At 57.0% G+C, this 67981-nt stretch overlaps 3 protein-coding genes and 3 long non-coding RNA genes across 14 annotated transcripts; 3 read left to right on the top strand and 3 right to left on the bottom strand.

Moving 5' to 3' along the window:
* Positions 1 to 14131: 14131 nt before the first annotated feature.
* Positions 14132 to 16073, bottom strand: LOC119868021. The gene is made up of 2 exons (XR_005385552.1): positions 15383 to 16073; positions 14132 to 14652 (listed from the first exon to the last, which is right to left on the bottom strand). It is a non-coding gene; the product is annotated as an uncharacterized LOC119868021 (long non-coding RNA).
* A 447-nt stretch (positions 16074 to 16520) lies between these two features.
* DUSP23 (dual specificity phosphatase 23) lies at positions 16521 to 22653 on the top strand. 6 transcript variants are annotated; one of them, XM_038585930.1, is made up of 4 exons: positions 16521 to 16815; positions 18720 to 18901; positions 21512 to 21757; positions 22177 to 22653. In XM_038585930.1, exons 1-4 carry the CDS (start codon positions 16549 to 16551, stop codon positions 22178 to 22180), a joined length of 699 nt encoding a protein of 232 aa, XP_038441858.1. In that variant the 5' UTR covers positions 16521 to 16548; the 3' UTR covers positions 22181 to 22653. The 6 variants fall into 6 exon arrangements, with proteins under 6 accessions (XP_038441858.1, XP_038441861.1, XP_038441860.1 ...); XM_038585935.1 differs by lacking the exon at positions 16521 to 16815 and adding an exon at positions 18087 to 18298; XM_038585933.1 differs by lacking the exon at positions 21512 to 21757.
* Positions 22654 to 43678: 21025 nt separating this feature from the next.
* Positions 43679 to 53025, top strand: FCRL6 (Fc receptor like 6). Of its 3 annotated transcripts, XM_038586384.1 has the most exons (6): positions 43679 to 44084; positions 44654 to 45249; positions 48442 to 48507; positions 49111 to 49182; positions 51357 to 51388; positions 51464 to 53025. In XM_038586384.1, the coding sequence occupies exons 2-6, from the start codon at positions 45102 to 45104 to the stop codon at positions 51680 to 51682; spliced, it is 537 nt and encodes a 178-aa protein (XP_038442312.1). In that variant the 5' UTR covers positions 43679 to 44084; positions 44654 to 45101; the 3' UTR covers positions 51683 to 53025. The 3 variants fall into 3 exon arrangements, with proteins under 3 accessions (XP_038442312.1, XP_038442311.1, XP_038442313.1); XM_038586383.1 differs by having other exon boundaries at positions 51357 to 53025; XM_038586385.1 differs by lacking the exons at positions 43679 to 44084; positions 44654 to 45249 and having other exon boundaries at positions 48359 to 48535; positions 51357 to 53025.
* Positions 49918 to 52348, bottom strand: LOC111094607. The gene is made up of 3 exons (XR_005385831.1): positions 52229 to 52348; positions 50350 to 50597; positions 49918 to 50106 (listed from the first exon to the last, which is right to left on the bottom strand). It is a non-coding gene; the product is annotated as an uncharacterized LOC111094607 (long non-coding RNA).
* Positions 53026 to 55621: 2596 nt separating the features above from the next.
* Positions 55622 to 63794, top strand: SLAMF8 (SLAM family member 8). The gene is made up of 5 exons (XM_038586382.1): positions 55622 to 55901; positions 57801 to 58169; positions 61717 to 62022; positions 62109 to 62204; positions 63044 to 63794. The coding sequence occupies exons 1-5, from the start codon at positions 55868 to 55870 to the stop codon at positions 63106 to 63108; spliced, it is 870 nt and encodes a 289-aa protein (XP_038442310.1). The 5' UTR covers positions 55622 to 55867; the 3' UTR covers positions 63109 to 63794.
* On the bottom strand, positions 58790 to 65314 carry LOC119868077. 2 transcript variants are annotated; one of them, XR_005385830.1, is made up of 5 exons: positions 65090 to 65314; positions 62935 to 64293; positions 62669 to 62824; positions 61200 to 61364; positions 58790 to 58847 (listed from the first exon to the last, which is right to left on the bottom strand). It is a non-coding gene; the product is annotated as an uncharacterized LOC119868077 (long non-coding RNA). The 2 variants fall into 2 exon arrangements; XR_005385829.1 differs by having other exon boundaries at positions 62669 to 64293.
* Positions 65315 to 67981: the final 2667 nt, after the last annotated feature.

Here is a 67981-nt window from a genome sequence, read left to right as displayed (position 1 = left end):
TTATCTATCTTGGCACCACTGTCCATCCCCAGAACGGACCTTTGGTGAGGAACCAGGGTCTGACCCCAGGGGCCCCTGGGGGTGTCAGCCAGCTTCACCCGGGCTAAGGTCTTGCTGTCCACCGGCTCCACGTACCCCTCAACTGTCACTCTTCTTCTGAGTTTTGTTTCCTCCCTATGAACCGAGGCCACCAGAAAGTTACAAAATGCCAGAGCTCTCCTAGCCACCGTCCCTAACCACTGGCGGTGCTTGCAGCCCATACTGGTTCAGCAAATGCTCAACAGCACTTGTGTCCATTGTCAGAAGTGGCTCGACACGGTACACACTGCAATGAAGTTTAAAAAAAAAAAAAAAAAGGTAAAGGGAATAGTAAGATGAGGCCAAATGAGAAGTAAACACACAGAAATTCTCTATAGTCCTACTGAGTTCTGAAGATGGAGCAAGAATTCTCCTTTGAGGGCAGCCCGGGTGGCTCAGTGGTTGATGCCGCCTTCAGCCCAGGCCTGTGATCCTGAAGACCCGGGATCGAGTCCCACGTCGGGCTCCTTGCATGGAGTCTGCTTCTCCCTCCACCTCTCTCTCTCTTTCTCTCTCACTGTGTCTCTCGTGAATAAATAGATAAAATCTTTAATAAATAAATAAATAAATAAATAAATAAATAAATAAATAAATAAATCTCCTCTGAGCTTCCCAGCAACCAAAGCAAAAAGGTGTGAAAGTTAAAGTGTGTTAGCTGTCCAAGAAAGGGCAGTTCTTCCTGATATCCAGCTCTAAGAGAATATGATTTGGTAGACGTTGTCCAGCCAGGAATACCCCGGAGAGATTGATAGAAGCTTCCCGCTTTATTCTTTCATATAAGAGTGTTCCGGTGATCTAGAGCTAGGCCACACCCCCAAAACAGTGGTTTCAAATGGCAGCAGTCACTTATTATTATCTCACTGGGTACTGACTAGACTCAGCCAAGCAGTGCTCACTTAAGCTCTCTTGCAGAGCTGCAGTCAGACCATAGCTGGGTCTGGAATCATCCGGAGCCTAAGACGTAGCGGGGGGCGGGGACAGCTAGGCCCCTTCAGATTCCTGTAGGTGCTCTCTCCACAAGACTCCCGCGTGGAAGTGTTAGAGTAGCCCCAGTTCTTACCTGGAAGCTCAGGCTGATGGGGAGAGGGCCAGGCAGCCTCGCCCATCTCTTGTGCGCAGTCTCGAAACTCACGTGGCATCACTTCTTCACATTCTGTTTGCCAGACACAAGTCACTAGGGCCAACCCACACTCAAGGGCAGGGTAATGAGCCTCCGTAGTTTGACGCAAGAATGTCCAAGAACGTGAGAACATGTTTTAAAGCCACCGTGAATTACACAGTAGAAACCTGCAGTCCAACACATGCTCTTCTTTTGAAAGCCGAAGAAGAGATAGTCTGACTTAATCGAGGGGTAAAATCTACAGTATCTAGAGTTGTGCTGCCCAGTGTGGCAGGTAGCCTCCAGAGTGCATGGCTATTTGAACTAATTAAGATAGAATGAAAAAAGTATAAACGCTATTATTCTTCAGGCTTAATAGCCACATTTTGAACGTTCACGTAACCACGGGTGGCTAGTGCTATCATACTTGATTAGCACGTTTATAGAGCGTTCCTATCACCGCAGAAAGTTATATTGGCCATTGCTGATCTGGATTAATGAAAGATCCATTAGCTGTCAATCAGACTTGCTCATGCTTCTTATTAAGCGCCGGTAGGCATCGGGCAGCAGAAATGTCCAAATTTTAATATTTGACAGGAATATGAACTGCATGAAATCTGTATTGCTAATGAAGGAGACTTCCATACAGCTTGGAAATCAATAGGATGAAAGATAGCTTCACTTCCTTTAAAGGAAATGAAGGCCCCTAACCAAGACCAGGATTGTTGGACACCCCACCTCCACGTGGGGGTTTTCAGTAGAGGAGCGGCCATTAAGACCAAAAATTTCCTCTAGACAGTTTCCAAAAACTGATTCCTAAAAACAATTAAGAACAAAAGATAAAAACCCAAGCTACAAAGCCCCTCACTCCTTCATTCAACCAGTATTTACTGAGCAGGTGTGGATGCTACCCTGTGTACCTGAGAACATGTCCAAAATAGATTTTACTAATCTCCTAGGCCCCACAAACAAACAAACAAATGTCAATAATACACCCAAGAAATATCTACATTTAATTTTTAATAATTTTCTAGTGGAAACCACCAGAGAAAAGTGGTTGCAAAATATACCCCTTAGGAAACGAACTAGGGGTGGTGGAAGGGGAGGAGGGCGGGTGGTGGGGGTGACTGGGTGACGGGCACTGAGGTGGGCACTTGACGGGATGAGCACTGGGTGTATTCTATATGTTGGCAAATTGAACACCAATAAAAAATAAATTTATAAAAAAAATACCCCTTAGTAGCCGTAAGAGTTGGCCAGCTATCCATAGCTATCCATAGTCATCAGCTATAAGCCAATTAAACTCAAAATACTATCTGCCAAAAATGATGATTTGGGATTTAGAAAAGTCAAAGTCAAGCCACTCTGTTTTCCAGTAAGACAGAGAGGCCATTTCTGGTTAGTGACAATAAAATTATTTCACCAGCATAGAGAATAGTTATTTTTATACTTTTCATAATAGGGGCATGTGCAGCTAGATCATGCACAAATTGTTGTGAATCATTAAGAAACACATTAAAAAGGAGCATTGGAGGAAGCAGAAGCAGAACGCTGTTCCATTTTTTAAAGACTGGAATTACTCCCTGATCTGTTAGGAGACCATTCTCATGAAGGACTTCCGTGGTCTAAAGCCCAGATTGGACATAAGCATTAGTTACTGGATCCCGCATTCCAGCGATGCTGAATGTCTCCTGTTTGGCCTCCCCCTCCCCTGCGCACACCCCCACCCCCTGCTCCGTGTCCCAGGAGGCTGGTCCTATGGGCTACATGAGCAGGCTCCCTTGCCTCATTGCTTCTGCAACCCAGCCGACGGATGGCACTAGCAGGAGATTAGAGATGGGAAGATGGAAAGGTTAGAATCTCTGTGCCCCCAGCTCCACCCCCCCACCCCTCCCCACCAGGCCACCGTGGGTTGACTGTTCTCCCCAAGCAAAGGCTGCCGCTTTTGTCTTCATAGAGTTGCACTCTGAATGGCAGGGTTGTTCCACCCTGAGAGTTTGCAATGGCTCCCCAGGTCCTATACCAACCCTTGTGGGCTTTCCTCCACCTTGATTGCACCTTTGCATATAATTCCTTTTATTAACCTCTCTTTAGTTTTTTGTTTTTTTTTTCAGTCTGTGTGGGCTGTTTCCTAACAATCCCTGATACACTAGTCTGTTACTAGCTTTATGCACAAAGACCAAAGCAAGATCGATTCATTTATAAGTAATCTTAAAGCTCTGGACAAATTTTTCCAACACTACGTGTTGGTTAATGATGAAATATCATACCTAAATCATACTCATAGAAAATATCAGTCAGAAAAAAATCCAGAACCATAATTTACAAAAGACTAAACCAACACAACATTTAAGTGAAGAATCCACAGAAATAATGGTTCTATGATTTAATAGAACAATACAATCCTTCAAGAAAGAAAAAAAAAAGGAGGGAAAGGCTTCAACCAGATAAAATTAATAAGAGTAAACAAATCAGCTCTCAATTAGAGCAGAACTTGAGCAGTTAGGGTGGCTAGAAGTCTTCAGAAGGCACTTTGTAATCAACAGGACTCACGTGAGGAAGCGAAACCAGAATCCAATCAGTGGAGAGACCCATTCTCCCAAAGATAAGTGCAGTTGTTCTTGAACTAAAGACATTGCATACGATACTGTATGTTAACTATACTGTAATTAAAATAAAATTTTTTTAATTGCAGGGGGACCCCTGGGTGGCTCAGCAGTGAAGCACCATCCTTCGGCCCAGAGCTTAATTCTGAAGACCCAGGATTGAGTCCCACATCAGACTCCCTGCGTGGAGCCTGCTTCTCCCTCTGCCTGTGTCTCTGCCTCTCTCTCTCTCTCTCTCTCATGAATAAATAAAATCTTTAAAATAAATAAATAATAAAAATAAATAAATAAAAATAAAAAGGCATTGCAGTTGCTCTACATTCCACCACTGTGGTGCAGGGGATGACCAAAATCCTCAAATTCAGGCAGATCTGCTTTCACATTTCTCCAAATCAAAATCATTTATGAAGTAGAGAAAGTCATATCTGCAATGTAGGGGAGGCATGAGGGTTAAACAGAAAAATACATGTGAAATATGAAGCACAACCTCTAATGCACTAAAGTCTGTTCAACAAATGGAAATTCAAAAACACAACCAACCAAAGGACACCAAAAAGATACCAGACTCAAAGTCAGCACGATCAGGGGTGGGGGGTGCGGGGGGAGGTGGGAAGGAATAGGTTGATAAAGTATTCCCTGATCTACTGTGGATTTTGAGGACCTTCATAATAGATAAATTTCCTTCTCAAAGGGACCATAAGGAAGAGTCGCCTAAAGGAATTTTCTTGTCACCTGCCCTGGAAGAGGTTCAACATTTTTCTTCTTCCGCCATCTTGCGTTCTGAGATTAATTAACGCTTTTCCCCCACTGCAACCATAGCAATCATTTCTTGCTATCACAAACTATCCTGGAGGCCAGCAGCGGTTAAAGAGGAATGAGACTGAACTATACAACCATTGGTAACCACGGTGCCCTTCCAGTTGGCCAGGAGTTCCCTGGCACCTTATCCCAGAAATTTCCTGAATGTGTGGCCAACCGAGTCCTCTGCTTGGTTTTTTGGGACCATCTCATCTGAGTGCTGAAACAGTGCCTTTGCCTGGGATGACCACACCCCAGACCCAAAGTAAAATCATCATTTTCTCACAGAAGGGATACCTTCCTTTATATGTCATGGGTTAGATCAGACATGTTACTGACTCTGTTTTCATATGGAATTCATATTTTGACACCAATTTATAAGACAAGGAGGTACCGCAGTGGGACCCTAAGGAAATGGGAGGAGGACAGGGTATTTTGACAAGTGAGAGAGGAAGAGTATTCCAGGGACTGAGCCAGTCCCTGGCTCAGTTGAGAAGGGACTTGTTGAGAAGTTGAGAAGACCAAGGAAATCACGCTTGAGAGAATCTTGAGGCCAATTCAGAAATTCTCCTCTAGCCCTGGAGTTGGTCCACAGATCCCCAATCTTGCAGTCATGACCCAGTTTCCCTAGTTTTCCTTCTCTTGGAGTTGCTGTTCCACAATCCTCAAGGACGAGGTCCCAGTGGACACCTCAGTGAAAAACTGTATGGTGAACAAAGCAAACTCAAGAAGAAAGAGATCAACACGCAGTGCACTCCTGTGTGAGGCGTTACGCAGCATATTCCCACACACGTTACCACAGTTAATCCTGATAGGATCTCACAAATAGACAACGTAATTCCTATTTCACAAGCGCAGAAACAAAGAGCACGTAATTTTGAGATGGAACACCCGATAGGTAGTCCCATCTTATTTATTTATTTTTAAAGACTTTATTTATTTATTCATGAGAGACATGGAGAGAGGGGCAGAGACACAGGCAGACGGAGAAGCAGGCTCCCTGCAGGGAGCCCGATGCAGGACTCGATCCCAGGACCCTGGGATCACGCCCTGAGCTGAAGGCAGGTGCCAAACTGCTGAGCCACCCAGGGATCCCCCTTGAGTCAACCACTGAGCCACCCAAGTGCCCCAGGACTCCCATTTTAAAGGGAGAGGGACAGGAAGCCACATAGCAGTCACTGGTCCATAGCAATTTTGAAACAAACCCAGCTGGGCAAATGTTGCAGGGCCTCTGACTCTGAGTGCATGAAATGATTCTATATAGAGCTGGGTCTACTTCCTAGAGGTGCCTGGCCCTGCCTCTCTGAAATATGTGCAAGTGTTTACTAAGCCTGGGTCTTTCTTTACATAAAGAAATAGCCTGTGTTTGCAGCTAAGTAATTTTCTCTGCTTGCTTCCAGCACCATTTAGTCTAAGCTGGTCCGATTCTCTTATAAACTGTGGGGTTTCCACATACCAGGCTATGGTCCCTTTCATTACACAAAGGCTATATCAACAATTATTTTTGAGACAAGCCTGTACTTTGGTTGAATGTAAAGGTGCTTATGAAAAAAATGGCCTTACAATTCCTAGAAGCCCTTCCGTCTGACTGAGAGAGTCCAGTAGACACCTCTGAACTCTTTCTGTGGTCCTCACAGTCTTACCGCCACTCTTCACTTGATCTGTACCCTGAGGTCATTTCTTATCTTATGAATCTTTTGCCAGTTGAGAGACTGAAAACATGAAGTGGTTTTCTCTCCCAGCGCAGCATATCTTGGACCCTGCATATCAACTTAAATCCTGCTTACAAACAGAGCAGTTCTATCTCGAGCGCATCTCTCTCCTCATACTCTATTAAATACAAATTTTTAAGTTAATTGATCCCTTCAGCATTCCAAATGGAAACCTTAAGCCAGATCCACAACTTCATTATGTACATCTTCCATCGTCCAGGTCCCGGGAGACGCCAGTGCTGCCCGTCACGGCAGTGCTATGTGACATGGGCTGCCCTGGATCAGCCCCCGGTAGCGGCCTCCTCTCAGGTCTCTGGACTCCGCCGGAAGTCTGCCCACTGCCCCTACAGCCTCTGCCAGCCACCCAGTCCCAGAGCCAGTGCCACAGAGCATAGGTTTTTATTACAGCAACATGTCACATTTGGGTATCAATTTTCAGATCAGTTTCCCGTCTCTGTGTAGTAAACCACCCCAAAGCTTAGTGACCTAACAATTTATGACTCGTCACGATTTTGTGAGTTAGCTGGGTCACTCTTCTGTGGGCCATATCCTGGATCACTTGTGCAGCTGCATTCGGCTGAGGGACCCTTGGGGACTGCACTCAACTGCCCTTTCCTGCCACATGGTATTGAATTCTGGGCTTCCTCATAGCACAGTGATCGCAGGGCTCCTGGAGGACAAGCCTCACTCAGTGTGCAAGTGTTTACTAAGCCTCGGCCTCCATCACGCTCGGCTGTGTCCCAGTGGTCAAACAAGTCGTGCCGCTGAGCCCAGCATCAACATGGAAGAGGAATCTGCAAGGGTGTGACTATCAGGAGGGGTGATTTACTGGGGTTGTGGCTTTAACAAACTCCCGCACACCAAAATATAAGTTTTGTGTTTTTCCCTGTATCTTCATTCAAATATATCGCTCAATAGCTTGTGCGCTTGGGCTTATCCGGTATACATCTGTGTAACTGAAGATGCAGCGCTTTGGAAATGCAAGGACCAGAAAGCCTAACGCTGCCATAGCCTTAGAGATCCAAACACCATAAAACAAAGGCAACCTTTACAAAAATTTTTTCCCACCATCTTTCCAACGTTCTTGTGAACTAGATATCTCTTCTGGCTGAAGGTCCTTAGGGTATGCTGAATTTCAAATAAACAGCTGTAATACGTCCACCTTGTTTCCGTTATGGTCAGAGGCAATTCTAGAAATAAATTCTATATGAACTTGAAAAACAAAAAACCCTGATCCTAAAAACTGTTTGAACTTCTGAACAATGACATAATGTCTATTACTCAGTGTTTGCACAGGAGGAAAGGAATTGAATAGAATTATTGGCATTTCAAAGCCAGTATTTGAATTTTGCTAAGATCAGACACGAGACTTGATTTGTCTTTCTCATCTGAGGAAAAGGTATATTTAGTTTCTCACTAAAATAAAGAGAATCATGAACGTGTTTTAATGGCCTCAAAGACTCTCTTCCTATCAATCACTTTCTCCAGGAGAGGTTGGGGTTTTTCATCCACAGTAGTGGGTAACGATGAACACATTTTGAAACTGTCTCTTGATTAACGACGTCCTGCCTTCCAGGACTGGTGGGCCATAACGCCCTGCGCTAACAGACACGCTCCTCTCCTGCCACCCATCGTGATTCTAAGGGTCCAGGGATGTTCGCTCTGTTCTTCCCCATGAAGCATGCATCCCTTCCGAGCGCAACAAGGGGATCCACTGAGAGCTGGGCATGCACGCGGCGGTTTTCTGTTGTTTATTTGCTTCCTTGTTATACGATTAACTCGGCCTAAATTCCCAGCCCTCGCACTGCGAGTGATGCTCCCGCCCCCTGCTTTGGGGCGACAGGAAGAGCTCCGGAGCCTAGTCTCTGGGACCCGACGGGGTCACTAACGCACTGCACGCGGAGGGCAGGGGGGAATGGACGTCCCTGCTGCTCTGTCCCTGAAATGCCTACCACCAATTAGTACTGATAAGCACCTGGAGCCTCCTGTGACGATGATGATAACAAGAGCCAGCATTTATTGATCTCTCGCTGTGCCGAGCATCGTTCAGAGCACTTGGCATGGATTAACTCATTTAATCCTGGCAGTCCTATGACGTGGCTGCTATGATCATCTCCACCTGATAGAGGAGGGCACTGACTGGTAAGGCAATTTGTTTACTCTCTCTAAGTGGCAGAGCTAGGACTCGAACCTGCCGCCAGCTCTGTTCCTTCAGGTACTAGGCTCCTGAAGAATTCAGACTCCCTTCCTGCCCCTGTGACCTCGGGACTGTGCCTTCGGTAGCCGGTCACTGACGTGTGCACACATGTTAGTGGACCTAGCTGCCCGATGATTCGCGGGTGAGGACCCTCGGGCTAGGTCCTGTTCCCTTGGACTGTCCGGGCACCTACAGGCCCCTGGGACTTGAATGAGCTGCTCCCAGAGCCGGGACTCTTGCGCCATCCACTCTCTTCAGCCACCACCTCTGCAGGCAACCCCACCAGTCAACGAAATGTGTCTCCCGAGGACCTCCTACTAGGTGCCAGGCCCCAGAGCTGCATACTGGCAGCTTCCAACCCCACAGCCCTGGCACCCGATTGGAGAAACGTGATCAATTTGGGGGAAATACCAACCTGGAAGTAATTAGAGGGAATGTTTTAAAAATATCCAAACCAAACCAGCTTTATGGTCCCGTCCACCCCCACCCCCCATCCTCCTGATTTCTCTCTAAGGCAAGCATTTATTAGTTTGATTTCAACACACACACTTGTACCTGTAATTACTATATAATGTCTGTTTACTTTTTTAAATGAAAATGAATTTAAATTAATCTTGTTTTGTGAATTTCAAGGCACCCCCTGAGATAAATGAAGACACTCCAGGGTGTCATCAAACCAGTGCGGGGAATCCTTGCTCTAAAAAGGAGGGAAGCAAGCTCATTAAGCCTTCAAGGAGCCAGAGGGGAGAAATGTATATAGACCTACGGAGAGAGCACAGCAAAGACAGGGTTTTGTATGTCTGCTACTGCCTCACACACACAAATACCTGGGAAAAGTGGTGCACCGGAACGTGGTTATCTTTAGGTAAACTGTCCGTTGTAAACTTAGCACCGATGCCCCTCACTATTAAGGGCTCCGCACCACAGAGGAGATGCTGAGAACAACATTTCCAAAAGCGGGAAGAGGCCACGATCTTCCAGAGTTGGGCAGAGATCTAGAGAGAATCTCCGGAGACGCCCCGCAGTAGAGCTGCACACTGAGATAATCGAGGGAGTTTCCTCAATGTTCTCGAGCTTTAGAGCACAGTGGCTTCCAGGCAAGGTCTTTGAGAACCTCTCCCTTTGATGTCACAGGCTAAGATGAATCATCCGGGACCTTTGCTACCATAGCCCATCCCACAGGTATGCAAACCCCCAGTGCCCTTATTTTGCTTCTCTTCATTCCTGGCAAACATAGAGTGGCTTCTCTTTGAACACCAACTAATATCATTAGATAATAGGTAATCATTTTTCCTTTTGCATGTGTGTGTGTGTATATATACATATCAATGTTTTATAATGTGTGTGTATATATGGAAATGCTTTTATGATAAAAATATGTTGTTTGTATAATAAAGCAATAAATACTTCCAAACATTTTAAATATATAGCGTAATAAAAGTTTTGATGGAGATACTGCAGAGAATATGAATTGTAAGGCACGGGGCGGGCATCCTAGAGGGGAGGGGGGTGTTCCAAGCAGAACCTTGAGGCAAGTGAGGAGTTGCTGCAGGACAGGTAATGGGAACAAAACAGCGTGTTGCAAGGACCCAGGAGAGTTGTGGACCCACGTTGTTGCAGAGCGTGAGGCAAGATGGGGCCGAAGAGAGAAGCAAGACGCCTCACCCCGGAGGGCTTTCTATCCCAGTCTACAAATGTTGGGATGCTTTGTCTTGAAGGCAGTAGGAGTTACTGGAGAACTGGAAGGAAGATCGGTGTCCTGTGAAAGTCACTGCAGCTGCGCAGAGGGGAAATGTTGGAGGCAGGAATGGTGGAGGCCAGTCCAAACAGCCACAGAGGGGACGGGTCCTAAGAAGATGCCACAGAGATGGGGTCTGGGCGGGAAGAAGGTCTGCCGGGGGGCTGGGGGAGGTGACAAGAGATGGCCCGTGGCTCCTTTGTTCCCCTTTGCCCCAAACTGCAGGGAGGCTGGGGGCACGTAAAGTAGAGGATGCTACATCGGGCCATCTCTGCCAGGCCTGGAATATGCTTCAAAGGTGGAGAGAGTGGAAAATGATGTTTCAAGAATTCCTCCAGAAAGGAAATCTGAGGACCAAGCCCTTCCTTGGAACAAAAACAGGAAAGTCACAATGTACATCTAAGCCTATTTTTCTTGGACATCTTCCTAACTTGCAGATAAAGTAATAAATTGTTTCAATCAGGGACTGTTAGGTGTTTCTAAATGACCTCGGGCTTCTACCCAGGCCAGTTAGGCCTCTTGGACACCTCGGCCTGGGCTGGGTGGTTCCTCTGGTTCCAAAGCTTCTCTGCTTTCAGAGAGGAGACACCCAGACATAGGCTCTTGTGATCAGGCCACGTTGTAGGTGTTGCCGACGGCCGTCAAGCAAAAGGAGAAACAGAGCTGCAGGAAGGGGGTCTTACACCAAGGCTTCTCAGGCATAGCTGTACCTATGAGCCACCTGGGGAGCCCACAGGTCTGGGGCCGGGCCTGAGATCCTGCATTTCTCAAAGCCCCCAGGAGAAGGACTGGTCTAAAAGGGGTCAGAAGACCAGCCGGGAGGTTGGTAAGGTGAACAGAGGGAATCAGATACTTCTTAACTGCATGATGCTCTTATGAGCATTCTTATGAGCTCCACTGAGTCACTGTATTTGCTGCCTCCTCCCTGGAAAACAGACGCGGAAAGACTTAAAACAAGGGAGAAAGACACAAGAAATAAGACAGCAATTCAGAAACCTCAAAGATCTAGTACTGCCACCAGCGTTAAGGATAAGAAAAGAAAGAAAAGAGGGCATCTGCAGTTCCTGGTCTGTTGTTACATAACAAATTGCCACAAACTTAGTAGCTAAAGAAATATCCCTGTACCATCTCACAGCTCTGTAGGCCAGAAGTCCCACCCGGGTTTAGTAGATCCTCCCCTCGGGGTCTCATCGGGCTGCAACTAAGACACCGAACAGGTTTCAACTATTATCGGAGGCTCGGGGTCCTTTTCCAAGCCTGTTCGGACACAGAATTCACTTCCTCACTGTTGTAGGGTTGGAGTCCCAGGTCCTGGGGGCCACCTTGCCCAAACGTGGCCCCCTTTGGCCGTGCTAACCAAACACACTCATGGGAGCCATATCCTCTCACCAAAGGGGGTCTGGGCCTAGAATTCGGCCAACCACAGCATCCTACGAGGGCCCACCTCACACTGGAGATATTCTAACACAAGTGTAATTCCTTCGTTTATTCTCACCAGGCTCTAAACCACCCTGTGATGATGGTGGTACAAGCCTCCCTGCCAGGAGCCTCCGTGTCGTGATGACGTGCTAGGTACCCTGACACACTCCTGGCGGAGTCAGCCCCTCGGTGACCCTTCACGATCTACGTTATTACAGATGTAGGTGAGGAAACGGAGACCTAGAACGTTGGAGTGACTTGGTCTGGCTACACACTTCAGTGACCCAGTGAGTTTTGATGGAACGGGTTGAGTCCTAGTGTGGACCCCCCGAGTGACCGTCAGCTTCCCCACCTAGAGGGAGAGGTGAAGCCGGGAGATCTCCGAGGTTCCTTCCAACTTTGATGATTCCTCCATGAAAACTGCAATGCTGAGATGTTCGGTAATTTCTTCCTTTTGGATCCAAGGCAAAGCCAGAGCTGCAGCAGCGTGAACAGCAGACGCGAGAGAGGTCACCGAAACGGGTTCCCCAGCGACCTGGGTGCTCCTTCTCTGACTCCGCTATCCCCTGCCCGGGTTGACAGCTTTGCAAAACCCAAAGCCCAGCCACACGTCCCTCCCCACCTCCAGCTCCCCGAGTCCCCGAGGCACAGCTTCTGCTCACACGGAGTCTCAGTGTGCTCCTGGAATGGTCTAACGGAAAAAAAAAAAAAAACTGAAGTGCCACGAACGTGATAGAACTGTCGGGAATGCAAGACGTCAGCTGGTAAATTGTGAGATTTCAGTCATGGAATGTTCTGTAACAGTGCGCAAATCACAGATTTTCCAACAAGATGACAAAGAAAAGCAAGGAAAAGCTATCAGTGCCATCTTGTGGAAAGACCTATATTAAAAAGTCCAAGGTAACGTGGCCACACCCAGAGCCTGTGGCCCGCCCGGCTCAACGCTGATGTGCGTGCAGGAGCCAGCAGGACGCCGGAGAAGGCGCCCTTCCCACTGCCTACCTCCCCGCCCTGGCAGTTGTCAAATGATTAAACGATTTGTGTATCATCCCTAACTATAGGAACACCGCAGAAACCCCCATTGCTCCCACACCACACACACCCCCACACACACCTACACACACACACCCACAGTCAAGCTGCCTGCCCTGGCCGTCTACGCAGCACGGCTCTCCGAATGCGGGGGATGTGCCTTGACCTAGCAGAGCCCCTCATCCCCAACCACGTTCGCCCCCGTGGACCACAGCTGTCTCCGGTACAACGTTCCCCCGCAGAAACAACGCTCCCGGAGCTGATTAGAAATTATTTCTCCTCCTTTCTTCCATCTGAATATTCCCCTTCGTCTTAGTTACCTGTCGCTGCATAAAAATCACCCCAAAATATGGGATCCCCGGGTGGCTCAGTGGTTTGGTGCCTGCCTTTGGCTCAGGGCGTGATCCTGGAGTCCTGGGATCAAGTCCCGCATCGAGCTCCCTGCATGGAGCCTGCTTCTCTCTCTGTGTGTGTCTCTTGTGAATAAATGAATAAAATCCTTAAAAAAAAAAAACTCACCCCAAAATTTGATGCTAAGAGTAATAAATAATTATTATGTCTAGTTTCTGTGGGTTAGGACCCCAACGCAGCCTAGCTGGGCGGTGCTGGCTCAGGGAACCCGTCGGGTGACCCAGATGCTGGCCATCTAAAGTCTTGATGGGCCTGGAGGACCCGCTTCCAAACCAGCTGGCTCCCTCAGTGACTCTGGTACGAAAGCTCGGTTCCTCACCACAGGGATCTCTCCGTGAGGCTCCTCGAGTGTCCGCACAACATGGCAACTGGCTTCTCCAGGGCGACAACCCAGCATCTTTACGACGTCCTCTGGAGAAGTCACCTGCCAGCACTTCCACCGCATCCGCCGGGTGCACTTCTGTCCGCGTGGGAAAGGACCAGACTAGCAGGAGGTGGTTCGCTGGGGCCACCTTGGAGGTGGGCCCCTCACCACCCCTTCTTAAACCCAATTCCCAAACCCACGCGTTCCAGGCATGAAATGTGTTTACACCGAGAAAGATGAGCCTGCTGAGGACACCGAGGACTCTGGCGCAGTCCAAGGGCCCCAGGCAGCCAACCCCGAGCAACCCTGTGCCTTGGTGGGACCCAGAGGCCGGCTTGGAGCAAGGAATTCTCCGACTCTGGCTTCACCTCCTCCACTGGCATCAAGCCAACCCAGGAAGTGGGACCTAGACGTGAAAGAGGCGTAGGTCAGGACATTTTTAGGGACTGCGGAAGGAGGAGCTAGGATGCCCCCAAAACTGCTCCGCTGAGCTTGTCAAGGAAAGTCACGTCTAGTATTTCAAGACGGAGAGAACAAAACAGAAGAGCAGAAGGCTCCTGTCTTCATAGGACTTTCCTGGTGGTTCTAGCCCAAGCTTATCTTTCCCCCACCAATTTGCGTAGCGCTTGTTATTTTTACCTCACGATGAACTTTTTAATACATATTATCTGATTGTCTTTGATGAGTAATTTAGCGCTTTATTATATGTTATGAGAACAATTACACTGGAGTCTAAATCCTCTCAAGTATGTTGTAAATTCCTTCAAGTCGGAGAAATTAAGCTTATTACTCAGCTCACCATCAGTGTCAACAGATCGTTATCCAGGAATATGTCCCCCTCAAAGCACTCACATACACCCGGAGTCACAGACACAAGAGGAGCTCCACGAAGATCAAGGCTTATTATCCTCTTTTACAAAAGCAGTAACTAGACTTAGCCAGGGTCATGCTCACACAGTCATTCTTTCCTTAAAAGCAGAGACATGTAAAAAAGCACAATTGGGAAGGTGCCACATGACTCCACCCGACCTGGTCCGCAAGCTGATGCACCCGAGAAGCGACACATCATGCATTGTCACATAGTCCTGGAGACTCGCAACCGCTCCCAGAAATGTGCGTCCACGACCTTGCCCCTGCGTTCTTTTGGTCTTTCTCCTTCATTGGCTCGTTTCACATTTTTGAGCTCCGTGTACTCGATCTGTGGAATTCAAAGATGGAACGATGAGGTCTGAGCTAACCTCAATCCAATAAAGTAACTGCTTCCTGGGAGTACATGTTTATACCAGGTGAGAGGTGAGCACAGAAAAAAGGCCTCTATCTTCCTGAGGGTCAGGTGAGGCTTTAGAGAGGACAAAGGAGAAGAAGATGGGTATTGAGTTGGCCTGTGGTCTGGGGGGGACGGGGGGCACTGCAGGTTAAGTCACAGAGGTCTGAGCCAGGAAACCATCACAGAGGGCTTTTGCGTTCAGTGTGAGACGTCCCAGGCCCAAGACCAAAAAATTAAAGAGCACCGTTGACCATGGGACACAGCCCAAGGCAAGGACACCGGGCGCCTCTCACCCAGGCTCTGTCGGACGGGAGGGGCAGGGCCGCGGAGAGGAGGCGAATTCCTAGTCACCCTTGGAGGCTGGGCAGGGGGAAGGCTGCACTCCTGCCCCTGCAGAGCCCCGTGCAAGGGGAGGCCTTCCTCAAGGCTCAGGCCACAGGGACGGGGAGCCGAGGGGAGATTACCGGCTCCTGGCACCTGGCGAGGGTGGGTTAGAGGCAACGTTCTTCCCATTTTACTGGAACCAGAGCTTTAAAGGATCCAACGTGTGTGCCGGGGGCTGGTGGGGCAGGGGAAGGGAGCACCGCTGTCCGGCTAGGTGCCCTGGGCCCGGCCTGCCCAGCCACATCCCAGCTGCATGTCCTCGGCCGCGTTAACCCACCTGGGTTAGCCTCCGATCACACGTGTACAAAGGGGACCCAAACACACCGTCCACGTGTTGCTCTTCCAGAAAGCACTAGGCGCAGGGCCCGGGACAGCAGCAGATTCAACGAGGGCTAACAGCTCCCATCATTATGATCGGCCTGCGTCACCAGAAGCGCATTGTTCAGATGAGGACACGGATGGGTCAGGCCACAGCCAGCTCGCCCCATGGGAGCTGGGTCTCCACCATCGGGAGCAACGCCGGTGACCTCTGGCCGCCCCACGGGAGGGTGACACAGCCAGCCTGGAAGTCCCGAAACACTAAGAGAAATTCAGAAACCCCGCAGTTGTGGAACCCCGATGCTATTTGGGAGCGTGAGGATGGTCACGGAGGAGGGAACCAATACTGGGCTGCAAAGAGGCCGGGGCCAGGCCGCCTGCTTCCAAACCCGCAGGCCCGGAGCCACCTCGGCCAGGTTCCTGCAGCTGCGGAGCCTCAGTTTCCCCATCTGGAGACCATGGTTCATGAGGGCACCCGCTTGGTGAGATTGCTGCGGCTGGGTCGGCGATGTTAAAGGAGTTAACGCGGGTAAAGTGCTGTGGCAAGTGCCCAGTAAACGTGGCTTCTTCCGTCCGCAGGCGGCAGCCCCGGGCTGGGGGGTCCCCGCAGCGCAAACGCGGGACAGGCCTCCGCACGGCGCCGCTCGCCCGCACCGCCCCGGGTCGCCAAGCCCCTGGGACGCAGCGGCCATCCCGGCGGAGGAGGCCCGCGCGGACCCGGGGCGCCCGGGGCCCAGTCGGAGCGCGGAGGTCACGCCCGGGGTCGGCACGCGCGGGGACCCCGCTGCGCTGACCGCCACCGGCCGCCAGGGAGCAGCAGAGCCCGCCCCCGGGCGGCCCCGCCCACCCCCGGCGCCGCCGCCTGAGCTGCACCAATCCCCGCGCGCACCGCCGCCGTAAGCCCGCCCAGCCCCGGCCGCCCGGCCAATCAGCGCGCGGGCTGCCCCGGCCCCCGGCCTGCCCGCGGCGCCCGGCCCGTCACTCAGGGCCCGCTCGGCGCTGCGGCCCCGCCCCCAGGCGGCTCGGCCAATCCCCGCGCGGGGCGGGGGCGGGGCGGGGCGGGGCGGGCCCACGTGGTCCGGGCGGGGGCGGGCGGGGCGGGGCGCGGGGGGCGCTTCCGCGGCGATGGGCGCGCAGCCCCCCAACTTCTCGTGGGTGCTCCCGGGCCGGCTGGCGGGGCTGGCGCTGCCGCGGCTCCCCGCGCACTACCGCTTCCTGCGGGAGCAGGGCGTGCGGCACCTGGTGTCCCTGACGGAGCGCGGGCCCCCGCACAGCGACAGCTGCCCCGGCCTCACGCTGCACCGGCTGCGCATCCCCGACTTCTGCCCGCCCGCCCCCGAGCAGATCGACCGCTTCGTGCGCATCGTGGACGAGGCCAGCGCGCGCGGGGAGGTCCGCGGAAAGGGCGGGGGGCGGGGCACAGGCGGGGGCAGCGGGGGCAGCGGGGGCAGGAGGGGGCAGCGGAGGGCAGGGCGGGGGCTGGAGGGCGGGGCCTGCAGGGGTCAGCCGGGAGGCAGGGCGGGGACAGGAGGGGCAGGAGGGCGGGGGGCGGGGCAGGAGGGGGCAGGAGGGCGGGGACAGCGGGGCACAGGGCGGGGACAGCGGGGGACAGGGAGGGAGCAGGAGGGCGGGGGGCGGGGGCAGGAGGGGGCAGCGGGGGACAGGGAGGGAGCAGGAGGGCGGGGGGCGGGGGCAGGAGGGGGCAGCGGGGGACAGGGAGGGAGCAGGAGGGCGGGGGGCGGGGGCAGGAGGGGGCAGCGGAGGGCTGGGCGGGGGCAGGAGGGCGGGGGGCGGGGGCAGGAGGGGGCAGCGGGGGACGGGGAGGGAGCAGGAGGGCGGGGGGCGGGGGCAGGAGGGGGCAGCGGGGGACAGGGAGGGAGCAGGAGGGCGGGGGGCGGGGGCAGGAGGGGGCAGCGGAGGGCTGGGCGGGGGCAGGAGGGCGGGGCCTGCAGGGGTCAGCCGGGAGGCAGGGCGGGGACAGGAGGGGCAGGAGGGCGGGGGGCGGGGCAGGAGGGGCAGGAGGGCGGGGACAGCGGGGCACAGGGCGGGGGCAGCGGGGGACAGGGAGGGAGCAGGAGGGCGGGGGGCGGGGGCAGGAGGGGGCAGCGGAGGGCAGGGCGGGGGCAGGAGGGCGGGGCCTGCAGGGGTCAGCCGGGAGGCAGGGCGGGGACAGGAGGGGCAGGAGGGCGGGGGGCGGGGCAGGAGGGGCAGGAGGGCGGGGACAGCGGGGCACAGGGCGGGGGCAGCGGGGGACAGGGAGGGAGCAGGAGGGCGGGGGGCGGGGGCAGGAGGGGGCAGCGGAGGGCAGGGCGGGGGCAGGAGGGCGGGGCGGGACAGGAGGGGCAGGAGGGCGGGGACAGCGGGGCACAGGGCGGGGGCAGCGGGGGACAGGGCGGGGGCAGGAGGGGGCAGGAGCGCGGGACCTCGCGGGGCTCCGGGAGAGGGGGGAGGGCCCCCGCAGGCGCAGGGCAGTGGGGAACAGGGGGTGACCGCAGGGGGGAGAGGGCGGGGGGCGGGGCAGGAGGGCGGGACCTCGCGGGGCTCCAGGAGCGGAGGCGGGGCCCCCCCTGCCGAGACTAGACCGTGAAGCCCGGGGCCGGGGTCAGCGGGGGCAGGAGGGCGGGACCTCGCTGCGGGGCGGGGCGGGGCGGGGCGGGGCGGGGTTACGGGAGGTGGAGCCAGGGCAGCGGGAGGGCCCCGGGCCGCAGGGAGTGTGGCGAGAGGAGAGGGAGAAGCCGGCGCACGGGGAGACGCAGGTGGGAGGCGGCACCGCTGCGGGGTCTCGGGGCCACCCGCCTCCCACACACCCCGACTGGAGCCACCGTGTGACAGAGAAGGGTCAGGGAATCTCGTTTTGATGATACAGCGAAACCCAGTAAGTCAAAGTGTTAGGGTTTCTCCGTATGATCAACGCAAATGCTAAATGGCGGTAGGTCGTGCCTTGCACCCCGTGCAGAACCCGGTGGTTGCACCTCGGGGCGCAGGTTGGACTAGCGGCCTCTCCCACGCGCGGTGGCTTCTGCACTGGGAGGCGCAGGGACAGGGCTGCGGGGGGCCGGGAGCCCAGCACTGGAACCAGCTACGGGGGAGGTGATTGGTGGCCTCCACGCCGCCAGGTAGGGGACAGCTGTCCCTGACCTTGACATCCCCTCTCGCCCCCGAGATCCTTGCAACACCTGAGGGGCCCCAGCCCGACCCAGAAGAGGCAGGTGTAGAAAGGAGGCTCGCGCAGGGGAGGAGCGGGAGAGCCCCAGGGAGGGCATCAGACTCGGCCCCATCAAGCCCCCTCTTCCCAGGCGGTGGGAGTGCACTGTGCCCTGGGCTTTGGCCGCACGGGCACCATGCTGGCCTGCTACCTGGTGAAGGAGCGGGGCCTGGCTGCCGGGGACGCCATCGCCGAGATCCGACGCCTTCGACCTGGCTCCATCGAGACCTACGAGCAGGAGAAAGCCGTCTTCCAGTTCTACCAGCGGACCAAGTAAGGGGCGCGGCGCCCTCCCCTGAGCCTCGTGTCTGCTGGGGCCGGCGACGCAGACAGACGCTGACCCTGCAGGCAGGCCCCGACCCCCGACCAAAGGCGAGCTGTGGCCGTGCTGGGGGAGGTGGGGGGGGTGTCAGGGTTGCGGTGTGCACAGCTTTCCCCACGCCAGCCCCGTGAGCTGGGGACTGTCCTTCAGATGAGGTGGCTCAGGCTCTCGACCACACTTCTAGAAAGTGGTGGGATGGGCCAGGTCTTCAGCCCTTAAAGAGGCTAAGACCGTTCTCTGACAATCCCTGGCCTGTCTCCTGGGGAGCTGGTCAACGGAAAGGACACAGCCCCCCAGCAGCCCAGGATCTCCGATGGTCCCCGACCGGAGGGCCACAGGGGACACCCCCAGCCGAGGCCCGCCTGCCCCTTGCATGTCTCCCCGCCAGCCCCCAGGACAGATAACCACACCCCCAGCTCCAGAGGGCTGGACGCCCCTCAGCGACCTTCTCTGGGCTCCCCCGGGAGGAGCCGCCCCACAGCGCCCCGAGGCCTGGGCCGAGCAAGGCACAAGGCGGGAGCCCAGCCAGTGGGGTGCTTGTGCGGGGAGCCTGTGTGATGGGTCGGGGAAGACGCGGGGCCACGGCTCTGGGCCGGGTCTCCACTCCCCGGATGGATCCCATCCCAGCAGCTCCGGCACCACACTCTGGGCTTTGAGAGGATGAGTGGGGCGGGCCGGTCGCGCGGCCATTGGCTGTGACTCCAGTCTGCTCCATGGCAGGCCCCGCACGACGAGATAGCAGTGCTTCACGAGCGCGTCCGCGGTGCCCGTGCGTCCCAGGCCGAGGCTCCCAGCTCCTGCAGGACGTGGGCACATGGGCCCCCACCACGCACAGTGGTGCCAACAGCCGAGTTTTCCAGACGCAGCAGGGACAGGGGGGCGGCCAGGTCACCCCGACGGCGCCCTCCTGTGTGGCCAAGGCAGCCTAGGCCGCCGGCTGCCAGCACCTCCTCGCGTCCTTTCCACAGCCGCCCGCCCAAGCCCCGACCGGCGCTCTCGCCGGGTGGCACATTAGCCAGAGTCTCGCCATTCCTCCGGGAGGGAGACAGGCCCTAAGACACCTCCCCGGTCTCCCCGAGGTGTGTCAGAGCTGGGGCGCAGCTCTCCATCCTGTCCCCGGCCCCCCGCCCCCCTGCTGCTCCCCGATGCCAACCCAAGTCCCTTCCAGAGGGAGTGTGCATGCACGCGTGTGTATGCGTGCGCACGTGTGCCAGTGACGCAGGAGGTGGCTGCATGGTCCGCTCCCCACGTCTCTCCCCTCCACCTACTGGACGGATCGGAGAGGAGAGGCAGGACCCCTGAAGCCTCTGATCCCACCGGCCCCTCCCCACATCCCCTGCGCGAGGGGAGCCTGCCGGGCCTTCCTCCCGGGCTCCTTCAGAGGAGACTTTTCTAACCCTGTTAGTCCCGTGAGCAGCCTCCGTCCCCATAATTTAAGCAGATCTCCCAGCCTCAAGAGTTCCTTGGGGAAATAAACATATAATTATGTGCTTAAGGAAATCGGTTTTAAAATAAGTAAGAGTTGACTTGAAATGAAATCTCCGGCCTCATCCTTCGTCTCCCTGGGAGGGTGGCCTGAGGCTCCTTTTGGGCTGCTCCCCGCCCCCAAGCATTCGGCAGCCTCCTCCTCCGTGTGTGGCCACCAGGCCAGGGCCAGCCGGCTGGGAACCTTCCCCATCCAGCTGCCCCGAGGTGATGGGCGTGAGGAGGGGGCCACGGCCGCCCACCCAGAACCTTCCTGCCGCCTCCAGCCAGGCTCTGGCAGTCTCAGCGCTGCTGACATTTGGGGCTGGAGGCTTGGGTGACGTGGGGCTGCCCTGGGCGCTGTGCGTCGAGCAACGTCCCTGCGTGGCACCTCCCCCAAAAACTGACAGTAGGACTGTTCGCGGACATTGCCAGAGGCCCTGCAGAGCAAAGCCGGTCCCCGTTGAGAACCACGATGTCCGACCAACAAGCCCCAGATGCAGCCGTAAGCTTCCATTTCCTCTGGGAACGTGTGTGGGAACCTGTCCCAGGACGCGCACCCCCCAGAGAAGGGACAGAGGACCGAACTCCATCCACACTGTCGCTGTGTCGAGCAGGGCCTGGTACCCAGCCCCAGCCGCTCTCCTCTTCCCCGGGGACCGTGTTCCCAAGGTGGTGACAGACACATTAACCTTCGACGGCCGGGAGGGTCTCGCTCTCCGCCAGCAGTTGGTGGGCACAGCTGCCCCCATGACTTTAAAGGTCCCCTCAGGTTTATTCTGTGCAGTGTGACCTGAATGGAGGCTACCCCATGTGGACGACATCCCTCCACGCCCCTTGGGTTCTGCAGCCACCACCTCGTTGGCTCCTCTCCCAGAAATTTGTTCCAGGGCAGCCCCAGTGGTTCAGCGGTTTAGCACCTGTCTTCAGCCCAGGGTGTGATCCTGGAGACCCTGGATCGAGTCCCACGTCGGGCTCCCTGCATGGAGCCTGCTCCTCCCTCTGCCTGTGTCTCTGCCTCTCTCTCTCTTTCTCTCTCCGTGTCTCTCATGAATAAATAAATAAAAATCTTAAAAAAAAATTTGTTCCGATGCAAGAGGCAACTGGCATCAGGACGGGAGGAGCACGGCCGCTCTCAACCTTCCACGTCAGGTCCACTCCACCTGGGGCCCCAGGTGCACGGCTGCCCCCAGGCCGGGCGTCCCAGCACAGCCTCCCGCCGCGGAGACCAGCATCCTGCCCGCTCCCAAAGCCCCAGAGCTCTGTGTCCCCAGCGTCCCTTCAGCCACTCCCAACGCGTGGGGACCTGTCCCACCGGGCGGCTCGTCACCCGTCCTCCCCAGGTGAAGCGCCCCCACCTGCCCCCTGAAGCCCCCCCCAGGTCTTCCCAGGTCAACGATGAGCATGTCATGGGGGCCGGGATTTGGCCCAAACCGTACACCGGCTCCCCGACTGAACCGCACTCGCTTGCCAGGCCTCCAGTCAACCCTTCTGCCGTCCGAGTTGCCATTCTCTCCAAGAAGGAAACGAATTCGGTCTCACAGGATCATTTTGTCACAAAACAGTAGCAGTCACCACGAATCCATCCTCCCCTCTCCCCCCCCCCCCCCCCCCCGTGGTCGTGACTACGCGTCGCTCACTTACACGGTCACAACTGCCTCTATGAGGCGCCTACCGCACAGCAGGTGTTTAATGTATGTCGCGTTATATCATTTTATCTTTACAACTGCTCTGCAAATCAGGTGTTTTTCCCTTTTTCTAGATAAACCGAGGTCTACAAAGCTGGCTGGCTTGCCCAGTCCCTCTCACTCGCAGCGAAGGAGCTGGGATCAAATCCAGACTTCCCACCTGCCAAGACCTCCTCCTGGACCCCACACATGGGGCCGTCTGTCTTCACAGCCAGAGCTTGGACTCGAGGGCCATTTTACCCACACGGCTTCCGGCGTCCCTCCGTCCCTCCCCCCACCCACCCCGGCCCATCCTCCTGGGAGGCCAGAGAATAAACCGCATCCGAGAAGCCAACACATCTGAGCTCTGAGCCGTTCCTTAAAGTGCAGCCCAAGCATTTCAGTGCAGAAGAGTGCAGCTGACCCATCGGGTCCCCGTCGCACCTGCTGCTGCAGAACCCGGAGCGGGTGTGGGCCTGGCCCAGCGCGACAGGCCGGAGGGTGAATGGCCCTGAGCCCTCGCCGATGTGTGTCGGTGTCGGATGATCTATTAAAACCTCTAATATCCTTTCTGTTTGTGTTGTTCTCTGACCCCTTAATGCACGCCAGGCACTACGCCAAGCGCTTTACAGACGTTACCTCACTCAATCCTCAAAACAGCCCTACGGACAAGGTCCTGTTATAATGACCAGTGCACAATTTGAGGGACGCCCAGGTGGCTCAGCGGTTGGGCACCTGCCTTCGACTCAGGGCATGACCCCGGGGTCCTGGGATCGAGTCCCACATCGGGCTCCCTGCATTAGCCTGCTTCTCCTTCCGCCTGTGTCTGCCTCTCTCTGTGTCTCCCATGAATAAATAAATAAAATCTTAAAAAAAAAAAAAAAAAAGATGACCGAATCCTTTGTGCCAATAAATTCCTTACGTTGCTTCAACCACTCACTCACCCTATTTTTCCCTTGACTTACTGTCACCAGGGGTACATGATCGTGACACAAACTGCTGGTGTCACCTCTGAGCTCTCAACACGTGGGACTCCGCACGGCTGGCAGTTCTGGGATCTTCCCCCTACCTTTTCATACGGGAGACCTTCGTCCCCACCAACAGATATGGAGCAGGGACTCTGGGCCAAGCCCGAGGAGGGCCATCCGGAAGAGGACTGGCGTGGCTGTGCCGCGGGTGGCACTGCTCGCCTCTCACAGTGGGTTCTACGCGCCCTTGGGCTCCCCGAGCCCACTCCACGCGAATTCACCAATTTGCAGGCTTTCTGTAGGCACCTTGTGAGGTCTCGTGGGGGCTGGTCCAGCCTCAGCCGAGGAATGGAATTGAATAAGTGACCACACTGGGATCAGGCCCACAGAGAACCGCGAGGCCCCGAGGAGTCCAGTTCCTTCCCGCAGCTCCTTCCTCACCTCATATTCCTCTCCTTGCCCCCCAGCCCCTGTTTCCTCTGCTCTGCCCGTGTTGGGGTCCCCAAGACCACCCTCGCTAGGAGGACCCACAGCTGTCACACTGCCGATGATGGCTTATTGCAGGGAGAGGACGCAATGGCCGTCAGTCAAGGAGAAGGATGCCTGGCGCAGAGTCCAGGCACACCAGGCACGGGCGTCCGGGGCATCGCGTGGACACACACCTCTCCCCATGATCGTGGAAATGCATTAATACTGCCCAACCGTGTGGCTCACCGCCCCCAGGCTCGGGGCCCCGGGGTGGTGTGGGGCACGTCCCCTGGGCGTGCAGCCCCTGCCCGACTGGCCTCGGGCTCCAGCCCCTGGGCAGATACACAGCCACGGTGTCAGCACAGACCACGGCCTGGCCCAAGGCCTCGGGGCCACAGGACGTCCCAGGGGCTCAGGGATCGCCTCCCGGGAGCTGACGGCCTGCAGGCCTGACAACTCGGGGTGTCTGTAGGGCTGGGGCCCCGGCCTGCGTACAGCCAGGCAGTCCGTGCTCTCTCCACATGACCGGCCGGGTGGAGGACCGTCCCCAGCTCTGCCCGGCTCCCAACTCCCACTCCCCACTGGTCTCAGTTTAACACCATTTCCTGGGGAAAGGTTTCCAACTGCCCCCACGCATACTCACACATATTCCCGAAGCATCTGTCCTTCTACCTCGCGGGCCCTTGCTCACCTATGATTCATCTCATCGTTTAATGTCTCTCTTCCCTACTAGCGTCTAAAGCCCGGGCCCATGCTGCCGGCACCCAGCACGATGCCCGGCACCTGGGTGCTCCGTGACGCGTGACCACTGACTGGCTGACATGGTGTCTGCCCGGAGGCGCAGGCGTGGGAAGGGTCCACGTAGGGGAGGTGTAGTCTCCCGGGGGATGCACGGCACATGCGCACCCCTAAGCGCACCCCCAAGATGCCCTGGAGCAACCCCAGCAGCGCAGGAGCCATCACAGGGCTCCAGGGAGGGTGTCCAAGGTGTATGTACAGACGCCCCGACGGTGTGTGACAGGCGCAGGTCCCCAGAGGGAGGCTCGGGGAGGTGGGCGGGGCGGGGGACCCCGCAGCCCGCTCCCAGGAGCCGCGGGAAACACAGGCTTGGGTTAAGACGGTGAGGGGGCCGCGGCAGCCGTGCCAAGGGCCCGGGGGCCTCTGAGCAGGACGCCCCGCCAGGCTCCACTTTTCTTAGGCTGCTCCCAGACGGGACGGCCCTTGTGGAGCAGCAGGGGGCGCTTTGGCACACAGGCCTGGGGCTGCGGCTCCTTAAGACTTTGCAGAAGCCCCAGTTAAGTGAGAACCTGCTCTCCCTGCCACGGAAGGTTAATGGCTTTAAAGCTCTGCCAGAGAAACTAAAGGGGTGGTTAAGGCAGAGCGCTCACCCTCCGGGCTGGCAGGTCATGATTTTTTAATGCTCTTCAGATGGGAAGGGATCTCGGGCGAGTGTCACCCCTACGTGTAGAAATGCATCTCTCCGATGGCAGCTGGCACCGGCTCCCGCACACCCACCGCCCTGGCTGATTCACCAGCGGCACATTTCGAGTCTTGGGCTCGTGCCCGAACCCAGCTGAGCCGATCCGAAGGTCCTGCGGCGCTGGTGGCCCCGATGCTGCGCTCTGAGCTCAGGCCAGCGTCCTGCTGTCCGTTCCTCTCGTCCCAAGGCCAAGGGACCTCCTGCCCCCACCGCCCTCCCGTGACGCCTGTCCCCCGACTCTCCCGCTTGTCTTCTTTTGGCCAAATGGTGGTCAGAAGAGCCAAGCCGACCAGATGGTATGTTCTCCTGCAGGAAGGTGCAGGGCGTGGCGTGTGCCAAGGAAGGGCAGTGCCAAGGGCTCCAAAGGCTGCTCCCGCCACGGGAACATGCAGGTCCTCAGAGGAGTCGAGGCTGCTGTGACCAGAGCACGCCGAGCCCTGGGGCGCCCGGGGCTGGCCCTTCACCGCTGGGGACCTAGAGAGTAACCGAGCAGCCTGCGCACCCAGGGAGCCCTCCCCTGCCCCTCACAGGAGCCTGGAGAGCTCTAGATGGAACTCGGCAGGGAGGCTGACCGTGGGCGGCCTCCACGCTTTGCTCCTCGTCCTGTGGCTCCACGTCTGGCCTGGCAGGTGCGCTCAAAGCCCTCCAGGAAGGGGAGGAGGCCGGGAACGCGTGGAGAGCTCCAGGCCCACGCAGGTGTCAGGCGGCACCCTCGAGGGCTTGACGGTGACCTCGAACCCACCCGAGTCCCGAGTCCACTTCGGCTCATCCAATAACCCAGAAGCCACAAGGGAAGTCACGGGGAGGGGGTCGGAAAGGAATTCGGGAAATGCAAATGAAATCAGCTGTAAGATATGATTTTGCGTGCATCAGGGTGGACACAGGCGTACACCAAGTCTCAAAACCCCAACATTGGCAAGGCTGAGGAAAAGGGAGCTCTCAGGTGGAGGGTATGTAAACAGGAGGGCAGCGTGGCCGGCTCACTGGGAAACTCTAGCCCCTTCACGTCGTGCGTATATTCCGGGCAAATTCTGCAAGTGAGCAGCCTAGGAGCGGGTATGAGGCTGTTCATTTACTCATTAAACTCAAGGCAGAGCATTGAGCACCTCTTACATGCCAGGCACACTTCCAGGAGCTCAAAACCGAGCACGAACAGAACATAAAAAGTCTCTGCCCTCGTGGAGTGCATACACAGCACTGTTCCAATGCCCAAAACCTGAAAACAATCCTAAAATACACTGTCCGGACAACGGATGGACGCCGGACGAGATACACAAGCGTCGACGCAGGGGTATCTCAGAAACACTGCTGGGCGCTTGAGAATCTTGCAGCATCTGTGGCACACAACCATTCGTGTGAATAATAACAAACACGACTGTAAATCGCCTCCGGACGCCCACACAGGCTGTGAAACTAGTGCTTCGGCTTCCCTCCGGCCCCAGCTCAGGGGCCTGCTGGAGGGCGGGCGGGGGTCTGGGAGGGTTAGTGAAGGAATCCGGAGGAGAACTTAGAGCAAACTCTGGAAAATCTGAAGCAAATATATAAAGTGCGAGCACCGTACCTTCCGCCTGTTAAGCACCTAGATGTTTGTTTTCGCATCCTGGGTCCCTCTCGGTTTGAGCTCAAGGCGGGGAGGCTGTCGTTTTGTATTGCTCTCACTTTAGGAAAGGGCTGGTGAGAGAAGGATTAAGGCCACGGCCCCAGCGACCCGCGCGAGGCTCTGGGCTCCGGGCCCCCAGGGCACCTGGCAGGGTGGCGGCGGTGCTAGACAGAGGGGCTCCTGGCGCCCACTGGCACACTCTTCTCCGAAGTGCTGCTCTTAAGGGTCTGCCCTAGAGAAACGAATCCGTGCCAAAGGAGACGCGTGCAAGTGCTCCTTGCAGCGGCGTTTAGTGGCCAAAGATGGAAAATGGCACCACCACCCATCACTGGGAGAATCGAAGTGAGACGTGCAGATTGGATGGAAGGCTGGAGCGACAGCCAGAGCCGCGTGTGTGGGCCCGGGCCCACCGCCCAAGCCTGCCCCTGCCCCTGCCCCTGCCCCGGCATTAACGTGCATGCATACGAGCTCTAAACGTGCCCCCAGATACTAGATGCTGTTGACAGACACTCACGTGTCATGCAAGTGTAGAAACAGGCCCCGCAATGGAAAAATATGGGATTCGGGGGCTCCTTCTGGAAAGGAGACAGGAGGGTAGAGAGAGGGCGGGGCCTTTGCTCGCTCTGGGCTGCTTAGGAAAACAAAAATCTGAAGCAAATGTGACATCTTTGGAATTAAATTGAGCTGGGGGGTGGGTATGCAGGTGCTCGTGTTACCTGCTATGCTTTCCAGAATGTTTAAGTCCATCGCACGCGTGTGCACACGCCCACACACACGTGCACACACGCACACGCATGCACACACACTGGCAGAGCCTGGAGGCGGAGGGAAGAGGGCAGGGAGGAGCTGTGCTTGGCAGAAGGTCCCGGCACAGAGGGAGAAGGCGGCGGCCTCCCACGGGGCTGGAGACGTACACAGGCCCAGCCTGCCGGGCACGATCCGAAGGGGCATGTTTGCTCCCTGGCGGAGGAGAGGCAGTGGGAGTTCTAAGCAGAGGAGTATTTACACTGGGCCTGTTGATATTCCGAGGAGGTCACTTCTTTCTTCTGTGTGAGAAATGCAGGGGAGGCACGAGCAGGGCCGGGAAAAGAAGGGAAGAGGCTGTCCCAGCAGCACACAAAAGCTGGGGTGGCGGGGCTCCCCGGTGGTGCTGGCAAGAGGGGCAGCGTGAGGGGACCCGAGGTACACTTTGGAGAGGAGCCCAGAACTGGGGGAGGGATCCAGGTGAGGATGACTCCTCATCCGGAGTTTCTGTTGGAGTCACTGGGGTGGAGCTTGGGGAGGCCGGTGGGGGCCCCCGGCTTGAGCAGTGGGTACATCCTGGTCACCCCCAGCAAGGAGGGGAGGGCTCAGGGCTTTATGGGGACCTAAGGGGAGGAGGAGAGCCGACCTGTCTGTCCTGTCTGAAGTGCACAGGAGAGGTCGGTCAGGTCAGGAGATAGGAATGTGGGGCCACCACATGGGGTCTAAAGCCATGGGCCCAGGGCACCCTGAGGGCAGTGAGCAGAGGGGAAGGGCATGGGGAGGGCACCGGGACTGAACTGGCGCAGGACCGAACGCCCCGTCCCCCCTTCTCCACGCAGTGAGAAGAGGGGGATTCGGCCAACAGACTCCCGCCAGGAACGCGGGAGGAGGTTAGGAGGGGGCCCGAGGGCCGCCCACGGAGAGAAGCTGGGGTGCCGCTGAGCAGCCAGCAGCCGGAGGGCGGGGCCGCAGGGACAGGTTGGCGTGGTTCTGAGGGTGGCAGTCAAAGCCAGACCCAGGGCGAGGGCAGGGGCTGCGCTGGAGGCAGAGGAGACCTGATGAGCTCGGAGGGAGGCAGGCGCCCCACAGAGGGAGGAGAAGGACGGGGGCGGGAGCAGGCCGGGCTCCAGGCCCAGGGGGAGAGGTCTGCGCTCTTGGGGGACATCTGCGCGCCCACATGCAGGTGAAGACGTCCCCACGAGCCGGATCCACAGGTGGGGGCGAGGGGGAGGAAGGTAGGAAAGGACCCGAGCCAAGGCCCAGCCCGGTGCACCCAGCTGAGCCCGGTTCCTGTCTGGCCACACAGGCCACGCTCCCTCCCAAATATCCCGTTGCCTCTGCTCAGGTCGTGCTTGCTCCCGGGCGTCCTGCCTCTGGCCCGTGTGCAAGATCCTTCACGGCCACCGCCTGGAAACACACGCGGCCTCTCCGTTTCCCTTGGGGCTCCACACCCAGGGAACTGGAGGAGAAAACGCACAAACCGCAGAAAATGAAATCGGACCCATTCTACGCGTTCGGTATAAACACGTGAAATAGATCATGTCTGACAGTGGGAAACAGAGAACCCCCAAAATCCAATCCATCACGCTAATCATAGGTGCCTTCCCTCCCGGATCTCCAGGGCAGGCCGTGCCTCCCCCACTGCCAGCCCCCTCTGCAGGGCTGTCCCCTGCCCTCCCCGGAGCCCAGCCCAACAAGGCGTAAGGTGCTGGCAGGATGGTGCGCGCAGGCAGGAACGTAACGGGCGTGCGTGAGGGACGTGAAGAGTAAGACACGGAGGTGGGGTGGGGTCGTGGTTCCAGGATCCCGCAGCCCGAGGGGCAGGCCCACCGGGAAGGCTAGGCTGCGAGGCTAACTCGAGTCAACTGAGCACCTGCCGGACAGGAAACCTCACCGAAAATCACTGATGTGGGAATAAGAGGAGAGGGTGGGAGGGCCTGAAGGAGGGCGCATGAGACCCCCCAGCTCAGGAGCCCCCCTGCTCCTGCAAGGCAGGGTCGGCACCCCACTCCCAAGCTCCGTGCCAGGCCCTGAAGGTACGGCCGGTGCCCCCTGCCAGCCGGCAGCCTGGGGGGGGCACGCGGATGAGAGCCCATCGGTGCCCATGGGACGGGTGTGCTCAGTGCGGCGACAGGATGCGTGTGCAGCTGACCCAGCCCGGTGGGTGCAGCGCGGTGGTCAGGAAGGTCCTGGAACCTGAGGCCTGGGGCATGACCCGGATTTAGCCAGGCTGGCAGTGGGGACAGGCGGCGGGCACAGGTGGTGGGGACGTCGTAGGCAACAGACATGCAAAGCGTGTGCGAGCGCACGTCCACGACAGTCGTCGTCCCAGAGGGTCCTATCGGGGGAGTGTTCTCGCCGAGCTCATGGGCGCTTTGGGGCTGATCAGGGTCATGACACCAAGTCTCAGCCTCGCGCGCGGGTGCCGAGGGGCGCTGCCCACCGACAGGGGCAGCACCCAGGAAGGACCCAACTGGGAGGCAGCGGCTGCTGCCGTCTTGGCACCCTGACCTTGAGGAGCCTCGTGCCTATTACCCCATGACCCGGTGTTCTGCTTAAACAGAACTTTCTGGAGGCGCCTGGGGGCTCAGATGGTGGAGCGTCTGCCTTCTGCTCGGGTGGTGACCTCGGGGTCCTGGGATCCAGCCCTGCACCCCGTGGAGCCCTGTGCTCAGCAGGGAGTCTGCGTCTCCTGCCCCCCAGCTCGCTCTGGCTCGCTCTCTCGCTCTTTGTCTCTCAAATTAGTAAATAAAATCTTAAAAACAGATATGTTTTTAAAAAGTAAACAGGACTTTCTCTACGTGCCACAAAGCCAACGGAGTGGAAGCACGCTGTGTGGTCCTAAAGCAGAGGGTGCAGGTCAGATTTCCCACCCCAGGCACGTGTGGCGGGCCCCGAGTGAGCCTAGCACCCCCATAACTTGGGGCCTTTCTCCCTTCCCGGTGGGCCTGCCCCTCGCTCTGTGGGGCTCCTGGAACCACCACCCCACCCCCACCTCCCTGTCCCTACTTCTCACGTCATCACGCTCGCCAGTTACATTTTACTGCCCAGGTATGTTGCTTCATGTCCCCAAATGTGAGATTACAGCCTGTGTCACAGAGACACATTTGGAACTTGTCGTCCTAGAGGCCAACACTTAGACCGAGGTCGCAGAGGACAATAGTCAGGGACAGAGGCTAGAGTACAGAGAGGATGGGCCCCGGGTGCCTGGAACTCAGTCAGGGCTGGGAGGAGGGAGGGGGAAGGAGTGGGAGGAAAACCTGCAGCCCTGGGGCCCTGGTCCCCTGGTCCCCCTGGAGCCCTGCAGCCCTGGAGCCCTGCACCTCTTGAGCCCTGGAGCCCTCGTCCCCTGGAGCCCTGATCCCCTGGAGCCCTGCAGCCCTGGAGTCCTGGTCCCCTGGAGCCCTGGTCCCCTGGTCCCCTGGTCCCCTGGTGCCCTGGAGTCCTGCAGCCCTGGTCCCCTGGAGGCCTGGAGTCCTGCAGCCCAGGAGCCCTACAGCCCTGGTCCCCTAGAGCCCTGGAGCCCTGGTGCCCTGGAGCCCTGGAACCCTGGAGCCCTGGTCCCCTGGAGCCCTGCAGCCCTGCAGCCCTGCAGCCCTGGTGCCCTGGACCCCTGGAGCCCTGGTCCCCTGGAGCCCTGGAGCCCTGCAGCCCTGGTCCCCTAGTGCCCTGGAGCCCTGCAGCCCTGCAGCCCAGGAGCCCTGGTGCCCTGCAGCCCTGGTCCCCTGCAGCCCTGGAGCCCTGCAGCCCTGCAGCCCTGGTTCCCTGGTGCTCTGGTGTCCTGGAGCCCTGGAGCCCTGGAGCCTACAGCCCTGCAGCCCTGCAGCCCGCTGTTTAAGGAAGGACAAGGTCGTCCACAGTAACGATGGCAGCAACAGGACGGGAACAAACTGTCCACCGGGTCCCCCAAGACCGATGGCTGGTACCGCGCTGGGCGGAGTGCAGGGCTCCTAAGAGGCTGTGGGGGGACTCAGGGTCGGGGCCGGGGGGGACGCTGTGTGTGCACCTGTGTGGTCCTCTCCATGATGCCAGATGTCAGAGCTCGTTGTTACCTGGTTACAGGTTGTACCCGGAGTCACTGAGATTTGGCCACTGCCCCGGGCCCCCCACCTAGTAAGCAGCAGAATCTGGATTGGAACCCAGATCTTTGTGACCTGGATCCCCTAACAGTTATAGGTCGGTGCCCCTCGAGGCTCCTGTGTGCGAGGCCTGGAGATGCAGCCCCGGCTGAGACGTGCCCTTGCCCCTGAGGAGGTCACAGACTGGAAGTGGAGGGACACAGTGAGCAACCAGGACGCAGTGTGACAAGATACAGCGATGGGGGCATTTAAAAAATACTTCCAGAAGCACACAGATCGTACTGGAGAGAAGCCTGCCTGTCCCGGAGGCAGGCGGGCAGTGAGGAGAGCTGAGGAAAGACGGGAGTTGCAGGGGTGGGGGGACTCCGTGGTGGGGCGTCTGCCTTCGGCTCAGGGCATGACCTCGGGGTCCTGGGATCGAGTCCCCGCAGGGAGCCTGCTTCTCCCTCTGCCTGTGTCTCTGTGTCACTCAGAAATAAATAAATAAAATCTTTTTTAAAAAGAAGAAAGCTAAAAAAAGAAAGCTGGGTTGGGGCGGGGGGGGGGGGGGGGGGTTGGAGAGAGCTTGACCTTCCAGTACCCACCGCTGGGGGCACAGCGGCTGTCCCCGTGGCCACCAGGGGTCACTGCAGGCCTGGCCCTCCGTCCACCGGGCCCTCCAGGCTCCCCGGCCGCGCCTGCAGGAAGGCGGGAGGGAGCCGAGCTGACCCAGTGGCCACCCTCCCCTCCCCGCCCGCAGGCCAGCCTGCCCTCCGTCCCCGGTCCCGCTGCACCTGCACCGACTCCTGCTCTTCCCCGTCCCGGTGGGGCGCCGGCTGCAGGGGGCTCCCATAGCCCTTCCTACTGGCCAGGCACTGCCCGCATCCCCCAGGCCGCCCCTGGCCACAGGGGAACGCCTGCATTTAAATTAAGTAAAATTAGGAACAAGTACAGTCCAGTTCCTCACCCCCCGTGGTCATTTCAAGGCTTGGGCGGCTCCTGGGGCGAGTGGCCTCCGACCGGACAGCGCACAGCACACCTCCCCGCCGCCCACTGAACCCTCACAGCAACCCCACGACGCAGGGGTAATCGCTTTTATGTGTTCAAGTGTCTGGGTTCTTCATATATGTTGCACATTGACCACTTATCAGTTATATCATTGGCAAGTATCGTCTCCCAATAGGTTGCCTTTCCATTTTGTTGATGTTTTCCTTTGCTGTTCAGAAGCTTTTTAGTTTGATGTAGTCCCCTTTGTTTATTTTTGTTTGTTTCTCTGGTCCAAGGAGACATTTCCAAAAAAGAAAAGAATATTGCAGAGGGGCTCCTGGGTGGCTCAGTCAGGTGTCCAACCCTTGATTTCGTCTCAGGTCATGATCTCAGGGTCATGAGGTCAAGCCCCACATTGGGCTCCACACTCTAAGGGGAGTCTGCTTCTCCCCTTCTCCCTCTTCCTCTGCCCCTCTTCTTCTCTCTCTCTCTTTCTTAAAAAATAAATAAATAAATAAATAAATAAATAAATAAATAAATAAATAAATAAATCTTTAAAAATATATATATATATTGCTGAGACCAATATCCGAGAGCTTACTACCTATGTTTTCCTCTAGTTTTATGGTTTCTGGCCTTACATTTAAGTCTCTAATCCATTTTGAGTTTATTTTTGTGCCTGGTGTAAGAAAGTGGCCCAGCTTCATTCTTTTGCATGTGGTTGTCCAGTTTTTCCAACACCAGTTATCGAAGAGACCCTTTTCCCCACTGTATGTTCTTGCCTCCTTTGTCAAAAATTAAATTGACCGTATAAGCGTGGATTTATTTCCGGACTATTTTGTTCCGCTGATCCGAGTCTCATTTTCTGCCATTACTATACCGATTTGACTGCTGAAGCTGTGGTAGCCTCCGAAGTCATTGAGCATAATGTCTCCCACTTTGTTCCTCCTCAAGATTGCTTTGGCTACTTGGGGACTTCCATGGTTCTATATAATGTCTAGGATTATTTTTTTCTAGTTCTGTGAAAAAATCCCATTGGTATTTTGATAAAGACTGCGTTGAATCTGTAGATTGTTTTGGAAAGTATAGACACTTTAACAATATTAATTCCATTTATTTGTATCTTCTTCAATTTCTTTCATCAATGTCTTATTGTCTGCTCTGTAAAGGTCTTTCACTTCCTTGGTTCAATTTATTCTTATGTATTTTATTCTTTTTGAGGCAATTGTAAGTGGGATTTTCTTAATTTCTCTTTCTGATAGTTCATTATTCGTATAAACAGAAATGCAACAAATTTGTGTATGTTTATTTTGTATTCTGCAGCTTTACTGAATTCACTTATTCTAATAGCTTTTTGGTGGAGTCTTTACAGGTTTCCACATATAGTATCATGTCTGTAAATAGTGACAATTTTATTTCTTTTCTAATTTGGATGCCTTCTATTTCTTTGTCTTGTCTGATAGCTGTTGCTAGGACTTCCAATAAAATGCCATTACCATTTAAGTAAAAATTACCATTTTTACTTAAATGGTAAGAATGAGGTTGCCTGGATGGTGGAGCTGGTTAAGCATCCAGCTCTTGGTTTCAGCTCAGGTCAGAAGATCAAGCCCTATGCTGAGCTCCACCCTCAGTGTGGAGTCCGTGTAAGACTTTCTCCCCTTCTCCCTCTGTCTCCCCCTGCCCTCTCAAATAAGTGGATAAATTTTAGGAAAAAGTGAGAATGGTGATCCTTGTCTTGTTTCAGAGCTTAGAGGAAAAGCTTTCAGCTCTTTATCCTTGAGTATTCTGTTAGCTGTGGGTTAATTATAAGTGGCCTTTATTATTTCGAGGTATTTTCCCTCTATGCCCACTCTGCTGAGATTTTTTATCATAAAAGGATGTTGAATTTTATCAAATGCTTTTTCTTCATCTATTGAGATGATCATGATTTTTATCTTTCATTTTGCTAATATGGTGTATCATGTTGATTGGTTTGTGTATATAGAATCAACCTTGAAACTCAAGAATGAGTCCCACTTGATCATGGTGTGTCGTCTGCTAATATTTTGTTGGGAATTTTTGTATCGGTGTTAATCAGGGATATTGGCCAGTAGTGTGTGTGTATGTGTGTGTGTGTGTGTGTGTGTGTGTGTGTGTGTGTAGTGTGTCTTTGTCCGGTGGTTTTGGTATCAGGGTAATGCTGGCCTCTTAAAATGAGTTTGAAAGGGTTCCTTCCTCTTCAATCTTTTGAGATAGTTTGAGAATAGGTATTAATTTTTTTCTAAATGTTCAGCAGAATTCACCCGTGAAGCCGTCTTGTCCTGGAGTTTTATTTGTTGGGAGTTTTTTGGGTACTGATTCAATCTCTTTACTGATAATCAGTCTGTTCAGATTTTCTATTATTTTCCTGATGCAGTCTTGGAAGATGGTATGCTTCCAGGCATTTATCCACCTAGGTTGTCCCTTTTGTTGGCATATAGTTGTTCACAGTAGTGTCTCACAATCTTTTGTATTTCTGTGGTGTCAGCTTTAACTTCTCTGTAATTTCTGATTTTATTTATTTGGCCCCTCTCTTTTTTTGTTGATGAGTCTGGCCAAAATTTGTCTACTTTGTTTTCTTTTCAAAGAACCAGCTCTTCATTTCATTGATCTTTTCTATTTTTCTGTCTCTATTTCATTTATTTCCACTCTGGTCTTTATTATTTCCCATCCTTCTACTAACTTTGAGCCTTGTTTATTCTTTTTTCAGTTCCTTTGGGTAAAGTTTAGATTGTTTATTTGAGATTTTTCTTGTTTCTTGAGGTAGGCTTGTATGGCTATGAACTTCCCTCTTAGAACTGCTTTTGCTGCACCCCTTACATTTTGGGATGTTGTGTTTTCATTTTCATTTGTCTCAAGGTATTTTTTTATTTCTTCTTTGATTTCTTTATTGTCCCATTGATTGTTTAGCCTCCATGTTTGTTGTTTTTTTCCCCAGTTTTCTTCTTGTAATTGATTTCTAGTATCATACCATTATGGTTGGAAAAGATTCTTGATATGATTTCAATCTTCTTAAATTTGTTAAGACTTCTTTTGTGGCCTAACGTATGATCTATCCCAGAAAATGTTCCATGTGCACTTGAAAAGAATGTGTATGTGTTTTTGGCTATTTGGGGATGCAATGTTCTATATGTATCTATTAAGTCTACAAACCACAACTGGATAAAATTCTGTCTCGCTCCCCCCTCCATCATCCTCCCCACTTCCTTTTAGCCCTGAATTTTTCTTGGAGTTTTAGTATTATGGGTTTGATCCCTCTCCCAACCCATCTCCATCTTGGTTTGAGATCAGCCTGGGTCCTGAAGATTCCTAACCTAGCAGCAGGCCCTAGGGTCACCTTCATGGCCAAGGGAATGGTATGCAGCCAGCTCAGCTCAGAGACCCAATTCCACAAACGCCTTTAAAAATGTCACTATGTCTCACTGTTCAGGGGCAGAGTGAGGAGTCAGGAAGAGTTCACACACCCACGCTGCCAGAACCTGGTGATAGAAGCTAGGGTAGAAGCTTCAATGTTCTGCATGCAAAGCACAATAAGTGCTTGCAAGCTAATCATTTGCGGTTGCCCGATCTCTACCTTAGCTGCAGGCCTGCAAAGCTGCTGCCCTACACTCTGGACCTGCAGCTGAGCAAAGGCGTAGACGACTCAAGTCAAGAGACCTGTTGAAAAGAGACCAATAGGGGAAAATGTATAAACGTTCACGTCTTAAGGTGAGTGGATAAGATATCCATCTCCTACTTCACTTCCTCGCCATGTTCACCTCTCCCCCAACCAGAGTCACATGAGAATTGCCTGCCAGTGTCAGATTATTTTCCCACTTCCAGGGAATTAGGGAATCTAGAGCACAAAAAGTTAGAAAGTTCACACCTCCATTCTTGTCTTTGACAATAAGCGCATCGAATTCTTTCCAGACTGTATGGAACTTCTCACCTAAAGACTTCCAGGAAACACTTTACTGTCAGAAAGTGCTTCCTGGTACTTTACCCAAAACCCTTGTGCTTCAGTTTAAACTCCCATGTTCTATCCTCAAAGAAGATGAGGGTGGTGTGGCCTTTTTCTCTGTTGAGGGCTCACTAAGTAATTTCCAGGTTTCATCTGTTAAAAGGGATGCTGCTATGAACATTTTTGTACATACCTTTTGATGCCAACATATATGCATTTCTGTTCAATATGTACCTAGGAGTGAAAATGCTGGGCCATCAGGTATTTTTATGATCCGTTTAGTAGATTCTGTGAATGCAGTTTTCTAAAAGTAGTTGTACCAACTTAAACTCCCCCTGGAGGTGTACAAGAGAACACCTTACATCCTCACCAGCATGTGGTTACTATCTTGATAGTTTCAGCCATTCTTATGGGGCATGTAGTGGTGTTTCACTTAGTTTAAATTGGCACTTCACGGTTATTTATGAAGTCAAGCTTCTTTTTCTGTGTTCATTTGGCACTTGGGTATCTGCCTCTATAAATTACATATTCAATTATTTTGCCCATTTTTCCAGTGGATCGTCTGTCTTTTTCTTACTGATTTTTAGAAAGTCTTATATTCTGGATATGGGTCCTTTCTCGGCCACATGTATGGAAAATATCTTGTCACCCTGTGGCTTGCCTGTTTGCTCTCCTACTAGTGCAATTCAAGGAACAGTTCTCAAAATAATAACCTGACAGTCTTAAAACCTCAGATTCAGAAACTCCAGCCCATTCCACTCCGACCTCATCAATCCCGGAGTTCCTCCTGAACTGGTAGTCCCGGGGGCCATTTTCAGGATTCCACTTTTCCACCTCATTGCAGTGCACAGAGACTCACTTTTCTCCTTGGATAGAAGGAAACCTTGGAGAAGTGGACATCACTCAGGGTGGGGGACAGATGATCTTGGCGTTTTCAGAACTGTGCTACCTTCCAAGATAAATGATGTTGAAATCACACAAATTCTGGCTGTCTCTGGATCTTTCCATAGCCATGTCCCATCTTGATTCATTAGCATGAGCTTTTCAAAGCCACAGAGTGTTCAAGGGTTTATTAGCAAATTTCCTGACTCCTTCATGCAGCATTGTAAAGGAAGTTCACTTCTATTATACCTCTTCAACCAAAGAGGAAATACTAATTTGAACTTTTAAAGTTTCTTCCCCACTTCCTCTATTGAAGTAGCAACACCACCTACATCAGAAGGGTCACTCACCCATCCCTGGGCCTGCGGCTTAGATCCTCTCCACTCCACCCTGACTCTGCATCTGCCTTTAGCTGGACCTATGTCCTTCCCCTGTGCCAGGCTAGGTTCCATGCTGCTCTACAGGATTGTGTTGTTCTTTGGTAAGTCACCAAGCATGAGCTTTCCCTCCTTGGCACCAAAGGCTAAGTTATTTGGGTCTTCTACTTTCACCTTTCTGAGTTCAAGTGGGTTTAATGAGGGTGTGCACATGGGTATGCTTGACAGAGATGGGGTGTAGTGGGGGGGGCTCCTCTTATGTTTCCCATCCCTTCGTCCTTGGAAGGGGAGGCCTTCAATGTATCAGAGCAAAATTAGGGAGACAGAAAATCACATTCTGAGGCCCAATGACATGTTTACCCTGTCAAATAAGATTAAATTACTTATCAGGCTGTCTCAAAAGGAAAATGAAGTTATAGAAGGAAAGAAGGCTTGGGATGCCTGGGTGGCTCGGTCGATTAAGCCTCGGCCTTCAGCTCAGGTCATGATCTCCGGGTCCTGGGATCAAGCCCTGAATCAGGCTGCTTGCTCAGCAAGGAGTCTGCTGCTCCCTCTCCCTCTGTCTCTCTCTCAGCTTGTGCACATTCTCTCTCTCTCTCTCAGATAAACAAAATCTTTAAAAAAAAAAAAAAAGAGGAAGGAAAGAAGCTTTGGGCAGGGCGTGGGCTGGACAGGATTAGGGAAATGGGAAAAGGTAGTTCTGTGCATTTTGCTCAGCAATAGGTAGGCTTTTACAAAAAAACAAAAGATTTATTTTTATGAAGTTTCAGTGTTTTCCTAGAAGCAGTCAACAATGACCAGGCTTCTCATCTGATCAAGAGGCCTTGCTCTGAGTGTCCAAAGCCCTTTACCCACTGGCCATCCCCCTTCTCCCTACATCATCTCTCAGTTGGGGATGGGCAGGTGCAGAGGCTGCTTCAGGTCTGACTGGTCCTTGGGGATGGTTCACAGGATCAAATCCATTCTCCCTGAGGTATGTCTCTCTCCTTGACGCACCTCCCCGGAGGCCAGTCACCCTTGCCAGCAGTGGAACGGACTGATCCTCCAGTGGTAGAGAACTATGAGGTGGGGAGAGGGTCACTAGGCACCTCCCAGACTCAACCCAGTCTCAGCCACTATTGCCTGCTACACTTAAAAGGAACATGTCTGGGCACATATTCCACGTTGCCTTACAATTTCCGAGTTGACTTACTTTTTGCTTTATACTTGGTCCCAGTAGTTTGCTTGTTTGTTTTCGTTGAACCAGAAAAACAAAACCATTTCTAAATACGATCTCTTCCTGGACAGAGTTTTTGAGAATTTGACCCTGCAAGGAAAACCCTTGTCCCACTCGGTGCTCTTCCTTCCCCCACATCAGTGTTGTCCTGTGTGCTTATGAACGGCCCTTTGGACAAGTGGAAAGGTCCAAGGGCAGGGTCAGGATGGCCTAGTGCCTGGATAGACTCCAGAAGAAAGGCTTTCAAGGGCAAATCACTACCTTGTAAAAGGAACAGCCCTTGCTGGGCTTGACTGGATGAAGTCCAAGTGCTTTCCAGCGTGGAACCCGTGATCTGGAAGAGAGAGAGAGTCAAAAACTGGCTGACTAGGGGACAAGGTGGTAGAGGACCCAGGCCCAACGGAGTCACACTTGATGCTTGGGGACCTCAGGAAACCAATCTAAGATGCCGGGACCCCATGGCTAGGTGTGGAGAAACAGAGTTACCCTAAGTGCAGAGCTGCTATTTCCTCTTAGATGTGGGCAGAGACAAACAAGAAAACACCGAAGGCCTGCTTTGTAGTGCGTAGGGTATCTCACCTCACCTTTAGAATCATAGGGCGGGTATTTTTTTTAATCCCGATTAAACAATTGGGGATATTGAGGTTCACGATGGTTAACAAACTTGCGTAGAATTGCTCTGCTAATGAGCACAACAGATGCAAACCCAAGTCCACTTGGTGCTACCCGCGTGCTCTCTCCATCCCGCCGCGATACCTCTAGCACAGCTGTGGTTGGGTTTTAATCAAGTGAGACTGGAAAACAAAATTCACTCCAAGTGCCTGGTGGGGCACGTTCACACAGTAAGCGGTGCCTGTTACTATTATGACTATCAGGGATTCAAGAGGCCAGGGGCCCTGACGCCGAATGTGCTGGTACCTGGCTGTACACTAAAGGTGTATTTGAAGTTTAGGAGAAGAACCTTACATTTCTTCTGAGCTGAGCATTCGCCAAGTTCAGTCCCAGGGCTGGAACCCACCCTCCGTAGACACGCACGCGGGCCATGACAAGTATCTCAGAGCTTCCAGAACACGGCCACCCCCTGGCACCATGGAAGCACGGCATGTTCCAGTGTGCTCGCGCTCACTGCCGAGAGGGTCCCTCATGCTCTGCTGAAACCTGCTTCCCTGATCTCCCTCATTTCCATGAATTAGTCCCACTTCTGCCTAAAGTTTCTCCCTCTCTCTTAAGCTTCGCCCATCAGCTATTTGAAGACCCCTGTGTCCCTACTCTGCTGGGTCTTTCTCAGACAAGTATCTCCCAGTGCCTATGAGCGGGAAATGGTGTCGGGGCCCCATCCATCATGCTGGTTGGCCTGCTTGGTCCCCATACACTTTGTCCATGGGCCAGGAGCTGGGCCTTCCCCTCCCTCCCACCACGGCCTCACTAGTGCCAAGGTCGGCAGGGCTGCAGCCTCCGCTGTCTATTGTACAACGTATCCAATGGCTGTGTCATCGCCTCATCTTCAGCCTGTAGCAGACTGGGGTCCACGGTGCCCTTTGCAGGAAGTGCCACAAGGCACCCACGGCCCCCCTGCACACCCTACTGCCAACTATCTTCATGACAGACGCTGGCTCTGCAGGCACAGCTCCCTGGTCTCACCGCACTGGACAACAGGTCCCTGGGGCCCGGGGACACCAGCTCATCTGAGGTGTCCCTCTGGCCTCTGGATGCCTTCTCTGCTGTTGTAGGCTTCTATGCCCTCACCCTGTTCACTCACCACTTTGAAGTTGCAGAGGCATTTTTCCGGTAAAGAGGGGAAAGGAAGGGGGCATCACTCTACTGAGAGATTTTAGTCACTCTGAGGTCAGGCCTTCCTTCTGCTTTCAGTTAAAACAGTAACCACGTTTCTAGGAGGCGGGTCACTAGCCACACGGCCCCTGCAAGGAAGAAATGACTGTGGTGGTTCCTGTCCTATAGACAGAACCAGGAATTGAAGGCTGTTGGAATCCACACAGTTCATCCAAGTTCCCACCGAAAGAGAGGGATTCAGGAGTTAGGTTCAGGTCCTGTGATTCCAGACCCTGCGTGCTTCCCACCACACCAAGCGCAGAGGAAAGATGTGTTTAGATGGGGCCGGAGGCAGATGGAGGGATGGCTAGAGAGGCGCGGGATTCCTCGCACACTGAGAGCCTGTGGCTGAGCTAGCCCCGAGCTGAGCGCAGAACTGAAACTGAACTCTGTCTGGGTCCCAGGCCACGCAGGCAACACGGGTGACGGCGTGTGAATCAATGTGCCAAACAGCTGCATCTCAGGGCCCTGGTGAGAGCGTCCTCACCCACGCCTCCCAAGGCCATTCCCACATTTCTCAATGTCTGCCCATCACCCGGGACCTGTCGGTGTGAAGGACACAGTAGGGCCCGAGGACAGCCAGTCTGACTCTTCTCAGCCCTATGCTGTTCTTTGCTTCACCCCTTGACCTAAAGCCTAGAACATGGTCCACCACCTCATGTCCAGCTGTGCCCCTCCATCCCTCGGGCTGGTCATGCCTGTCTAACCTACCTCATCTATCATTTTGTGGCTTGGCCTCTCTTCCTGGGCCATTTTTGTTCTGCAAACATTCATGCATTTAAAAGCATTAGGGGTTGGGACGCCTGGGTGGCTCAGTGTTTAAGCATCTGCCTTAGGCTTAGGGCGTGATCCCGGAGTCCCTGGATCCAGTGTCGGGGATGGAGTCCCGCATCGGGCTCCCCGCGGGAAGGCTGCTTCTCCCTCTGCCTGTGCCTCTGCCTTTTTCTGTGTCTCTCAAAATAAATAAATAAATAAAATCTTTAAAAATAAATAAAAGCATTAGGGGCACCTGGCTGGCTTAGTGGGGTGAGCATATGACTCTTGATCTCACGGTCATGAGTTCAGGCCCCACCCTGGGCATGGAGCCTACATAAAATGTTTATTTTTAATTAAAATAAAAATAAAAATTTTGCTCTGATGGGGCCAACTTGGCTTAGTTGGTAGAGCACGCAACTCTTGATCTCAGGCTCATGAATTCAAACCCCATGTTAGGTGTAGAGCTTACTAGAAAAAAAAAAAAAAAAGCAATAAAGCAAAAGCATGATTAGTTCAATTACATAAAAAGATTTGGGGGCGCCTGGCTGGCTCAGTCTGTAGAGCTGTGATTCTTGAGCTCCAGGCTGTGAGTTCGAGCCCATGATAGGTGTAGAGATTACTTAAAAATAAAATCTTAAAAAATAATAGTAAAATGATAGATTGATAGATGATAGATAGGTGATAGATAGAAGCATTAGGGGTGCGTATAGGGGCGATCTGAGCTGCCGGTCAAGGTCCCTCAGTCTTCGTGACCCCGCACCTCTTCATCTGTCACTTCCAGGCTGTGCTCTCCAGAGCTCTGCAGACAGGTGGGGCCACAGGAGTGCGCGGCCTGCCTTTGCTCTCTGAGTTCTTCCGCAGGTGCAGATAGGCACTGGGACCCACTGGTGCACGGGTCCACTCTTCCGTGTCCTGCTTGGGGTGCCCTGCCCCACGTGGCTGGGCACAAAGCCGGCAAGTGTTCATCCAACAGATGCGCGTTGAACACAGACTATTCCCGGCACGGGTCCTCGGCATGGGTGGGGTGGTACAAGGTATAGGTGAGCCCCGCCCTCGTGGACCTTGCGTCCTAGACACACGGAGGCAGGCGGTAATGAGGAGGCAATTTAAAGAATAAGATAACTTCAAATAGAGACAAGGGCTCGGATGTTAATGCAGTGGGGTGCTGTGACAGTGACTGAGGTGAATTATTTCAATTGGGGGTCCCAGAAAGACCTACGGGGGTGACATTTGAACTGAGGTAGGGCAGAGGATTCCAGGCAGTGGGTCCAAAATAAAAGCAGAGTGGCCGGGTGGCCGGGTGGCCGGGGAGCAGGGGGGCTGGGGGGGCTGAATGGTTTGGGGAGCTGGGGGCTGAGGGGTAGGGGGGATGGGGGGATGGGTGATTAGGTGGTTGGGGCGCTGGGAGTCTGAGTGGCTGGGGGGCTGGGGGCTGTAGGGCTGTGGGGCTGGGGGCTGGATGGTTGGGTGGCTGAGTGGCTCGGGGTGCTGGGGGGCTGGGGGGCTGGGTGGTCGAGGGGCCAAGTGGCTGAGTGGCCAGCTGAGTGGGTATCCAGGGGGCTGGGTAATTGGCTGATTGGCTTATTGGCTTACTGAATGGATTTGAGCGCCCATCCCTGAGGTGACAGGCCTTCTGGTGAGAAAGTTCTTTCTGCTACTTACCCTAGTTGTGTCACTCTATTCTCTTACAGTTCCCTGTGCTGGGAAAACTGGTGAGTCTTACGTATCTGTCCCTTCCAACTCCAAGTATGTCTCTGGGCCAAAGCTTAATGGATGGGTCATGGGTCCCCTGGAAACATCTTCAGAGCAGCAGACTGAGCCCATTCCTCGGGAATCCTGGCCAGGGCCCAGGCAGAAATGAGACCTGGGACCCCACTGGTCTCAGGCCGAGGGTAACTCCGGGGCCCAGCAAATGGCTCTGGGCCTCATCTCATCCCCCGTAAGTGGCACTGGCCTCCGTCTCCTCCTCTCAGCAGTGCTCCGAAGCTCCTCCGGTCTCCACTCCCCGAGGGCCTGGACTCCCTTCCATCCCTCGAATGTTCAGAGGAGGCAGCTTTGTCCCTCGGCAACCTTTGCCTTCCCGCCCACCCTGACCCTCATAGGGCTCTCTGTCAAGTGGGAAAAACCCTGACCCATGAACAGGGCTGACCAACCAGGACATGTTCTGCAGCACCGGGGGGGAGGGAGAGCTGGAAGAAGTCAAACCCAGCACAAGCAGGGGAGGGGAGGGAAGGGCAGGGGTAGAGAGAAGAGGCAGGGAGAAGTTGGGGAGGCGGGGAGCAAAGCAGAGGCCTGGCTCTGGCCCGACAGGAAGGCCTGGGGGACAGGGAGGCCCAAGGCTGAGAGACAGAGGGAGACAACGGGCCGGTGGGACGCGAGGCTCCGGGCGACCCCGTTCCTGTGTCTCCCAGTCTGGCTGCACCTCCGAGCCTGGCCAGACCCTGTGTTCGAGGGAGACGCCCTGACTCTGCAGTGCCAGGGGTGGAGGAACACAGACGTGTTCCAGGTGGGAGTTCTACAGAGACAGAAAGGCGCTCGGAGCCCCCAGGGACTCGTGGGTCCTGCCCATGGGCACGGCAGCCCTGGAGAGCAGCAGCCAGTACAGCTGCAGTGGGAGGATGGCCCACATCCCACACCTAGGCACGCAGAGGTCGGAGATGACCACGGTTCAAGTCCAAGGTGAGTCGCCAGCGGGGGGGCCGGGGTGGGGCCGGGGTGCTGCGCAGGGATCCAGTCTCTAGAGGTCAGCGGTCTGTGGGCAGTGCCGTCGCCCTGGCCGCCCCCCGGGCCCAACCACAGGGCCCCAGGTGTCCCCACGCTGGCGCAGGGGAGGGAGGGGAAGTGCCCTGAACCAGCCCTGCCCCTCGGTCCCAGAGACCTTGGGCCAGACCCCTCCCTTCTGGGGACCAGGCGACCCCTAGGCCCTCCGCTCTGGCCCGAGGCTCCAGGGACGCCAGTGCTGTGGCTCCCGGCTGAGAGCCGTGGCCTGAGGGACAGGGATGGTGTTCCCCACTGGGCACAGGGCTGGGGCCTGGGGGCGCCCTGGTTAGCGCCTGGCCTCTGGGTGCCTGCGGGTCAGGGGTCCCCTGTGAGCCCAGGCCTCTCCTCCCCAGAGCTGTTCCGGCCTCCAGAGCTGCATGCTGTCCCCTCTCCCGAGCCCCATGAGGGGGCCCCACTGACCCTGAGATGCCAGACAGAGATGTACCCCTGGAAGTCAGCCTCCAGGGCTCCTCTTCTCCTTCCTCAAGGACGGCCGCACCTTGCGGGACAGGGACCCCCGGCAAGAGCTCCACCTCCCAGAAGCCCGGGAGGGAGATTCTGGGCTTTACTGGTGCCAGGCCACCCCCGAGGGCAGCAGCGTCCAGAAACAGAGCCCCCGGCTGGAGGTCAGGGTGCTGGGTGAGTGGGGAAGGAGGGGGACACTGCCCGGGATCTGCCTTCAGGTAATGGGACCCCTGAGCCTTGGGGGGGGGATCCCCAGGGCAGGAGGGGGCTCAGGCTCCAGTAGCTGATGCCCAGATCCCTGGGGAGTGTCGCTGACGTCCACCCCGTGTGCCCCCAGCCCCTGTGTCCCAGCCTCTGCTCACCCTGAGCCCCGGGCCCACTGGCCTGGCCGTGGGGGACGTGGTACAGCTCTTCTGTGTGGCCCTCAAGGGCTCCCCTCCCATCCTGTACTCATTTTACCTGGACGGGAAGATGCTGGGGAGCCCCCAGGCTCCGCGTGGTAGGACCGCCTCCTTCTCCTTCACCGTGATGTCAGCGCGGGATGCCGGGAGCTACTTCTGCCAGGCCCAGAACAACGTCTCCAAAGAGACGAGTGAGCCCAAGACGTTCTCCCTGGACGGTAGGTCTTGTCGCCCAGCCTGGCTCTGTGCCCCAGCCAGCGGCAGGGGTCAGGGGTCACCCCTCGGCGTGCCCCCCACCCGCACCCTGCGCTGCAAGACCGAGCGTGGACCCTGCTTGGGGCGTCCGTGCCCTGAACCCGGAGGGAAGGCGGGAGGTCGCTGTGGAGGGCGCAGTGGCGCGGGGCCGTCCTGCTGGCACCCTCTGGAGCCCCCTGCCTCCATCTGCGGGGCTCCTCGAGGCCGCACGCGCCCCGATGCCGGCCCTTCTGACCCCTCTGCGCCCGCCGGGGGACACCTCCGAGTCTCATCCTCGATGCCCATGGTGCCCCGTCTCCCCCCGCAGCTCCCCCGGCTGGCTCCCTGGCTGTGTGCAGGCCTGCTGGCCGCGCTGGCCGTCCCCGCGGCACTTCTGGGCCGCTTCAGACCCTGGAGACAGTCCGGTCAGTAACCGTTCCGACTTCCTTAGTGGCCGAACCGCTTAGCCAGACGCTGCCCGGCGGTCGGAAAGGCAGCGTCTCGAGGGCCCCGCTGCTTCCTCCGCCGAGTGGTGGGTGGCAAGAGGGACTCCTCTCTAACCGTCCCACAAAGGAGCCCTCGGAGGGACCCTTACAGCCTCCAACACACACACACACACACACACACACACACACACACACACAGACCAGTGTCTCGCGTACCACGGTCAGCCAGAGACGCGCGAACAAAGGCGCCGACAGAGGAGTCCGTAAACGCCGCAGGCGGAGCACACGAGGGCCCCCGCGTTTGGAGGAGCATCTGTGGCTGTTGGGAGGACCACGAAAGCCCCGGGCCACCCCCACCTTGTCGGGCCAGAGCTCTGCCGAGCGAGGACGAGGGATGGAGAACCCCGGGAGGCTCAGCGGAGGCTCCTCACCAGGAGGGAAGCGGAGCCGCGGCCTCCCCGCACCGGCCTCCCGATCCTGTGGCCCTGGCCCTTGGCTCCAGGATTCCTCAAGTGTCTCCGCTTGGGGTTATTGTGAGAGTCGCAGCCGAGGAGACGCATCGACCTGACACCTCGAGCGTGGGCTGGCACCTGGCGGGGGCTGGCACCTTCTCCCTCGGGTCCACGCGGATTCCGGACCCACCGGGTGGAGACGGGGAGGCAGGAACGGAGGCCCTCACGGCCAGGCTGGCTCCGCACTGCCTCCCACTCTAGCCTGTCTCCGCCTCGGGCCGCATCTAAGGGAAGGCCATTGCTGGCCCGGCTCGTTGCTAGACTTTCAGCCCCGACGGGGACCCAGACCCGCCCACCTCCTGTCATTCCTGCTTTCCACTTGCCAAGGGACGAAGCCTTGCATTTCCTTATTCACGTCGGCGGCCCCTTCTGTCGAGGAATCCGCGTGAGATTTTCGGGAGCCAGGCCTGACCACTCTGGGAGGAGGACCACCCGGTGCTCCTCCCCAAGCTCCCACCAGGACACCTGCAGGGGCCTCTCCCCGGTCCTGACCCCCCAGCCCCCCGCCCCACAAGCTCCCCCGTTAGGGCCTAGACCAGCCTCCGAGCAGGTCTTTGTCCCACAAACGTGCCCTCTAGTCTTGAGTCGAGGCTCCACGCAGGCTGTCTTGCTTTAAGCTACGGCTGTGCAGGAGGAGGACGGGAGGACGTTGGAGGCGGCCGGAGCTAGCTGGGGCATCTGCACCCGACTGCCACCGTCCCTGCCTCCCCCCGGCCCCTGCCGTGGACGCCTGGGAGCCCCCGGGGCCTGTGCCCCCGGCCCCTCAGCTCTGGGTCCGGGCACTAAAGGCAAAGCAACAGGCCCGGCCGTCTCCCCGCCAGCCCCCGACAGGACGATGGGAGAGCGGGCGCTGCTGCAGGCCCCTCGGGAGGAAGAAGCGCCTCGTGGGAAACGAGAGAACACGTTCCCTTGCAGACGCTGCTGCGGTCCCACGTGGCCCCACTGCCAGCCTGGGGGCGCCTGGGCCCCACTGTGTGACGGACCCTGTCTCCTGGGAAAACAGGGCTCCCGGTGGTGGCCCCGGTCCTCTCATCTCAGAGTCCCAGGCGTGCAGAACCTTCAGAATGTCACGCGGGAAACCACCGTTGGGCCCGATTCCAAAGCTTCACCAGAAAACCAGCAGGTCGACGGCTTCGTAGCTCATACCCACCTGCTGACCGCCTCCGGGGAGCACGTCGCTCCCTCAGCACACCAACCTGCCACCTCCAAGGGCACTGGGCAGGCCGTACCTCTGAAGGCGATTGGCAGGACGTGCTGGCCGACGACAGCGAGCCCGGCACCACACAGTGACGCAAGGTGGCACCTGCCCAGGTGTGCGCGCTGTCCTCTGCCTGCTGAACAAGGTCCATTTCGCCACGTGTTGTCACACCGTGTGTGGAACAGAGGAACCCCCTGGAGCCCATCAGAGGACGGAGACCCAGAAACAGCCCTGGTGAACGAGCACCAGGGAGGGGTGCAATGACAGGGAGCGCTCTGGGTCTTACAGGAAACACCACTCCCACGACCCGGCCAGCTAAGGAACGTTCCTCGGGCACCAAGTGCTCTAAAACACACGTGTGAGCCTGTCCCTATCCTAGGAGCTGATTTTGAGAGCCTTGGAAGCACCTGCTCCCCTGAGGCAACATGCTAGTGGAGAAAAAGCCTATAAACCCCGGTTAAGACTCTGCCCCTACCCCTTACCTATGTGCCTGCCCTTGGAGAGGTCCCCTCGCCCAGCCTCTGTCGCCTCACCTACGAGTGATACTAGGACGTCCCAGTATCAACCTCTGCAGGACGGTCATGGAGAATACCAGACGCCAGAGGGTCAGGAGGAGAGGCTTTCTTGCCCCCCGGCTGCGTGCCGCTCGCTGGGCCAGGCGCCGAGCGGGGAGCAGCCCCCGCGCTGCAGTTCCCGGGCCCAGGGTCTGGCACGCAGCGTGTGGCCAAAGCCAGTAGCTTTCCCCCTTCCGGAAAGCAGCCCGCCTGGCGAGCCTGGGCCCTCTCCCTGCATGGGCGGCCCCGTCCCTTCTGACCCTGCTTCCTCCCGGGCTGTGGCTCCCATGGGGCCACATAGGGTATTTCTCAAAGGAAACGTGTCATGAAAATTCACCGCGTCCAGACCTGCGGCTTGGCCCTCGTGAACAGACGAGCCTGAGACGCGGGCAGCCTCCACTGCCTTTCCTTGTCGCGGGCTCCCTCTCTCTGACGGAGCTCAGAGTCGTGCCTTTGTGTCTCCCAGGGCCGCCTCCGACCCAGGATCCGCCCCCAGCCCCAGCCGGAGAGCAGCACGCGGTGTATGGCAACGGTGAGGACCTGCAGCAGGGCCACGCACGGTGGGTCCCGGAAGGCCGAGGAGGGCCTCTGGAGGGGACAAGGACAAGGAAGCCCTGCGAGCCCCAAGCCTCAGGAGTCAGTCACTGGGGAAGGAAAGTAGACGGCTTCTGGGGAGAGCATGCAGAGCCAGTGCATGGGGCTCGGGGAGGGAGGGACAGGGAAGTGGCGGGGATGCCCGGGCCTCCAGGCCGAGGGCAGGGGATCGTTAGGCCAGCGGCCAGCCCCGGTCCACCAAGTAATTCTGTAAAGAACATTACATATGAGTCGTGTAAGGCTGCTTTTGCACCACGGAGCTGAGTGATGGCAGCAAACACCTTACGGCCAGCCGGGCCTAAAACATTGACTTTTTAACAGAAAATGTTTGCCAACCTCCAGTTAAACAGTGTCAGGGCTGGTGAAGCCTCTAGAACCTGCTGTGGGGGCAGGCAGCTTTTGCCAAGACGGATATCCCACGTTACTAACGGCCTCCCACTCTCAGTTCCCACCTGGCTCCCCCCACAGGTGTTCTCGGGACACTGAGGCCTCGAGGTGGGACAGCAGGTGGGTCCTATTCAAGCCTCATTCCTTCTTTCAGTCACTTGGCAGGATGAGGATGAAGAAGCTGATACGTATCCTTCAGACCTCGCAGTCCTAAGGGAGCCTGAGGGTGAGTAATCTCGGACCAAACTCGACACCCTCGCTAATATAAAGGGGAAGTTTGGGGCCTGGGCTGAGGTATCACCACCACTACCACCAACATTGCCATTTTACAGCGACAATTATCATTATCACGTCTACCACCACCATCACCACCATCACCACCACCTCCACCACCAACACCTCCACCTCCCCCATCACCACCACCAATACCATTACCACCATCAACAACAACACTATCACCCGACCATCACCACCATCACCCCTTTCACCTCCACCACCACCATAGCCACCATTGCCACCATCACCATCACCAACAACTACACCCCCATCACCACCACCAACAATACCACCATCACTACCATCACCACCATCAACAACACTATCACCCCACCATCACCACCATCACCCCTTCCCCTCCACGACCACCACCAATACCATCACCACCAACAACACCACCTCCTCCACCCCCATCACCACCACCAATACCATTACCACTACCATCAACACTACCTCCACCACCCCCACCATCACCACCATCACCCCCTTCACCTCCACCACCACCATAGCCACCATTGCCACCATCACCAACAACACCCCCATCACCACCACTACCATCACCACCAACACCCCTACCACAAACATCACTACGTCCACCATAATGACTATCTTTTATTTTTAAAGATTTTATTAATTTATTCATGAGAGACACACAGAGAGAGAGGCAGAGACAGGCAGAGGGAGAAGCAGCCTCCCGGTAGGAGCTCGATCGGAACTCGATCCCAGGACCCCGGGGTCACACCCTGGGCCAAAGGCAGGCGCTCAACCGCTGAGCCCCCCAGGGATCCCACATCATGACCGTCTTCAACATCATCTCCACACACCACCACTGCTCCCACTGGAACCAGGGAGATTTTTTGCCTTTTTCTGAGCCCTGCGGAGGAACAAAGAAGGGAGAGGAAGGAATGATGCAGCTGGTCTTCACCCCAGAGTAGAAGACTCAGCAGGACATTCCCGGGTCTGAGAGGAGCCAGGAAGACCGTGCACTTCAGCCGCAGATCCCAGACTCAGGATGGGGGGAGTCGAGTTGGAGAGGACGGCAAGGGGGCATCCTAGGAAGAGTAGGGACTTCGGAGTCAGTCAGACCTGAGTTCAAATCCTGACTCCATGTACTCACTGTGCGACGGGGCAAGGTGCTTGAGCTTCTGCGCCTGGTCCATTCAGTGGAGGTGCTGCCTACTTTGCAAGGCCGTTGGAAACCCCTGGGCCCGGAACACGGGTTCTAGACGCCTTGAGCACCATCTCGTGTGTAACAGGCACCCCAGAATGGGAGGCTTTTTGTTTTCGTTTTGCTGAGATTTCCACTACTGGTCTGTAAAATGGGTTTGCATCGGCCCCGGCTTTCTGCTCCCTCCACGAAGGGCACTGGAGGAAGAGACAGACGGGGGCACTCGTGGACTCCGGGGCCGGCGGGCAGATGGGGGCACACGTGGGCACCGCTCCCTCCAGACCGGAGTTATAGGGAGACTCGCACACAAGGAAGGAAGGAAGAAGCCAACCCTATGCGCTTTTTCATGGACAAAATAAGGAAATATGGTTGTTTTAGTCCTCGCAGGACGGGGGAGCCTGGGGGGCTCAGTGGTTGTGCGTCTGCCTTCGGCCCAGGGCGTGACCCCGGGGTCCTGGGATCGAGTCCACGTGGGGCTCCCCTCGGGGAGCCTGCTTCTCCCTCTGCCTGCTGCTCCCCCTGCTGTGCGCTCTCGCTCTCCCGCTCGCTCTCTCTCCCCCTCTCTCCCTCTCTCTTTCTTAAATAAATAAAATCTTTAAAAGCTCGTAAGAATAATCCTGGCAGGGCAACACGGTGCGGGCGAAAAGGCGTGATCCAGGGTGGGGCAGGGCGGGCTGCTCGCAGCTCCTTCCCCCCGGCTGGGGAGGCCGGGGTCCCAGGGCCGAGGCTGGCCTGCCGTCACGCAGCTGGGCCGTGGTGGAGCAGCGCAGACCTCGGCCTCCTGGGTCCTGGGCCCACCTGTGTTCGGATGGTGGTGAGGGGTCCTGAGGAGCAAAAAGGGGGAACAGCGTTCCCTGGGCTGGTCCGTGCAGTGAGGGGTGGGCAGCCAGCCTGGGAGGCAGCAGGGGCATGGGGAGCCACACACCCTAACCCGAGGGCTTCTCTCTGCCCCGCAGCCCGGCCTGCCGAGCCAGCCTCGAGGACCTGGGTGACTTGGAGCCCGGCTCGCCCCTCACCGTCCGTGTTACATCCGCCTCCTCTTCCTGACCTGACTGTCCCACAGGGCATGTCTGTCATCTACACCGAGGTGAGATGCTCCCGGCTTGCTGACGTTCCAGCCACAAGGCCCAAGACAAGAAGCAGGACCCACGAAGCACCCCCCACCCTGGGAACTTCGAGGAAGCCCTGTACTACTGATGGCACCGCCCCAGCACCACCCACCGTGGCCTCCAGCGCTCCCCAGGGGGCCAGCGGGGACCCCAACCCCTCTGCAAGTCCCTGACCCCTGAGCCCAGCAGCGAGGGAGCCCGGCGTCCTGGTGGGGTCCCCAGGAGGCTCAAGGAACCCCTCGGTGAACCCCGGGAGCAAGAACAGGAACACCAGGCAGGGCTTCAAGCAGGGGACAGGCCACGGAGGCCACCGATGTCTTCCTGCGGGAGTGGAGGGGGGGAGGGCCTTCCCTCTACGCACCTGTCGGTGGCCCTCAGGTCTGGGCAAGGGCCTGGCCTCACCCCGACGGAGAGAGCGTTAGTCTGTGCACCCCGCGGGGCCGGCCCGGCCGCTCCGGGAAAGCATTTCCTACTGGCAAGCTGTCGCTGAGGCCCCTGAGTGGCCAGGGGGTGCAGGACCCAGGGAGTCCAGGAGTTGGGGGAAACGACCCAGCCCGGTGGCATCTCGGGATTCTCAACCAGAGCCAGAGCCCCCCGGGGACCCCGAACCCTGCCTTCCACGCGTCCCACTTCTGTTCAGACCCCCTTCCGGGCTCCCAGGTTCATGGGACTGAGGTTGCCCCAAACCCCCAAACTGCAGTCACCCCTCAAGTGCTCACATCTGAGCCGTAGACTCTATCCCTTGAGAGGAGTGGATGGGTCTGTTTCCTGCTACGCCCCGGTCCCGGTCGCCGTGGGGCCTGATGGCTGGTTTGCTTTGGCTCGTGGGGTCCACAGTCCTTGACGCGAGAGGTGGGGGCTAGTGACCAGGGGATGAGCCCTGGACGCCCTCCGGCCCCAGTCCCGCCCCCAGCCCCCTCTCCGGGGAAGAAGCCACCCCACCCACCCCCTGGCCTCCCCGTTGAACGGACTGTTCATCCTTGAGCTTCCTGAGGGACGCCCCCACCGCCGAGTCCCAGTCTCCACTTACATAGGACGGCGGCGGTCCGTGCGCACATCAAAGTCTGCAAGGCCCGGTCTGCCTCCGAAAGGCACTTCGTGGAACAGAGTCCCCAAAAGCCTGGACTTTGGGATAAGATGTCACCGGATAAGACAGAGGAGCGGCTGGGACTGGGACGCGAGCCTTCTCCTCCTTCGCAGCCCCCACCGGCCTTGCCCTGGCCCAGCCTCTCCCACCCGCTTGCTCCCGCGCCTCCTCGCTGGGCCCTCCCTGTGGCCGCTCTGACCTCCGACCTCCGCCAGGCTGGGAGCCAGCGCCGGGCCTTCTAGAAGCGAGTCCTCCCGGTCCATCAGGAGACGCCCTCCCCCACCCCAGGCTGTGAGGAGTCAAGGCACCTTCCGGACAGGAGAGGCGGCCCCCCAGCCGTCCCGGGGCCCCTCCCTGAGCTCGGGCACCTGCCGGGAGTGACCCCCGGATGCTGGCTACGGGCGGGAGCAGAACCGACCACCAGCCAGCGCGCCCAGCTCTCCAGCCAGCTCGCAGAGCAATTTGCTGGTTTGATCATTAAAAAAAAAAAAAAAAAACAGGGCTTATGTTTTGTGTGTCTCCTTTTATTTGTCTTTTAAGTAGATTGCTCTTCCCCGAAGTCTGCAAAAGCACAGGCACACGATGGATTCAAAAGGCAGCTCGGCTCCTCGGACACGACACGGTGGGTGAGAAGCCCGACCCCACAGGACGCTCGCTCACGCGCTCGCTCGCCTGCAGCACCCGCCTGCGCTGCGCTCCTTCCCCGGGACCCCTCCCCACCCCACTTCTGTGGGCACAGCTGAACATATCCTCTCCCCTTCCTGCAGAAAAGAATGAACTGGGATTTTTTTTTTTTTAATGAACGATTACTAAGAAAGTTGAAGGAAAAGAAAATCCCCAAAAGAACACAGAGAAAGCAGAGGTGTCCGAGGAGACGCCAGCCCCTTGCCAGTGCTCGGGGCAGTGGCTGTGGCTGGTCCCGGAGACCCCGGCGCCCCGGGAATGGGAGCCTCGCGGGCGGCAGGGGATGGACCCGCAGACCAGGGACGGGCCCACGGCGCCCCCCACACCCCCCACACACCCTGCCGGGCTCTGGCTGCAAAACGCTCTTTCTCCCTGAGTCGGAGCTAAGTGCAGGCACCCAGCCATGGGGAGTGGCCTGCTCAGGCTGGGGGCCTGGGACCGGGTCTGTGGGGCCAGGTCACCCCCGGGGTGGGGGCAGGGAGCGCGGGCCTCACAGCTGCCCCCACCAGCACCCCTGGTCTGACCGTCCCCGGCCACCGTCCTTGCTTCCCAGGTGGCTTTAGACACAAACCACGTCAGTGGAGCGTGGCCCTTCCCCGAACCAGGCAGTTTGCAGATCCCCGGATTCCTTCCAGTTCCAAGTGTATGTGAGATTTGGCTGGAAAATGAGGCCTTCAACGTCCTTACCCAAATCAGCAGCTACCACGCAGCGCTGCGTCCTTCATCTTTGCATGGACCGCGATGATGGGAAGGACAGACGGGGAGCGCGGGCCGGGGAAGATCCAGGCTCCTCGTCCCCTGCGGGCTGTGCTGGGCCGCGAACTCCGGTTCCCGTGTCCCTGCGCCCTGCTGAGGGGAGCTCCTGACATGGGCTGAGGGACAGGTGTGCACCGTGGACGTGGGCTGAGGACAGGTGCGGGCCGTGGATGTGGGCTGAGGACAGGTGTGCACCGTGGACGTGGGCTGAGGACAGGTGTGCACCGTGGACGTGGGCTGAGGGACAGGTGTGCGCTGTGGACACAGGTGCATGATGGATTCAAAATGCAGCTCGGCATTTTGAGGCTGGGCTGAGGGACAGGTGTGCGCCGTGGACGTGGGCTGAGGACAGGTGCAGGCCATGGATGTGGGCTCAGGGACAGGTGTGCACCGTGGACGTGGGCTGAGGACAGGTGCAGGCCATGGACGTGGGCTGAGGACAGGTGTGCACCGTGGATGTGGGCTGAGGACAGGTGCAGGCCCTGGACGTGGGCTGAGAGACAGGTGTGCACCGTGGACGTGGGCTGAGGACAGGTGTGCACCATGGACATGGGCTGAGGGACAGGTGTGCACTGTGGATGTGGGCTGAGGGACAGATGTGCGCCGTGGACGTGGGCTGAGGGACAGGTGTGCATCTTGGACGTGGGCTGAGGGACAGGTGTGCACCATGGACGTGGGCTGAGGGACAGGTGTGCGTCTTGGATGTGGGCTGAGGGACAGGTGTGCACCGTGGACATGGGCAGAGGGACAGGTGTGCACCATGGATGTGGGCTGAGGGACAGGTGTGCGTCTTGGATGTGGGCTGAGGGACAGGTGTGCACCGTGGACATGGGCTGAGGGACAGGTGTGCACCGTGGACGTGGGCTGAGGGACAGGTGTGCGCTGTGGATGTGGGCAGAGGGACAGGTGTGCATCTTGGACGTGGGCGGAGGGACAGGTGCACACTGGAGCTGCAGCCTGAGCCACCGCCGCCCTGTCTCCGAGCTCCCCCAGACCCCGCTGCCAGAGTCTCCCTCACTCTGGGACCTTGGGGGGGCGGGGGGGTCCTTTTACCGCCCAGCCCGGGGCCTCCGCGCACCCTGCACTGTCACCTGTCCCCGCACGGGACAATTATCCTGCTCAGAACCTGCAAGCAGCCATTCTTCCCTCCGAGGGGTGGGATGTCCCCGACTGTCCGACCCCCTCCTCTCCCTTCCTCGGCTTCCCGTCCAGGACAAGGCCGTGAGGCTGGGACGGGGAGGCTAGGAAGGTGGCAGTTGCCTTCCTGCTGGGATGGAGCCGCCCCAGGACTCCTGTGCCCAGGGGGTGACTGGCCGCCACCTGCTCCAGGAGACACCAGCGCCTGCCTCCCACACCCACCCGGGCCCGCCGGACACCTCGGCATCGTGCAGTCCACCTCCACCCAGACTCGTGGGGCGCCCCGCTTGGGCGGTGGGAGGTGCGAAGGAATTTTAGGGAAGTAACAAAGGGAATGGCAATCCGGAGGGCCCGTGGCTGCGGCAGGAAGGGCAGCCGGCGGGGGGCGGGGGGCGGGGGGCGCTGGCGCGTCGGCAGGAGGTCGTGGGCCGTTGGGGCCTGTTGGGCAATCGCGGGGCGAGAGAGGTGACTTCCAAGAGCGCCGTCCGAGACAGCCCAGCGAGGCCGGTGGCCAACTTCCACTTTACTCGGGATATTTTCACTTTCGGGGCATCTTGATCTGAGTCAAGATTCCTCCTTCTGAACATGGGACTTTCCAGAAGGACCGCGGCCTCCTCCCGCGCGTCCCCTTGACCCGGGCGTCCTGGATCGGGGGCTGTGGAAGGAGCCGCGGGCCTCGCGGACCAAGGCGGCCATGGGCTCCCTGCGGACGCTGCTCCTCTGGGGAGGTAAGCCACCAGCCGGGCAGCCACCAGCCGTCCCCAGGCGGGACCCCGGGGGCGGAGGGGGGTCGGGGAAGAATGAAACGCTTCCTTGGCGACAGGGACCAGCCGAGCCGCGGGACCTGGGGCGGCAGCCTAGCAGCATCCGCGTCCTCGAGCCGTGGGCTGTGCCGTGGCCCCGGGCGGGGGGTAAAACCGGAGGCTGGTGGCACCAGTGGTCTGGAAAGGGACGGTTGTGAGGAGGGTGAGGGAGACGGCGGGCGGGGCAGCGGGCTCAGGCCGTGAAGGACGCCTCTGCACCCAGGCTGCTCCCTGCGGGTCCGCGGAGGGAGGCAGATCGGGGAGGGGTGAGGGGCAACAGCTGGCGCAGGGGGCCGGGCACGGCCCACCAGGGTGCTGCGGGCAGGGCGGCACGCGGGCCATCCCTGTCCTGTCTGCACCTGCCCCCCCTCCCCCCGTTAGCAAGCAGCTCACGTGACAGGTCAGCGCCCCAAGCCCAGGGGGCAGGACAGGGCACGCGGGAGGACCAGGGCACCCAGGCCCCCGCCAGGGACCCAGGGGGACTTTGAGACGACTCTGCCCAGTGTCCCAGCCTGGGCTCCTGGCCGTGTGGCCTCCCAAAGCCCAAACATGTGCAGGGAAGCCCTCACCAAAAAAAAAAAAAAAAAAAAAAAGGAAACTGTGGTTCACGGATCTTTCAAACCCTTGGACACGGAAGGCAAGTGGCCCCAAATGGTAACCAGATGCGAGGCACATCGGCTCCCGGCGGTGGGGGTGAGAAGACGGAGGGACCAGGCTCATGGGCTGCGTCCCCCCTTCGTTGGCAGCAGAGCCGGGGCAGGAGGGAGCCCAGGGCCCCGAGAGGCACCCTTCCCTTCTGTGTGCATGTGCGCCTCCCGCCTGCCCGGGGCCCTGCACCCCTGCACCCCCTGCGCCGGTGCCACTGGGTCCCCAGGGAGCCCTGCTCCAGCCAGTAAGATGCACTGAGCTGCTCCTCCCTGCGCCCCCTAAACAGGGGTGGGCGAGGGGTACGAAGGGGACAAGGGGACCTGGTGGTGTCACAGCCGCAGGTGATGACGAGAGAGGGACAGAGGGGAGCACCCCTCCCGGCTGCCCTGAGGGACGGGAGGTCGGGGAGGCAGCAATCCCCCCAGAAAGGCAGCAGGGCCCGGCCCGCAGGGGACCCCCCCCCCACCTCCACACACCTAAACTCAGTGTGTCCCCACCCGATGGCAGAGAACCATGGTCCCCTCCATGACCAGACCCCAGCGACCAGCACCTGAGCCCTCAGCTCCTCTCACTTATCCCTCCCAGCCGCCCCGGCCCCCCTCTCCCCCCCCCCCCCCCCCGCCACTCTGCAGGTGGGGGGCCAGGCTCCAGTGCAGCCCACACCCCTGCCACTGCGGCTTCCTAACCAGCCTCTCAGGTCTCAGCCGTTAATCCCAGCCCTGAGGGTGACGCTCCCACCGCCCCCTGCTTCCTCCCTGCAGAGAGCTTCCCTCAGTTCCAGGGAGCACGCTCCCCCTACTCAGGGCCTTTGTAGGCGCCTCCCCTCTGCCTGTGAGGCTCCCCACCACCACCACCACCCCCTCCAGTCCGCCCTGCCCCCCTCCCCTTGGCCGCTCCCCACTCCCATCGGCTCTCAGCTTCAGCACTTCCCCCCCAGCCTCCCAAGGCCCCCCCCACCCCTGCTCTCCCAGGCCCTCCCTCCACCCCATCCCCATACTTGACTTAATCACCTCCTCCATCACCTCCTCCGAAGCCCACAAGCCGGAGCTGAAAGGGGATCCTCTCCCTTCGGGTTTCATGCGGGGTGTGGGTGGAGGGGGGTGGGGAGAGGGGCCCTGCTGTGCGAGGGGGCGGTGGGGAGCCTCGGGCCAGGAAGTGAGGACTCCGTCGTTTCAGTTCTTTCAGCACTGCTCCCCACGGCGGCCCCCCGCGCCCCAGTGCTGCTCTCCGCGGCGGCCCCCCGCATCCCAGTGCACGGCCAAGTTGGGGGCTCGGTGCTGCTGGAGGTAGAGCGCCCTGCTGGCTTCCAGGTCCGAGAGGCCATCTGGAGATCTCTCTGGCCTTCGGAGGAGCTCCTGGCCACGTTTTTCCGGGGCTTCCCCGAGACCCTGTACCGCTCCCGCTTCCTGGGCCGAGCCCAGCTTCACAGCAACCTCAGCCTGGAGCTCCAGTCCCTGGAGTCTGGGGACAGCGGCAACTTCTCGGTGCTGCTCGTGGACACGGGCGGCAGGGCCTGCACCCGGGTCCTGCAGCTCAAGGTGTACGGTGAGTGAGCACCACGGGCCCTCCGGCTGCCTGCTGGCCTCCGGGGGAGGTGGGGGGGGTCCCCGCGCCCTGGGAGTGGGGAATGCAGGCTTCCAGGGCCTCTGGGCTCTGACCTCACAGCTAGTGCCCCACACGGCTGCTCCCCGTAGCCCACCTGAGACACCCTTGGCTGCCCCAGGTGAGCTCCCGCGTGATGCAACTGGCCTTGTCACCCCGGAGTCCTTGCCCCAACTCAGGCAGCGGGCGTCTTTGCTTGGCTCCGTGGCCTTGACACGATCAAAGCCTCCGTAGCACAGTCACCTTTCTCACTTGCAAAAGGGCCCATAAGTAATTCTACGGTAGATGCCGACAGAGGCAAACACGCGGCGCTCGGGGCGAGCGTCGGAGACGGAGGTGTGGCCCCGTGAGCCGAAATTCTAAGATTACACCATGTGCCATCATTAGGCGAACCACTAACAAGGGAAAAAAGTGTTGCCGAGCAAATGTTGATACATGTTTTTTATTAAAAACTGAAGTGTGGGGATCCCTGGATGGCGCAGCGGTTTGGCGCCTGCCTTTGGCCCAGGGCGCGATCCTGGAGTCCCGGGATCGAATCCCACGTCGGGCTCCCAGTGCATGGAGCCTGCTTCTCCCTCTGCCCATGTCTCTCTCTCTCTCTCTCTCTCTCTCTCTCTGTGACTATCATAAATAAAAAAAAAAATTGAAGTGTGACTAAAGCACGAAGGCTTATATGGCTTTAAAAGTTCTCTCAGATGTGTTTAGAGATTTTTGACTATAGGACATTCATGGGTTCCCTCAGTTATTCTCTGTTGCGAAACAAACCAGCCCCGGACTGACAGCCCGAAAACAGCAGCTATGTGGACGTCCCGCCCCCTGTGGGCGGGGGGGCCGGGGGGGGGCCTTCAGCTCCCCTGGCTTGCAGGATGCGGCACCTTCAGCACCTCGCTGGGGTGACTGGCCTCACTGGGTGCTGGACGGGCCCTTCTTTCCAGCAACTTCACCTCCACCACCTCTACCACCACCACCACCTTCACCATCATCTCCTCAACCAGCACCTCCACCACCATCACCTCCATCTCCACTACGTCAACAGCCACCTCCACCACTTCCACCATCACCTCCATCACCATCACCTCCATCACCATCACCTCCACCTTCACCTCCTCCACTGTCACCTCCACCACCACCACATCAACTGCCACCTCCACCACCTCCACCATCACCTCCTCCACCATCACCTCCACCTTCACCTCCTCCACCGTCACCTCCACCACCACACCACCTCAACCACCACCATCTCCATCTCCACCACCTCTACTGCCACCTACACTACCTCCACCATCACATCCTCCACCATCACCTCCACCATCACCACTTCCACCATCACCTCCTCAACGATCATCTCCATCACCATCACCATCACCTCCACCACTGTCATCTCCACCATCACCTCCACCATCACCTCCTCCACTGTCACCTCCTCCACTATCACCTCCATCACCATCACCTCCACCACCGTCACCTCCACCACCATCACCTCCTCCACTGTCACCTCCATCACCATCACCACCTCCACCATCACCTCCATCACCATCACCTCCACCGTCACCTCCTCCATCACCTCCACCACCACCACCTCCATCTCCACCACCTCTACTGCCACCTCCACCACCTCCACCGTCATCTTCTCAACCATCGCTGCCTCCACCATCACCTCTCCCACCACCATCACCTCTACCCCCACCTCTACTGCCCCCATCTCCACCATACTTCTGCTGATCAAGAAAAAATGGCCTTTTAGCTCTCATTTATCTACCTAGTGACTTGGGAAAGGCATGTGAGGCACCCCAAACCACTATTTAAATAAGACCTCAGAAATTTGGTAGAGAAGTGGGGAGAAAAAGGTCTAATTTTAAGAATGAAAAGTAGAAATGACAGCTGGGAAGAGGAAGACAGTGAGGGAGAGAAAGGCAGTAGTAAACCGGGAAGGAGACAGGACCTGCCGCCTCCACCACTAACCCAGGGACAGCTGGCTGGTTGTCCTTGGGTGAGCCCCTCGGGGTGCAAGTGTGCCATCGGGTGTGTGTCCCGGGTGCACACAGCCCTCAAGTTGCACAGCTTGGCAGGCAGGGTGCTTGCTGGATTTCAGCAGCCCCACCTTTACCTGTTACCCCCTTAGCCCAGTGGCCCTATGCCGTGAATACCCTGCACAACTACACAGGCAGCCCTGGAGCCTCTTCCTATTCTGAGTCTCAGCTGCTGCACATGTGAAATGAGGACGTTGAATGTGATAATACGCGCAGCACCCACACCACTAAGCTCTAAAATGCCTTGTTCTCAGCATCTGAATTACAGATTTTAAGGAAATTGCTGTTTTATTGCTTCCAAATACATAGCGTGATTAGAACTAATTGCACAAAGCTGCCAAGCAGCCGTCCTTGGGAGCTCTGCTTTGACAATAGATAAGAATGATTTGAATTAGCAGATCAGTTACTAGAAATGTCAATGGGTGTTTCTACTGTGTCTGATCGTGTTTGGAAGCAGCTTGTCCTCTGAAGTAGTGTAAATACCGCCCCCCCCCCCACAAACACACACGGTGATCTTTGTTTATACTATTAGTGCGCCCAGCAAATCCTTCCCTTTCCATATCACAAATCCCACCACATTGAGCTGGCATTAATGAGGTTTTACTCTGCTTGACTTTGGAATGCTGTCAGAGACAGAGCCCTCCCGTGGTCGCCAGAGTGCTCTCCCGCTGGCCCCATTGCCACAGAGACTCAGGATTTACTCGTCAACCTATATAGGACAGGGGAGCCACAGCCTGGGATGCTGGGACTCCAGTTTGTTCCCTGATCTAGGTGGCTGAGCACCGAGAGGGCTAGGTAATGAAGATAGCAAACCCACCCCTGGTCTCCTTCACAGCGCTTTATACCCTTGTAATTATTTCCTTAATTATTCCGTCTTGTCAGAACCTGTCTTCTTCACCAAACTAGGAGCCCTAATAGCCCAGGAATGTGTTTGTTTTCTTACCTGATTTAATACATGCCCAGCATCTGTCTGACGAGTATGTCGTAAGTGCTATGACGAGGGCAGAGTTCTTGGGGTCTTCGGAGCCTGCGGTATCCGGGAAAGCTTCATAATCGGAACAGTAAGCAACGTGTCCGAGCTGGGTCTTGAAGGGTTGCTAGGAGTTTCCTGGAGGGAGAGAAGGGAAAGGCATATATGCACAGCTGAGCCACAGGACGGCATGCAAGATAGACAAAAGCATGGCACGCTTGGGAGAACTGGAAATTAATTAGGGTTGGTGAGTAAGACCAGCAGGAGGTTACCCCGGAGAGGTTGCCATCAACCGGTTCATGAAGGATTTTGAATACCAGATAGAAGGGATTCAGCTGCTGCCCTGTGGGCAGTGGGAAACCAGACTAGGTTCCAGAGCAAGAGAGGGCTAGTCAGAGGGGACCCCTAACCCTGCGTGGATCCCACAGCCGGCCCTATACGCCCCGCCAGTACCACCACAACCCATGCGTGCTCTACTGTTCTCACCTAGACTCAGTGCCCAGGCCCGTGGTACAAGTATTCATTGCTGCACCAGGGGACGCCCATCCCCCCAAGACTTGCCAGGTGTTCCTGTCCTGCTGGGCCCCCAACATCAGTGACATAACCTATAGCTGGCGACGGGAGGGGCCCACTGACTTCGGTATCGAACCAAGCGGCCTCTTCACGGATGGACAGGCGCTGAGGGTTTCACTGGGACCAGGAGACAAGAGCGTGGCCTATTCCTGCATTGTCTCCAACCCCGTCAGCTGGGACTTGGCCACCGTCACCCCTTGGGAGAGCTGCCTTCGCGAGGCAGGTATGCCAAGGGCCAAGGGTCAGTGGTCGAGGGATTGTGAAGCTCAAGCCCTCCCCTGACCCTGCCGCCTCCGTGTCCGGTCCCAGGAAAGTCCTACAGAGATGTGCTGCTGGTGGTGCTGCCCGTCTCCCTGCTCCTGACCCTGGCTGGTCTCCTGTCCGCCTGGCACTCCTACTACTCAGGTAGGCGGTCCGAGGTGCCAGGGGCGTGCGGGGGAGGGGCCTATAGGGGGGAGGGCAGGGCTGGGCCGCCCCCATTTTCAGCTTCGGATGGCCCCCTGTCTTCCCTCTGCCACCCCATCTCCTGGCTCATGCTCTGGTCTCCAATCGCACTGAGCTACGTGGAGTTTCCTCAGCAGCTCTTCGAGACTCTTGTCTTCTCTGTCTCTTCAGGCCTTTGCACGTGCCTCTCTCCCTGCCTGGAACTCACTTTCCGTGGGCTCCCACCCAATGCCCCCTCTTCACATGCCTGCCTCCCCCACAATCTCCAAGGCTGCGTCTCTCCAGGAAGCCTTCCTGACGTCCTCCCCTGGCCTGGGCAGGCTTGGTGCTCTCCCTCTGCTCTCCATTGCTACCCTGGCCTCCGTGCTCCCTGCACTTGCTCTGCCCCTGAACGCTCAGCCCCTTAAGGGCAAAAGCTGGCTTACCGGTGGGCACCTAGCAGTGGTTCCCGGAACAGCGCTGGTCTGGATAAGGGTTGGCAGAGTAGACGTCTAGACGAATCCCAACCCCTTCTTGCCTCCACTCCCTGGGAAATTCTCCCGGAGGAAACGCTATCTCTGGTTAGGGGCTGATAAGGTCTCCTTCTCGAAGAGGAGACAACAGGGGAAACTCCGAGATGCGGCCATCCCTCCAGCTCAGCCCCTGCCCCGACCCCACGATGCCCCGCCACTGACAGAAACACGCCACGGACCTGGGCTTTGTGGGGATGTCCACTGCAGGCCGTCTGGGTGGCTTCGGGCCAAGCCAAAGATGCTAAGATTCCAAACACTGGAGGGATAACCTTCCTAATCTCTTTGCAGGGAAGAAGCACAAGAACGTCTGTGCTGACAGAGTGGCTCCAGAGACAGAGAGCTCCCTGGTGTAGGGTCTGCCTTGAAGGACGACGTAAACTTGCCTGGGCCATCAGGAAGCGCACTGCCCAAGCACGATGGACGTGGCTGGTGTCTGGAAACCACCAGGTCCTCATACCTCCCATGAGACTCCTGTCCCACCTCCAGGAGCTCCCAGCTCTTGCACTGGGAGCCGCCAAGCAGAAAACACTGGCACAACCTTCCTGCATCCCCTTCTTCTCCCCCTCCTCCTTGCAGGTCCTGGCTCTGCTTGGGGCAAGACAACAGACCACCCCCTCAAAGACGCCGGACGTTCTCCAGAGACGTAAATAGGCCTGGGCATTCACCGCCACCACCCCCACCAGCCACCACCACTGCCCATGACGTATTGTTGTAGACTGGGTTCGTCTCTTCAAAATCCACGTGTGGAAGTCTTAACCCCCAATACCTCAGAATAAGACTGTATCTGGAAAAGAGATCATTAAAATCACACCACGTAATTGGGATGGGCCCTAATCCAATATGACTGGTGTCCTTATAAAAGAAGGAGAGACCCCAGGGACGCACGCCCAGAGAAAAGGCCATGGGAGGACACGGAGAGAAGGAAGACATCTACGAGCCAGGAGAGAGGCCTCAGAAGAAACTAGACCTGCCGACACCTTGATCTCGCGCTTTTAGTGTCCAAGATTATGAGAAAATACAGTTCTGTTGTGAAAGCCGCCCATTCTGTGACATCTTGTTGTGGTGACCCTAGCAGACCGACGCAAGTGGTCACTAACTGGCACCAAAGGATTGCCCCAGTCTGGGTCCCAGACTCTGAAAGACGTTAGACGGTGAAAGTAACAGGGAAACCCAGAATCTCCCACTTGCAGCTCCGGCCCCAGCCCAGCCCCTGTACTTTAAGACCTTGATGTTTCCTGATGTCCAAAGCATTTTCATGAGAACAAAAATCTAGAAATAGATGAAGGTGAGAGATGCGGGACAGGGGATTCTCTTTCCCGCCAGAAGGGCCGTCAGGTCAGCTGAGTTCGTGGCCCCTCAAAGGTAATTTGCAGGTAGAGACCATCAAGGGGTCGTCGACGTATCCCGGTCGGGATGGGTGCCATCTTGCAGGTAACACCCTATTAGCGACATTTCCTCTGTCTCTGCTGCCCACCGTGCGTCCTGTAGGATCTGGGGCTAGGGTTTGAGATTCTCTCCTCACTCCCAAGCACAGTGACCTGGAAAAGAGACATTAAATTTGCCCCCCGCCAACACAAAGCTCTCGCACAGCTTCAAGCAAAGCAGCTCAGCCTGAGTGTCTCTGCCTGAGACCAAGAAGGTGAGGAGCCTGGAAAAGTGAAGCAGAAAGACAAATATGGACGGAACAGGTGCGGGGCCCTCCTAGAGTCTGCTACGCTCCCGTTCAGATGCACGTGCAGAAGGGGAGGAGACAAGGACTCCAGCGCTCAGTGTGAAGACGGCCAAGGTCACTGTCAAAGGAGAGCATGTGGGATGTGGCTGCCTTTGGAAAACAGTATCTGCCACTCGGTGGTCCTGTCTGGAAAAACTGGGACACGACCACTGGAAACTTCTAGGTGGGGCTTCACGGATGGTGAGTTCCACCGTTATTCCTTCTCTGGTGCAACCAGATTCTTTTCTGGGACCTCACTCAAGTCTCGATCATGGAGAGGAAGGAGGCACTGAAGGAACAGGGGTGGGCTTCGAAGCATTTTCCCTGGGCAGCTTCCATCGCTCCACCCACTAGGTCACTCCTGTGCAAGGATCACCCCTCGACCCCCAGTTTCTGGGCAGTCACTTCGCCTCTGACGCCGGCCAGCCCCATCGGCCTCTAGATTCACATCTCCACTCATCCGCTCGACTAGCTCTGGAATTTCCCTGCCTCTGGCTCTGCTCTGAGGTCCCCAGCTGGTCACCAGTCTTCATCTTGCCCTCTTGCCTTTCCTGGCCCGTTGTCTCCCCTCACCTTCCCCCCAACCCCCCAGTCCCCCTGAGCAGTGCACGTGGCCTCCCAACCTGGCAGCTTGTGTTGCCCCCTCCTGCCACCTGGAGGCATTCCCTGGAGGCCACTGATTTCTCATGCAAAACTGGCCTCAGTCCCTAAAAATGACGTGGAAGAGAAAGCCCGGGTCTAGCAAGGAGCCACGGTGGTTGTGTGGGGGAAACACACGCACACGCACACACGCATATGCCCCATAGCCTCCACCCGTCTTCCCTTCATCGCCTGGGCCCCGCCTCAGGTGAGAGCAATTCTAGACGTGGGCCCCACCACAGTTCTCCCTTTATGACTTAAATCTTAGTGACCTCATTCAGCCAGGGGTTTTATGATGTGATGCATCAGGGCCTTTTAAAAGAGACCCATGCTGCTCACACAAATGGGTGTTCCTATCCCCCATGATTCACTTGCCAGCTAGTGGACTAATTAACCCTCCACCCAAAAAAACTCAAAGTACTTCTGAGGGAACAGTGTTTACGCTAATAAGCATTGGGATTCATGGTTTCCAGGTCACACAGAACAAATATCGACTGAAGGCTCAGCATATGCTGGGTACCCCTTGAGGCACCGAGGACTCAGAAGTGAACAGTGCACCGTCCTTCCTTCATGGCGTTTATATTCTGGAAACACAATAAGCAAGGAAGCGCATGTCAGGAGTTGGTGGGTTCCAGTGAGAAGATAAAGCAGAGGAAAAGCCTAGAGAACAAGGTGGACTGAACCGTGGGGTGGGCGGGCAAAGAGTAACCGGAAGGTGCAAAGGCCCTGAGCTGGGAGCATGGTTAGTGTCTTTGAGGAATACAGCGGAGGCCGGGGCGGCTGGGTCAAGCCGAGAGGGCAACGGGGGGGCGTCCGAGTGATGGACGGGGGCCACAGCGCGGGGGACCTGGTGGTTCTCAGAACACAGCTCCCTGGGGTTAGGGTAGCGGGAGCACCCCCGTCTGTTGGGTGTCAGACATTGACACCATTATTTCCAGTAGGCTCGGCGTTGGGCCAGAACCCTGTCCCTCTGGTTTTGCTTTTCTTTGTTTTCATGACATTCCCCTCGGAGCACGAGCCTCTGCACCTGTTCTGTGCAAAGCACAAAAGCAAGAGCTGCTAAGGCAGGGGGTCGCATGACATGATGTCAGAGGGAACGGAGGGGGGGCACAGCAAGAGAAGGGCGAGAGAGACGTGGTTGGTTTGTTTGGCTTTTTTTTCTTTTTTTTTTTTATCAAAGATAGGAATATTCAGTAAAATATTTTTTTATGGAGTAGCTGGGTGGCTCAGCGGTAGATCGTCTGCCTTCGGTTCAGGCCATGACCCTGGGGTCCTGGGATCGAGTCCTGCATCGGGCTCCCGGCAGGGAGCCTGCTTCTCCCTCTGCCTGTGTCTCTGCCTCTCTCTCTGTCTCTCAAGAATAAATAAATAAAATCTTTAAAAAATACATCTTTCGCAAACAGCCTCTCTGGCAAATCTTCCATTTTTGTCAAGAAGTGGCACCTGCTCGGCTGGTTAGCCACTGGTCTTCCGCGCAAGCACCAACCCCCTCCAGCCTCGACTCCCCAGCTCCCTGCACCTCCTCGGCTCCCAGGGTGAATGAAGGGCGCCCCCCAGAAGCGCCCAGTGCATCCACCCCAGCTCCGGGCGGGCCTCGGCAGGTGCCTCCCCTCGGGCCGCGCCGTGGTCAGCACAGGTGCCCCCGGCCGGGAGGTGGGAGGAGGCTGAGCACGCGGGTCAGCAGCAGGGGAGCCCCCGCTGCACCCCCAGCCACTCCCGGGAGCCGCACTTCCAGGGCCTGTCGACGACCGGAGGATTGAAGAGAGAAGGGCTCCTGTGGCGGCGGGGCTAGAACCTTATCCTGTGAGAGATGATTAAAGACACTGGCCATATTGAGCCTAGAACAGAAGACTGCGAAGGCCCTCGGTGGTCGGGAGGGCTCCCCCGTCACCAGGCCGAGGGACTGAGACCACGGGAACGCGACCCCGGGAGGCAGGCGACGGGATCTCTGAGCTGGAAGGAAATCTTGCGGTTTCTCAGTTCAAGTTTCTCATTTCGCTGGTGGAGAGAGAGCCGAGCCCAGGGACAGTGTCACTCCTGGAGTCGCATAACCGGCGGCGGCAGAGGCGGCGTGGGCCTGGGTTTATCCCGCCGCGCCCCCGTCCCTGCGCCGTCAGGCCAGGAGACCTTCCTGACAGATGGGGGCCTGACGGGACGTGAGCTGTTCCACCCAGTGGCTCGAGCAGAGACCATCCCGGAGCAATCCCACAGACCTGAGGCTCCTCCTGGCGGGTGGGAAGCTGCGTTCGACCAGGAAGGACAAATACGGGTGCGTGTGCACAGCCGTCTGCCCTCCGGACCATGTCGGGCGTGCATGATCCTTATGACACACTCTTCCCACGGAGTCCACGGGCCCCGCGACGCTCAAGTGACTCCGGCCAGTTGATTGAGGTTGGGGGCCAAGACGAAACCTGTTAGCCACGCCGGCCCCAGACGACCCGTAACTTCCTCCCCCACATCACAAACTAAGTACAAAGTCAGGACAGAAAGAACGGGTGACGGCGGAGTCCAGGAGGCCGACGGAAGGAGCGGCCTCCCGCGGACGAGGAACTGTCCTGTCGTGGGCGCGCTGCTCGGGGGCTGTATCGGGACCGAAAAGGAGGAGAGATGGGCGGAAAGTCCTAATACTGCCTCCCGGAATGCACGAACCAACAGGACATCAGCCGAATAAGCCAAAAGAGTACCTGTGGCCGCTGAAGCCACCACGTGCTTCAGAATATCTAAGAATAATGTGAAAACCCTGGCATCGGAGCTCTCTGGATGCAAAGAACAGAAACCAACTCTGGTTTTAATTAAAGCAAAAGAAGGACATTTTTAGAAAGCCGTAGGTAGCTACCGCAGTCCGGGTGGCTGGTACACAACAGGGATTTACTTCC

This window comes from Canis lupus, chromosome 38 (genome assembly GCF_011100685.1).
Source record: "Canis lupus familiaris isolate Mischka breed German Shepherd chromosome 38, alternate assembly UU_Cfam_GSD_1.0, whole genome shotgun sequence".
NCBI lineage: Eukaryota > Metazoa > Chordata > Mammalia > Carnivora > Canidae > Canis > Canis lupus.
This window is presented reverse-complemented; position numbering and strand designations above follow the sequence as displayed.

Excerpts from the sequence above, each read along its gene's own strand:
- SLAMF8 (XM_038586382.1), top strand. The coding sequence starts at position 55,868 with ATGGGCTCCCTGCGGACGCTGCTCCTCTGGGGAG. Across the intron at positions 55,902-57,800 it reads GACGCTGCTCCTCTGGGGAG|TTCTTTCAGCACTGCTCCCC; the intron begins GTAAGCCACCAG and ends CCGTCGTTTCAG. Across the intron at positions 58,170-61,716 it reads CCTGCAGCTCAAGGTGTACG|ACTCAGTGCCCAGGCCCGTG; the intron begins GTGAGTGAGCAC and ends GTTCTCACCTAG.
- FCRL6 (XM_038586383.1), top strand. The coding sequence starts at position 45,102 with ATGCTGGGGAGCCCCCAGGCTCCGCGTGGTAGGACCGCCTCCTTCTCC. Across the intron at positions 48,508-49,110 it reads GCACGCGGTGTATGGCAACG|TCACTTGGCAGGATGAGGAT; the intron begins GTGAGGACCTGC and ends TCCTTCTTTCAG. Across the intron at positions 49,183-51,356 it reads AGTCCTAAGGGAGCCTGAGG|CCCGGCCTGCCGAGCCAGCC; the intron begins GTGAGTAATCTC and ends TCTGCCCCGCAG.
- DUSP23 (XM_038585930.1), top strand. The coding sequence starts at position 16,549 with ATGGGCGCGCAGCCCCCCAACTTCTCGTGGGTGCTCCCGGGCCGGCTG. Across the intron at positions 16,816-18,719 it reads AGGCCAGCGCGCGCGGGGAG|GCGGTGGGAGTGCACTGTGC; the intron begins GTCCGCGGAAAG and ends CCCTCTTCCCAG. Across the intron at positions 18,902-21,511 it reads CAGTTCTACCAGCGGACCAA|AGGCAACTGGCATCAGGACG; the intron begins GTAAGGGGCGCG and ends TTCCGATGCAAG.